We start from the raw sequence: 72089 nt of genomic DNA, 5'->3' as shown, positions 1-72089 counted from the left end.
CTGTTCCAATCACCACAACATCCCATAAACACACTCCTTGGCAAAAGGTAAATTCAAACATAGGTTCTTACAGGCAGGAGAGATTTCAGGGAGAAAGTTCAGACATGACCTCTGTTGAAACATGGAAACTTTTTTCACTGTAGCCGCTTTGCTAAGCCCCCAGCAGGTTTTTGTTTGTCTGCCTGCTGAAACTAAACCAAACTAGAAAAAAAAACCTGAATTGGTAGAACTGGCCACTCCCCTCCATTGTTCAAAGTCACCATTTCCAGACAAATTGGTGCCCCTGCCTTTACAAACCCTTTTGAAAAAAAAACAAGGACAACATATCTTTGTTAAAGGGATCATCACAAAGGATACCCCCTTAACTGAGACCTGCTAACAATGATGACCAGGTTTCTGGCTAAATAACAAGGCAATACAGCAGGGCTGTGAGCCTGACAGAGGGGGGCAAAGGCTAGGCCATGCAAGGCAGGCAGGGATGCTATGAGCATTGGGGTAGGCTCTGAGTGTGTGAATGCTGTGACAGTGAGTAAGGATCCCAGAAATGCAGCTTGTCCAACCCATGAGCCGGAGGTGAGTCCCTGAGCACACAGTGTCCTAACTGCAGTGTTACAATGAAAGTTACCAGGGCAACACTGAAGGGCAGAAACATCCTGTAAATGGATCAGAAAGGTGCCATGAGGGTTATTAGTGACTGGCACATGTCAGATACCAACGTCTGTGGTTGTGGGCTGTGTGAAGCTGGTGTCTATGGAGTGTAGCCTGAGATGCTGGTGCCCAGGGTCCAACATATGAGGAATGGCTGAGGATCCTCGGATTGTATTCATTGGAGTTTGGAAGATTAAGGGGAGACTTAATAGAGACGTACAAGATAATACATGGCTTGGAAAGGGTGGACGCTAGGAAATTGTTTCCATTAGGCGAGGAGACTAGGACCCGTGGACACAGCCTTAGGATTAGACGGGGTCAATTCAGAACAGAAATGCGGAGACATTTCTTCAGCCAGAGGGTGGTGGGTCTGTGGAATTCATTGCCACGGAGTGCAGTGGAGGCCGGGACGCTAAATGTCTTCAAGGCAGAGATTGATAGATTCTTGTTGTCTCGAGGAATTAAGGGCTACGGGGAGAACGCTGGTAAGTGGAGTTGAAATGCCCATCAGCCATGATTGAATGGCGGAGTGGACTCGATGGGCCGAATGGCATTACTTCCACTCCTATGTCTTATGGTCTTATGGTCTTAACATGGAGACCCTATAGAACAAGTGGCGAACTGTAGTAACCAGGTGAAGAATTCTCAATGTCTTGTTTGACTGCAGCAGAATAGAAAGGTGCATGTAATGAGGTGGGACATGTAGTTAGTAAGGTCAATAGTCAACAATAATCCCCTGAAAAGGCAACTCATCACTGCACAGTAGGAATCTCACCTCAATACCCAGAGTATAGTTAAAAAATGCAGTTAGATGTTTCCAATGTTGAGATTGGGCCTCACTGGATATCGTGTAGCATTCTTGCCATGGCCCATGTTCAAGCTATGATAAGGTTTGACCCAGTGATTGAATCTTGCATTTACCTTTGACCAAGTGTAAATTGTATCAGATATTTGGAGGGGTTTTGGCTTCAAGGCATAGTTAGACTTCACTACCATAGCTTACCAAACCTACTTCAGTAAATACCTCACCCATAGCGTTGTTCAAGTCCAATTCCCTCCCCGTCTTACCGTAAGGTATCCCAAGAACAAGGAGCCACCCAGTGGACACTCGCTGGAATAGCAGCATCCCTGGTATCTGAACCATATGGAAAAGACCACTGTATACCCGGATGAGGACTGGCATTCCCAAGACAGACACAGGGTGGAGAAGGGCAAGATGGTACCACAATTCTCTGACAAGAGGTTGGTGGAGTGGGTGATACAGAGGAGAGATGTCTTCTTCCCCAGGACTGGCGCATGAGGTAGCACCAGCTGATCCCAGATGGAGATGACTACTTGGGTGTTGATTATTCTCCATGGTCTGCAGGAAGGGCCAGCAGTGCCACAAGAAGGTCAACGTTCTTCCTGTGCCAAGCTAAGTACCCCCATCTTCCCTCTGCCACCTCACACTCTCCCTATCTCCACCCTACTCCTGCCAAAGCTCAGGCTCTGCCACTGTGTGCAACATCTCCCCTAACCTGCTCTCAATTCCCCCAACCCAACGTGCCCTCTGTGTTGCCTATTCTTTGGGCAGCTCAGACCCAGCATGTGGGGATTGGTGGGAGTATTGGGGTCCTGGGGATTGGAAGAGGGTGTGGAAGGGCAGTCAGACCATGAGGCGATCAGATACGGAAGTCTGCCTGAGCGGTCAGACAAAAAACTGGCTGCCCCTCCAACCCTTTTGTAGAGATTACCCTTAATTCCCATCGGCTTCAGTTCTGTCAGAGTTCCCTGATGCCATACTTGGCTCAATTCTATTTTGATGTCAAGAGTAGCTAACATCCCCTCAGTTGCAAAATGGAGAAGTTCCGTCCAAGGGTTTACTAAGATCGGAAGCTGAGTGGCACAGGTCAAACTCAAACTGCACAGCTTATTGTTGATCAAATGACACACTAGCAACAGAAACAACACTCTGCACAGCTTTCCTGCCGATTGACAGTTGACATAAGGGGCACTGCTGGGCACAGGGTATACTCAAACAATTTTCCACATTGTCAGTTAGATGCTAGTGTCATAACTATTACCGGACAAGCTTGGCTGGGGGTGCTGCTAGTTCTGGAGTGCAAGTCTTCAGTACTATTGCTGGATTGTCATCAGGGCCTATCACCTTTGCAGTGTCCAATGCCTTCAGTCATTTCCCAGGAGATATCAGAAAAATTCCCAGCAATGTCATTAATTTGCATTCTTAAAGTTCCTCATTTTCTTCATACATATTCTCAACTTTATAAAATGAATCTGAGACAAGGATTGTAAAAGATATGTTCATTTCCTCAAGAATGTAGCTTATCGTGATGGTGTTGCCATGGAAAAGGAGTTCAGACACCTCACAGTGCATTCACCCAATTCCCAGAAATAATATATAAACTTACAATAAATTTTACACACACACATCTTTCAGGGGTGAAGCCTAAATGTTATTTCAATATATACACACATATATATATATATATATATATATATATATACACACACACAATGATTTCGAAAATAAGATACAAAGTTTCTGGCACTCGGCATTCGGAAAGATATCAGGGTACTGGATAGGGAGTGTTGAAGTTGCAGCTGAGAGTGCTCAGTTTGCTAACATGGTGTTGATTGGTGAGAAGTTTGCCCTGCAGTCCCGTGGAAGGCTGAGAGGTTCAGTAGGTGTTTCTTTTAGCTGTCAGCACAGGACAAGTGGACACTGATTGAAAGCGAAGCCTCAGGGAAGTTTGCAGATGAGAAGTATGCTTCTCCCAACGGAGTGCTGGATGCATGGAGACCAATTCCAGCTATAGCTGAGATAAACATCTCGCTTGAAGGCGATAAGTAGACTGAGGTTTCTAGGGACATACATTCACTGAGAATGGCAGAGAATTACTGGGGCATTTGCTTTCAATTATTAATTGTACGAAGGCATGGAGTGTTGTCAAGCCTGTCTTAGAAGCTGTACATCCAAGAGTTAATAGGGATGCTTTGGCATAAAAGGATGAGAATTTGATTGCACCATTGTACGAGGGGAACGGGGGCTCAATGTGTCACTTGCCTACCAGTCTTAGTTTCTAAAATTTGTACTGCCACATGTACATAGACCCAATGTGATCCACACTGCTGACTGGCATTACCAGGAGCTGGGGGGGTGGGGGGGGGGGGGGGGGGGGGGGGGGAGGGGGGAGTTGAAATGCTGTGATATGCAGCATTCATCTCAGCCTCCAGATCTTAAAGGCATTCTGCCCCTCATAAAGACATGGAGAAATTAAAGCTGCCATAAAGATGTGGCTGAAGATGAACACCAGAAAGGGCTCCCGAGTTCAGTGACGCAGGAGTCTGGGCAAGGTCTCCACAGCAGGGGATCTGGAGAGATCAATGAAGGGAGTTAAGAAGAAAATGACAAGAGACTGGCCCTGAGGACTTGACAGCAAAGCAGGAAGGCATTTAATGACATGACGTGGACGGTGAAGGTCAGCTCCATGTGACAGCTCCTGCTCACCATTCCACCAGCCACCGATGCTCTATCTATGTCCCCCACCACCCAGTCTCAATCATTCTGTCTCACCCCACCCCCCACCCGGCAGCGCTCACTAGCATTCAGGATTCACACCAGACATTCAGTTACACTTCTTCACCCTTCACCCGCCATCTAATGATGCCAGCCTCTCGCCCGCCTCTCGCTGCCCTCCCTCCACATGATCCTAGCCATTCTGCTGTGGCACCCATATAACTCAAGCAAAGTTGCACACCCTCTGCCCTCTCCAGGGCAATGTGCACCATACCTACAGAGACATGCAGAGAGATGCCCAGCACCTATTCCATCTGATGGAGGCAATACAACTCCATAGTGTGGTGCAATCTGCAAAGAAACCCAGCAACACTGAGACCATCCAAAATGATGGCATATTGTTGCCTTGTGCTGCTTACTATTACATCTTCACCCTCACTTTGATGTCCAAAACAAAAGAGAATTTGCAGACGGTGTGGCCATGGGGCCTCATGTTTTTCATCCCGTTCCCCACTCTCAAACCAACCTCATTCTGTTATTTGCTGTTTCCAGGTATCCAAGATGGCGCACCTGCCCAGTTACAGCAAACTCAAGAGGCAGGGAGGCACAGAGAGCCCCAGGGCAATGGTAAAAAATCACCTAGACCTACTCAGACATTCTCAGTCACAGTGTGAACAAGAAGCAAGAGTAGGCCCTTCAAGTCTGTTCCACCATGTGCTGAGATCGATGACGAGAGATCAACTCCACAGTCTCACCTAACCCCACGTATGCAATATTCTACAGGTCAATGGATTTCGGTAATGAATTAGTCACGGTTGATGAACATTGTCAGTGCCCTCAGCTTTTACATGACAACTTTTTCAATTGAATTATCTACTGAGGTTTGAACCCTGATGAGATTTGAATCCTTGCTTCCAAAGCTGTTTCCAAGGCCTCTGGGATTATAGTTCCCCAACTTTCCCAGAATGCTCCACCCCCAGGACTTGGGTTGAGGATGGTGCTGCATAGAATCTCAAAGAGCGATCGTGAGAGTGGAGAATACTCATTGTTTAATACCAGCTCTGGGACTGTCCCCTGAATTTGTCACCTCAGATACCCTAATATGGGATATTAACTCCAGATATATAGATGGTTGGATATTGGGCATTTGAATAGCAATAAAGAAAGGATTGTGTGTATATTATGATTCCAGTTGATGTTATGCATGAACAGCTATAGGGGAGGCGCTGGCCTAGTGGTATTGTCATTGGACTGCCAATCCAGATACCCAGGTAATGTTATGGGGACCTGGTTTGAATCCCACCACAGCAGACGGTGGAATTTGAATCCAATAAATATCTGGAATTAAGTCTCTACTGATGACCATGAATCCATTGTTGATTGTCAGGAAAAAACTATCTGGTTCACTAATGTCCTTTAGGGAAGGAAACTTCCATCCTTGTCTGGCCTATACATGACTTGGGACCCAAAGCAATGTGGTTAACTTAACTGTGTTCTGGGCAATAAACGTTGGTCTTACCAGCAATGACCACATCCCATGAATAAACTTTAAGAAGTCAAATCCCAGACTGAAGTCGAGCTTGATAGATCATATTTTGTTTATAATTTGGTTTTAATGAGATGTTCTATCATTAAAAATACAAACTTGTAATGTTGCAGATTCAGTATAAACAATAAAATATAAGTTTATTACTCAAAGGAATTATAACAAAATAAAATGCACTAACTTATTTACAAATAACATTTGTTCAAAAATTTCAAATCACATGGTAAAAATTCAACCACATTAATCCTAACAACATCCCAGTATATTACTCAAATACCAGAGAGAATTCCCTTCTCTGTACAACATAGGATTTGACTTAGGTGTGTCTTCAATTCTTGATTGTTAAAATCTTAAAGGTTCTTCCTTAATCCATGAAATAACTGAGCTTACACCTGCTCAACTTCATATAATCCTTTCTGGGTTGTAGCCAAACACTTCTGGTCTAGAATTTCTAAATTCCTTACTGTATTGTAATCTCTTTCTTAACTGTTCTAAACTAACTCACTTTCTGAAGAGCTACTGTTGCACACATCCAATTTCAGCCAAATGTTCTGTAAAAACTATCCAAACTGAAACTAAAATGTTGCATTCCGGGCCAAATAAAAACTAGAGCATAGAACATCATAGTGCACTATAGGCCCTTCGGCCCTCAATGTTGCACCGACCTGTGGAACCAAACTGAAGCCTATCTATCCTACACTATTCCATTTTCATTCATTTGTTTATCCAATGACCATTTAAATGCCCTTAAAGTTGTTGAGTTTACTATTCAAGAATCTTCTATCTAATACTCTACGTTGATTAATTTTTCCATTCATAAACTCTTCCATCATAAACAAAAACACATTATTCTCAGGATGTCATTCTGTAATATTGTGTTTCAAAAAGAAACCATACGGCTGCAGAGATACTGAAAAGTTAATCATTAAACCACCTCAGATACACAGAAGCATGCATACCAGCAGTTCAAAAGTCAAAACTGTAAAATAATGTACAGGTAGTTCTCTATAATGCAATGGTTGCATTCTTGTGCAACCCTATATTATAGGAAGATCACGCTTTAGAAACACTGCTTAAAATGTTGGCGATGTGATCATGTTACAGCCAAGACACATTCTAAAAGTGTGTGCTTTAGAAACAGTGTCCCCAATTCAGCAATTGCATTACAGGAATTCACATTAACAAAACATGCATTATAACAGAACGACCTGTACATTAAAATACAGAAAAATCATGTGTTTTTCATCACCTGTTCACTGCTGCTCAAGTTAGTACATGTGTCCTGCTACAGGAACTCGGGTGAAGTTGTCAGTGAGTAAGTGTACAAGACGACGCTGATGAGCATGCACATTGAGATGCAGGATGCATTTGTAGCTGTGCTGCACAACATTTTGTCACCCTCAGGGACAATGGAAGAGTTCAGCTCCAACATGGATAGCTTGGAGCCTATTCTGCCCATTATGGGAGTGGTGACCAATGTCATGGGAGTACCATTGAGTAAACCCAACACTATCTACAATAGGTGCATTGCGTCATGAGGAAAGATTCGACAGGCTTGTATCCACTGGAGTTTAGAAGTATAAGAAGTGACTTGATTGAAACATATAAGCTCCTGAGAGGGCTTGACAAGTTAGATGTGAAAGGATGCTTCCTCTCATTGGAAAGTCTAGACGTAAGGGCCACCATTTAAAATTTACTGTTATTTAACTTAGACAGGGATGAGGTGAAGTTTTTGTTTCTCAGAGAAACATATGGTTCTTCAAAAATGTTCTTCAAAAGACAATGGAAGCAATGCCTTTGAACAGTTTTACTGCAGGGGTGGATCAGATCTTGGTAAGCGAGGGTGTGAATGGTTATTTGAGGTAGTCAGGAATGCGGAAGTTACAATCAGGTAAGCCTTGATCTTGTTAAATGGCAGAGCTCCTTGACGTGTTGGTTGCTATGCTGAAGGGTGTTCTGGGAAATGTTGTCAATGCTTCAGTGCCTCCCAGGAGTTGTGAAAAATTGATGGCAATTGACACAGGATTCTTCTTGCTCCGTTGCATGGCTCCAGGTCAGGTTGAAGGAGATGAGTTTAGTGACCACTTTCCCGTTGAAATTGTACCATCACAAGCCTTTGTTGTGAGTGTGTACTGTGAGAAATGGTCTCCATAAACACTTCAGCATGTTCTGTGGTGATCTTACCTCGTGTTTCCTCCTTGTAAAGTTTCCCTTATCGTCATATCCTAGTCAACTGAGATGGAAGAACCAATAAAACTGAAGAGGCACACTGGTACAACTCTCAAAAGTAGTCACAGTACAGTCAGTATGTTCATTCCCAAGTACTACAGTTCATTTCTTTATAGTTTCTTTTCTCTGGATGTTGTGAACAAAGAGGCATTACAACCATAGGCCACGTAGATGCCTTAGTTCATCCTTTATCCTCCATGGCTATAAGCAGCCTCAGGTTCAGTAAGCTCCCTTCCAGCAGTCTTACTGATCCAAATTTAACACCCAGAAGACAATTAAAGCACAAGTTTAAAGTTTAAAACATAAATGCAACAGTTCAAAATGTCTTTGTGTGAGGGGCAATGGGAATCGGTCAGTGCAGAGCATTTTACAGAATGAGACAACATGGAGGTTAACTGTTGGGGTTAAGACCAACTGGTCCTTCTTTAAGTAAAAGCTGACCAAGATGTGGAACAAACTCTCGGAATGGAATCGTTTGGTTAAAAACTCTGGAAACTATTCAACACAGGATCAAAATTTGGAGTTGTACTGAATGGACAAACTAGAATGGATTAAAATTGTAGATTTAAGCATCTTGTGTTCAACTAATCCATTTTATTATGATCTGCTGCTCTGATGAGTCAACACATCCAATCTTTACAGTCTTAAAAATCACATAACACCATGTTATAGTCCAACAGGTTTATTTGGAACTACGAGCTTTCAGAGCGCTGCTCCTTCATCAGGTACCTAGTGGGGCAGGATCTTAGGACACAGAATTTATAGTAAAAGATCAAAGTGTCGTATAACTGATGCAAAGTATTGAACAAATCACTTAGAATGGGGGTTGCAGGTTTTGAGTGATTAATGTGTAAATCCAGAACTTCTCTAAAGTCACAGTCCCAAAATAATTTAAGGATTTATTTTAAAAAAGGTGACATCTCAGGTCAGGCAATGCATTAAATGTGTGAGGTTAGAGTCTGTCTATATTCTAATCTTGAGTCAGACTGGTTCTGTTTCCAAAGTAGGGGCAGCACTCCAAATGCTTGCACTTCCAAATAACCCTGTTGGATGATAACCTGGTTCATGTGTAATTTTTAATTGTGTCCATCCCAGTCCAACACTGGCACCTCCACATCAAATCTGCACACTGGATGTGATTGAATTTCAGCAACTTTAAGTGGTTCTTTATGTTATTGTACCAGACAATGTTCTTGAAGTGTTCTAACCTTGAAGCTTGTAATTATAATATTATCCAATTTATATGAACATGAGAGAAGAATGTTGTCGAAATATATTTATGACTTTGCTACACACAGTAACTAGCTTCAGGGTTTATGTTTCCAAGTCAGGCTGATGAATGGTTGGGAGGACAACTTGCATGTGGTGGTGTTCCCATGTATCTGCCGCCCTTGTCCTTCTAGATAGTGGAAGTCACCAGTTTGGGAGGAGCCATGGTGAAATTCTAGAATTAGAATTAGTTTTATTATCACATGCACTCACAGGGGTACAGTGAAAAGTTTACAAGTCACTACATACAGTGCCATCTTAGGTACAACGTTACCTAGGTACAGAAATCCAATTCTAATTGTATTCACAGAGGGTAGCCCTCCATAAAAACAAAACAGCAGTCTTGTCTATGTACCTCAGTTCTATATTAATTATTCAAAAATCTTTAGAAAATTAACAGAAACAACGTGTAACTATTTCCAGAGGCACCATTGTGACTCCTGTTTGCTCCCCAAGAACACTGGAGTTAGCATCATTTTTACATAAACAGTTGCAGTAACTCATTTAAAGTGAACATGATAAGACATTCAATGTTGGTCTCTCTGCTATAGGAAAGATGTTGTGAAACTTGAAAGGGTTCAGAAAAGATTTACAAGGATGTTGCCAGGGTTGGAGGGTTTGAGCTATAGGGAAAGGCTGAGTAGATTGGGGCTATATTCCCTGGAGTGTCAGAGAGTGACCTTAAAGAGGTTTATAAAATCATGAGGGGCACGGATAGGGTCAATAGACAAAGTCTTTTCCCTAGAATGGGGGAAACCAGATCTAGAGGACATAGGTTTAAGGTGAGAGGGGAAAGATTTAAAAGGGACGTAAGGGGCAATTTTTTTCATGCAGAGGGTAGTGCATATATAGAATGAGGAGTCAGAGGAAGTGATGGAGGCTGGCACAATTACAACATTTAAAAGGCATTTGCACGGGTATATGAATAGGATGGGTTTAAAGGAATATAGGCCAAGTGCTGGCAAATGGGACTGGATTAATTTAGGATATCTGGTCAGCATGGACGAGTTGGACCGAAGGGTCTGATTCCATGCTGTACATCTCTATGACTGCATGACATCCCCAACTCCATTCCATCCACCCCTCCCCTCCATTCCAGGATTCAGTGAGCTAAGAAGTCAGAGAAAAGACTTGATTCCACAGCACAGTTAGGAGGGAAAAAATGACGGCAGCATTGAATCCAGATTAAACATTATTTAAACATTACTATCCTTTTTCTGACTGGAACATTGTTTTACACCACGGTACCATGGAGAGGAAAAGTCCTGCTGTGTTTTTATTTACATCAATAAGACAGTCTTGAATACCTGAATTGCTGAACACAGTACTTAGACTGGCTGGTAGATGAATAATTCAGAATAGCCTCTAACATAATCAAAATGGAACAGGACGGGGGCTGTTTACTGAACGGCCAATGAAAAGGATTATGTGGGATTCCTCCACATTCTTCTCTACACTTCAATGAACTTAGTGTTTATTTTTTGTTCAATAAAATCCATACTGCTGCAACTGGACTCCACAATTACCAACCTCATGTTGAGATCTATAGTTATATTGCATGGAGATTTCAGAAAGACTTCTCAAAGATCAAATCTTTCTCCCAAATTTGGGAGGGCAGGTGGTAGAGAGGGAAGGGATTGCTCCCTGCAATGCGAATGGACGCATTTGGCTCGAACATAAATCTTGAATTATTTAAATTGGGGACTTCACAAAATAAACGTATTGACGATTTACAGCTAAATGAGGAAGACCACATCAAACTCATTTAAGCAAATATAATTTAAAGAAATATTTCCAGTGAAAATAAAAGATAATGAACCAAATTGTGCTTGAAAATAAATCCCGTGTCAATAGCATGCACAATTATTCTTGTAAGAATGATTTCAAGGCTTTAAGGCTGTTGTGAATATCAAAAACTTGCTGCTCAATTTGCTCTGCTCCATTGTTTGCTCATACAAGTGGCATCTCCTCCTATGCATCCTATCAGTTCACAAACCACTCCAGATTTACACATAAACTAACCATTAAACTCACTTCAATAAGTTAAGTTTGGTCAGTACCAGCATAAATGTCTTATGAACAATGTGACTGTTGTTAATGCAGCACCAATCAATTAGTCTGTCCCAGAAACTAAACAACTTAAACTGCGATCATCTGGTAGCACAGAATTGCTGCGAAAAGACAGTATGTCAAAGATTTTGGTCTTGCCCTATGAGCACAATTCATAATGTATGAGAAGGGGTGCTGATTCGTGTGGATGTTGCGATGAGCAATCCACCACTTAAATAATAGCAGACATGCCATGGTTTTTTTTCACGGCATTTACTGCCATATTCAGTTGGTAAACTGTTTAAAGGTCACAGAAACTACTTTTGACAACTATAGAGATAAGGTAAGTGGGTAAGGCAAGTGGGACAGAGAGTAGAGTGGAAGGTCAGTGGATCAGGCATTAGGGTGGCAACTGTGTAAGGCAATAGAATGGCAGGTGGGTGACAGGATAGGGTGCCTGGTAGGTGAGGGAGAACAGTGGGTTACCAGATAGGGTACGATGGTGGGGTTGGGAGTTCAGTCAACTGTCCATGATAGGGATGCATCTGTGTACCTGGTAGGAGGGAGTGATCTTTGCTGAGGGAGGTGGAGGATGTCAAATTTGGTGTCTGGTTTGGGGAGGATGTCATTGAGAATGAGGAGGTAGTCAGTGTGAGTGATTATTCTTGAAAGTGAACATTGTGTTAATATCACAGTTACTACTGGTGGGGGGGTGGGGGTGTGTAGTCAGTTTTAAGTTATCCTGGAGTTTGAGTAGGATTTAATTTTTCTAACATTACCTGGCTAAATAATCAAATAAGTGAGGGGGAACCACTGTAAGGTCTTTAACTTCCACTCAGAATCAGGACCATTTGCAAACACATAGTCATACGTGGAAATCTAAACTAATAAACTAATCTAAATTAATAAAATCATCTAAACTGGGTGGCACAGTGACTCAGTGGTTAGCACTGCTGCCTCACTGTGCCAGGGACCCAGGTTCAATCCCAGCCTTGGGCGTCTGTGTGGAGTTTGCACATTCTCCCCGTGTCTGCACTGGTTCCCTCTGGGTGCTCTGGTTTCCTCCCACTGTCCAAAGATGTGTAGGTCAGGTGAATTGGCCATGCTAAATTGTCCATATTGTTAGTTGCATTAGTCAGAGGAAAATTTAGAGTAGGGGAATGGATCTGAGTGGGTTACTCTTCAGAGGGTCAGTGTGGACTTGCTGGGCCAAATGGCCTGTTTCCATACTGTAGTTAATTTAATCTAATTGACCCTCCAAGCCTGAGCTGATCTAATTCCTAAACATCTGTATCTCTCTGCTCCCCACCTACTCATGCATCTGTCCTGATGCACCTTTAATGAATCTACCAGGCCTGTCTCTACTACCTCCGCTGGCGAGGTGTTTCAGACACCCACTACCCTCTGTTGTAAAGTACTTGCCACGTGTATCCCCCTTAAACTTTTCACCTCTCACCTTGAACGCGTGACCACTCGTTATTGAATCCCTCACTCTGGGAAAAAGCTTATCTCTATCTACCTTGTCTATACCCTTCATGATTTTGTAGACCTAAATCAGGTCCCCCCTCAATCTCCTTTTTTCTAATGAAAACAATCCTAACCTACTCAATCCTAATAAACACACCTTTCAGAGTATCCCCATTCCCTGACTGTCCAGGGAGCAGATGATCTGAGTGGTCAGCATGTTTTAAATGTTTACTGATCTCGTCAGTAGTGATTCCAAAGAGGCCATGCTTTTTACACCATGTGACATGAGTGGAGCTAAAATCAAATTGAGCTTGGAGTGCACCACAAAGCAGGGGAACCAGTCACTGGGTGTCAAAAAAATGACAGAGAGATTCTGATTGTAAATCCACCCTGCAAATCCAAAAAGGATGGCCAATATGAGTCCACCAGCATTGTGGTGGCGTCATGTAACTTGGGGAAAGAACCAAAAGGAGCAGGAAAGGAGGGGTATCTCAGAGCAGATTAGCAGGTGCATATTCTGCCCCATGTGCTTTTTAAACAGGTTGCCCAATTTAAATTACCTCCCAACATTATATTTCACCCCATATCTTCCAACCTGATACATTTTGCAATATCTCCATGTGCTTGTGTGCTCACTTGTCCACCTTTCCCTGTTACCTGACATGGTGGGGGGTGGGGGGAGTAACAGTCAGCTGGGGATACCAAGGGGAGGAAATGGAAGTGGGGTTTGGAATGGGACGATTTAGCCAGTGCCAATCATCGCAACCTTCCAAAGTAGAGCCTTTCTCTCATCCATGATCAATACTTGGTAAATCAAAGATAGCAGTAGACCCATCACTAAAAATGATATCAGTGCCTCTTCTGCTGTACACATGCAATCATCTGCTTTTGCTCAGCTGTTAATGAGCTAACAAAGAGCAGCAGTTTTTCAATATCAAGCTAATGAAGGACATGTTCATTGTGAGTGTATGCTCTGAACTATACCTGGAGCTTGTGAACCTTTTAAACCAGCCTATACTATTTGTAAAGTGTAATGCATTATTTGGAAAGAAGGAGAATTAGATGCAGAATTGTTAGCACTTACATCATAATCTTTTGCCTTTCTGACTTTCTTTGATTCGGTTTTCGAAAGAGTAAAGCCCAGATACCTTGTTAAATGACAGCTGGTGCGACTGACAAGGAACATTTGATTTCCCTGCGTTTAATGCTTAAGGGTCCTTTTAATTCTGTTCAAGGCAGGCAGATGTGAATTTAATTTGAATATTAAAAAAACAAACTTTATTGGTGAAAGCGTAAATTGCACATTCGGGTCATTCGTTGCAACGAAAGCACGGTGAACTTAAATAAATAACGTATTTTCCATCTTACTTTTCCCTTGTAATTCTCTCACAGTTTCGCCTGCTGACAAATTTGGTACAGATGGTTGGAATGGTGGAGGAGGCTGTCAGGCTGATTTATAGTCATGTACATGACAAGGGGTCTGATTGTATCTGAAAGCCTTCATGAAGACCACATGGACCCTGACATTTTGTGATGAGCCCTCAAGAAGCCTTGCAGTGGACTGAGGAAAGGCTGAGCACCCTGAGCTGCCTGCAGGCCCTAGAGTGGAAACACTCAATGCTTACAAGGCCAGGCTAGATACAACGCCTGTGGACCTGAAGCACAACTGCACTCACATCTCACTGCACTGAACTTAAAGTTGGAGGCTCAACCTTCTTCCCTGGTATTCAGGTTTACCTAAATGTGACAAGCTTGCTGGAAACCTAAAAGTATCGGTGAGTCTTTAAGTGATTGTTAAATAGACAAAAATATTGATAATGCATAAGGAATTTATAATTGTAATCAGCTCAAACCTTTCAGCATGCAAGCAATGATTACATTAATTTTCAAATTGTACTTCATTGAGTCAATGCGCTAAGTCACCAATAATAGTGAGAAAAACCTTTTTGCTCAGCTGCCTTTTCATAATGAATAAAAAGCAGAGATTCCTAATGATGACCTTGTAACCACATGAATAAAACACTTCAAATTACAATCTTGATACATTTCTTAAACCAGTTTGATCACAGCTTATTCAACATAGGAATTCTATAAAACAGCACAATAACCACACCAATAAGATTGCATCCTTTTGAGTTACTCAGGACTTGTTGTTCTAGTGAATCTTGTCTAATATATATATAAATGTCTGCTGCCTCCACATTAGTCTGTATAAAATAAACTACTGTGCTATCCTGTACTTGTCAAAAGAATATTCCATCATACATTTTGCAAATGTTCAATAAAACCTAGCACCATTTTTCCAATATTCTGCAAGAATATCTTGCATTCCCAAAGCCTGTGATGTGTGTTGGTAAGGCTGTATAAATAAATAAATCTTGCTTTTGTTTGATGGCTCACGCATTGAAAACTTTAATGTACAAAACAACCGAATATGTGATGGACTGTGCACACGCTGCATTTAACTGAGCAATCCTGTTTTCAAGACCTGATTTTCTGCCGGGTGTAATAACTCTCCCTTATTTCAGGACTTCCTCCCAAAATAAACAAAAAGACTCAAATAGAAGGTGAGGTGGAAAGGTGCCCCCAAAATCAGCCTGCATTCGTTTTGTTTCCTGAGGACTATGCATTTTCTGCCAATTGAGAGAGAGTCCACTGTCTTTAGCTCCGTTGCATTGTGAAAATGAAAGTTCGCATTCCCATACAAGTTTGACGTTGGCTTTCCAAACAAAATGAGAAAAGTGTGACCATGCCGTGTGCTAATAACTACATCAAACGAGTGAATGCTGTATTTGTAAAGGTTTTGTGGCTGAAAGAGAAATAGCTTCCAGGCACAAAGCACATGACTATACCATTTAGGGAAAAGGGGAAGCTCAGCTCGATCACAGCAGCCCCGGGGCTCAACTCCCAGACAATAAATACCTTACACAAAATTTAATTGTTTTCATTTTCGGATGGGGAGATTGAAGTGAAAATCCACTGAGCACATCGCCCGATAGAACATCAAAAACTGCGGAGCAAGGGAGAGAGAGAGAGAGAGAAAACAGCATTTCTGAGGTGAGTCGCTTGCTTGTTTTCCTGTGATTTAATCTTTTTTCTAAAAAAAAGAGCTCATTTGTGTGTGATAACCTGTAGTGTGTTAACGACGAGTAGCATTTCAATATCCAAAGCGTTTCCAGGAGGTTGACACACCTGCACTGTTTAAAAAATGAACAGATGGGTTACATCAAGGGCTAAGTTAGACTGTGTTACTGTTCTACACAGTATTAGTACTGGAATAACATGAAAATTAGTCACATTGTGTTTCAGGAAAATGTATAGCCTTACATTGATTTGAAGATGTAAAACTATGAATCTCTTCAGTTTGGTAGCCTTCCAGATAGACTATGTGGAAGAGTTCGAAATGACCATAGTCAGGTGGAATAACAAGACACCATTCTCTCACAGCATCCCAGTCCAAACAATTTCTTTCTTATTGTGGAATCAAGATATATATTAAATAGTGATCAATAAAAGAGTCCGCACAGAAAAAATAAAGTGTTCAACTCAGAACACGTTCAACTGACAGTAGTTCTGTCACAGAGCTGTCGCTGTATGAATATTATAGGGAACTGTAAACTTCAGCTTCTGAACAGCAATACCTGCACATCAAATACATCCTGTTTATCAATGTGCTTCTCTGTATTAGAGTGTTACAGACAGTTACATTGGTAGGAGTGCAATCTCATTGTGTAATCTCTGGACAACATATGAACATCTATGAATAGAATTACTAAAAAGTTTGATCTGGTCCAATGGAGTGAAATGTGGTGGGGGAGGGGGCAGGAACCAACACCAGTTGAAAAAACAAAACGGATTAACATTCGGCCTTTAAGTATCTTTACTTCTGTGTAGAAGATGAATGAATCTTTCAATGGTCGAGACAATGGGAGCAGGGAGTGGATTTCACAAGTGCAAAAGGTCACCTCAAACTCTCTTGCTGTTGTATTTCTCAATGAGTTTTGAATCTGTAGTCAGAACACTATATGATCGTTTATTATTCTGTAGATGTAAGGGCAGACTCGATAGGGTGAATTATAATTCTGGATGTTATTCTAAAATGAGCAACATCGATGCAGTAAACTATTATAGATCTCCCCATTCAGCTGCTGTCGAAACTAAAATCCAGAGTGACCTATAACAGACAGCTGAATCGATATCACATTGCTGTTCAATTCAAAATTACCCCATCCTGTCTCCAGCATGAGATTACAATGGTTTAGTGGGATTGCTGTATACCCAAATGGTCACCATTGGATGATTTAACTTGAAATGATATTCTATAATTGTGTGGTGTTCCTTTGGAAATCTTCACTCACTTGATACAGTGGTGTTCACAAACTATGAGAAGCAATGGCTTCAACATTTAAAGTTAAAAATCACACAACACCAGGTTAAAGTCCAACAGGTTTATTTGGAATCACTAGCATTCAAAGCGCTGCTTCTTCATCAGGTGGTCTTCACCAGGTCTTCACCACCTGATGAAGGAGCCTCCCAACCACCCCCCCCACCCCCCAAGCTAGTGATTCCAAATAAACCTGTTGGACTATAACCTGGTGTTGTGTGATTTTTTTTTTAACTTTGTGCACCTCAGTCCAACATCAGCACTTCCACATCATCAAAATTGAAAAGCAACTCACCTAAGGACAGAAAGTGCATGACCCCCCCTGCATTATTTTGAACATTTAAAACAAGAAGCTAGAGTTATCACACTCCAGAATTATAACAGCAACTTGTAGCATTAACAGGCAGCAGTGCTCCTTATAGGCTGATCTAGCTTATGTGCACTTTATCACTAATTTGTGAACAGAAGCTGTTGGTTAATATCTGAGAGTATCTGTTCTATCAGTTAAGGGTTCTGAGAAGGTTAACATCAGAGGTGGCATAAAGCTCCAGCCAGTCTGATGATATGAGGAGGATTTGGGTGGGGCAAAGGCATCTTCAGATCTGGCAAACTGAAGACCAATATCCTCACATCTCCCGACAGTCTTAGTAACAATATCTAACTTACTAATGTCAGGAATGTCCCCACTGAAGTTGGGTAAAAAATTAGGTCTGCAGATGCTGGAGATCACAGTTGAAAATGTGTTGCTGGTTAAAGCACAGCAGGTCAGGCAGCATCCAAGGAACAGGAAATTCGACGTTTCAGGCATAAGCCCTTCATCAGGAATGAAGGGCTTATGCCCGAAACGTCGAATTTCCTATTCCTTGGATGCTGCCCATTGAAGTTGGGTCAGGGAGCTGGAGCTGGTCTACACAGAGACTCATCCGAAAACCAGGAATGTCGGCAAGCAGACCCGTGTGTTTGTGTAGCCCTGTGCGCTGCTTGCAGTCTCAAGAAGAGCTTTGTAATATAGCCTTGAGTACGTCTTCAGATTTCTGGTGCCTTGCTGCACAGTCCTCAAAGTGGCCATTGTGATGGTAGCAGAAAGTGAACCAGAGCAGGGCTCTGATGAATAGCATCAACCACCAACACAGCTCCTGTTCATTAGTAATACTTCACCTGATCCGTTCCTCAGATCCACAGCAGAACAACAGTCCAGCTATCCTTGCCAAGGCCCTTAATGTCTACAAGAGTGGATTTTCACCCTCATTCCAAATACAAACCCATTTAGCAAATAACTCAACAACATTCATATCTAATAGCTATTTGAAATCATTCTGAGTAATCCATTTGATAGCTCACTATTACCCAGTTTTCTGGGCTTATTTTCTTATCCTAGTGCTTCCATGGAGGGATATTCCAGTAGCTACAAGTTGGGAGTTAGGGGGCTGCCAAACTTTTTTTGAAGACATTCAGATGGCCATAGTGAGTGCCATTAAGCAGTGATAGCCCTGGCAGCAGTGTCTCGGCATGGACTGGCACTGTGTGTCCTGCCAGGCCTTACTGCCTTAACGAAAGCTCTGATGAAGACAGTGGTGAAAGAGTACAATGGATAGCTAGCCACAGAGCTGGTAGCACTCTCCTGGCATTTCACAGCATCTGCCCTCCCAACAACGGAATGCAGGCATAACACTCTGTCAATGCTGGCCTCCAAAACCATGACTGTATGGTGTTGGAGCTCCCAGTGAATTGAGTTGCCCAGCAGGGAGCTGATGTTGACTTGGGCAGTGCTGTTTTCCTACTGAAAGGGAAGTTAATTCCTGGAAGCCTTCCTTTCCCAATAAACATGGCAGCACGGTGGCTCAGTGGTTAGCACTGCTGCCTCACAATGTCAGGGACCAGGTTTGATTCCAGCCTCAGATGACTGTCTGCATGGAGTTCGCACATTCACCCGGGTCTGCATGAGTTTCCTCCGGATGTTCCAGTTTTCTCCCACAGTCCAAAGATGTGCAGATTAGGTGGATTAGTCACAGGAAACACAGGTAGAGGCTAGAGGGTTGGTTCTGGGTGGGACGCTTTGAGAGGGTCAGTGTGGACTGTATGGGTTGAATGGCCTGCATCTGCAATGTAAGAGTTCTGTAATTCTAACACCTCCCGGCTCCTGATCCATCACTTGCTGTCCTTGATACATCTGGGCCAGAATGATCCTACACTCTGTAACTGCAAAATACCGGGCTTTGGAAATGCCTGCTTATGCAAGAGAAATCCAAACAGAATCAAAATGAAGTTAGTGACAGGTTAAGGGGCCTTTACCTTCCTATGTTTGATGTTAGGCATAACTGGGTACCTTTGAAACAATGAAACTAAGCAGGCTAATACAGAATATGGCTCTGAGTGCAATATTTTGATTGGTCCCTGGGGGAGTTTTCTGATTTTATGCTGAGTACAATTTTTATTTTTATTTTACACCTAGAAGACATTTAAATTAAAACATACGCTTCATTGCTGAGCTCTTGTCACCTGCCTTTTATTTAGCACCTCACATTTAAAAAAGCAGTAACAAGTGGATTCATGTTAACTTTCATTAATACAACTGCACTTGTACTCACTTACACAAAGAGAGCTGTCTTCATGAAATGTACTGGCGACTGGAAATAAAGACTCAAAGTGCAAAACAAATTTTCAGAAATGCATCAGTTCACTATTGTCACAGGAAATCATTATGAAAATGGCGCAATGTTATTCTCTGTCTCTTGAGAGGATACTGACTTGATTTTTGGAAACAATGGTTTAAACAGGAATTGCTCATGGGATTTTGCATTTGTATAATGGCTCAGTCTTCAGCAGCATATCTTCTATGTGATTATACACTGACCCGTAAGCTACATGTGGAGCAGGTCAAGTACAGACATGAGTTGATGTGCTTTACTGGTGAAGGACTCATTGCCACAGAAGGGGAGGATTCCATATTACCAGCAGTTAAACAAAGAAGCAGGTCAGCCAGGAATTGAGCCAACTGGGAATGGAGATGACTGGGAAAGTGGGGGATTGGGAATGGGGGCAACTGGAAATCAGTGAGGTTGAGAATGGGATCAACTAGGAAAAGGGTGCTCTGCAATGTGGGTGACCTTAAATGGGGTTGACGAGGAATGAGGATGATTGAGAATATGGACAAATGGGAAGAAGGATGACTGGGAATGGGGAAAACTGAGAATGGGATGCCTTGAAATGTGGGTGACTATAAATGGGGTTGTCTAGAAATAGAATCCACTGGGAATGAGGTTGACTGGGAATTGGGTTGGACCTTAAAAATGAGATTAGATTGCTTACAGTGTGGAAACAGGCCCTTTGGCCCAACAAGTCCACACCGACCCGCCGAAGCGCAACCCACCCATGCCCCTACATTTACCCCTTACCTAACACTATGGGCAATTTAGCATGGCCAATTCACCTGACCCGCACATCTTTGGACTGTGGGAGGAAACCGGAGCACCCGGAGAAAACCCACGCAGACACGGGGAGAACGTGCAAACTCCACACAGTCAGTCGCCTGAGTCAGGAATTGAACCCGGGTCTCTGGCATTGTGAGGAAGCAGTGCTAACCACTGTGCCACCGTGCCACCCAGGATATGATTGGGAATGGAGCAACCGGGAATAGAGACGATTGGGAAAGGAGGAGGACTGGGAATTGAGGTGGCACGGCAGCTCAGTGGTTAGCATTGCTGCCTCACAGTACCAGGGACTGAGGTTCAATTCCACCCTGAGGCAACTGTCTGTGTGGACTTTGCACATTCTTCCTGTATCTGCATGGTTTCTTCCAGGTATTCCAATTTCCTCCACAATCCAAAGATGTGCAGGTTAGGGTTGGCCATGCTAAATTGTCCATAGTGTTCAGGGATGTGCAGATTAGGCACATTAGTCAGGGGTAAATGTAGAGTAATGGGGAAAGAGTTTGGGTGGCTTACTCTTCAGAGGATCAGTGTTGACTTGTTGGGCTAAAGGGATTCTACACACTGTAGGGATTCTATGATTCTATGGTGCAAATATAAGGTATGATTAAGATTGGGGCAACTGGGAATGGAGATAACTAGGATTGGGAATGGAGATGACTGGAATGGGGGTGACTGTAATTGGATCAAATAGGAATAGGAGTTACCCAACAGATAAGAGATGAGCAATGCTTCAGATGGTGCCCAGAGAGGAGCAACAGCATTAGCTGACACAGCATTGACCAAGAATAGTCTCTATTCTTTGGATGTGTGATTGGAAGTAATAATTCTGCTCACTTGTCTCCATTTTTAGTAAAGTATATTTTAAAACCCTACCTTGCTTGTTGTAATTACTTTAAAATCCATCACTTGGACACTTGGAGGTCTGGTTTCCGTGAATGCAATGGGTGTTGGCTCCTCAAACAAACACCATTCCCTTTATTTACATTTCCAAAGGGTAAAGCACTCATTTGCTCTCTGAAGTTTGTCCTTTACCAGTTGGTGTTCAAAACACTACCAGCTCACAATGACCACATGTTTTATATCTGCCACCTCAGAGAACAAAGTCAAAAACAGAGGTCAAGTCCAAAATTCTACCTCCCTGTGTTTCACCCTCATTCACAGTGAATATTCATGACTGTTTTATGGGATAAATATGTCCAGGAATTTAATGATTATTTGGTCCATAATAAAATCCATCAGTGCATTTTAAAGCTGAGGATTGTACCCTTTTGGTGATTTTGACGTATCACTGACCTTACTGTGCCCTTCTCAGGACTGCAAGATTCTCATTAAGATCTTCCTTTCAGATGAAGCTATGTAACATTGATCAGTGAGCAGCCTTATCTACATTAATTGTTATCCAAACCTCAAATCTGGAGAGTGACTTGCAGGTGAAGGAGTAATAAACTATAATTTGATGAGGAATAAAATGAGATTTTCAGAGAAGATAATGTATTCTCAAACATGAGACATGTTGACATGTGAAGCTGACTAGATTGCCTTTGATCCAAAGTATATCAATTCTTGGCACAACCATCATCAGTGGTGGACGGCACGGTGGCACAGTGGTTACCACTGCTGCCTCACAGCGCCTGAGACCCAGGTTCAATTCCCGACTCAGGCGACTGACTGTGTGGAGTTTGCACGTTCTCCTTGTGTCTGCGTGGGTTTCCTTCGGGTGCTCCGGTTTCCTCCCACAGTCCAAAGATATGCGGGTCAGGTGAATTGGCCATGCTAAATTGTCCGTAGTGTTAGGTAAGGGGTAAATGTAGGGGTACGGGTGGGTTGCGCTTCGGCGGGTCGGTGTGGACTTGTTGGGCCGAAGGGCCTGCTTCCACACTGTAAGTCTAATCTAATCTAAAAAAGGTCAAAGACGTATCAGTAGCAATCCTCTGTGAAAGGTGCTGTGTCAATTCCTGAAATGAAAAAAAACTGTTGTCATTTTATAACATACACGACTCTAAATGGTTCATTTTTGATCTAAAGCATAGCAATGGCTGTTCGTGATATTAGGTTTAAAGCAAATCTGTGACATCATATCATCACAATTTAAAGGGAATTGTTAAAAGAAAAAAACTTTCTCTGGCAGGGAAAGGATGCACATGCATAACACTTTGAATATTTGCTAGCTGATATCACCAGTTACCATTATTAGGCTTAGAAAAGCTCAGGGATGCATCAAAAAAGCAACTTAAAAAAATGAAAGATCCAAATATATTATTCTGTTAACCAAAGATGATCAGAATGTAAGATACTGACTATTATGATTGTTCCCTGCCCAGTTTAGTGGGATATATTCCAACAAGGAAATAGTTAAAGATCACACAAAACCACGTTATAGTCCAACACGTTTAATTGGAAGTACTAGCTTTCCTTCATGAGGTGGTTGTGGATGAAGGAGCAGCGCTTAGAAAGCTAGTGCTTCTAATTAAACCTGTTGGACTATAACCTGATGTTGTGTGATTTTTAACTTTGTACATCCCAGTCCAACAACCGGCATCTCCAAATCAGGAAATAGCTAGGTACCCAAAATGTATACTTCAAAATGGAGCCTTGATCGATGCATTTAATTTCCCACTCAGCACCCTTTAAAGAAGGATATATTGGCTCTGGTGAGGGTATAACACAGAAATTATAGGGGGCTAAATGATAAGGTTGCGGGAACCTGGTTTGTAATCCTGTGAGTTTCAAAAGCATAAAGAAGTCTTGGAAGTGATAAGGGATTTTGAAATTGCTGATATAGAGACACAATTTCCTTGGGTGAGGGAATCCAGGACAAGTGCATGCTAGACCCATCAAGAATGAAATTAGGACCACAAGGAGGGCTAAATTTGATAAGTCTCCTCATGGAAACGTTACAGTGATTTCAAGGGACAATTAGCCCATGCCTACCAATTGCTAGGCAGACAGCAAGTTAACATTCTGCTGTCGACTCAGTATAAACACTCCAGCGTTAAGTTAATGCTGATAACATCATTCATTGCCTGTGCTTATCACAGGGGAGACAATGGCAAAGTGATATTGCCGCTGGATTATTAATCTAGAGACCGAGGTAATATTCTGGGTACCCAGATTCAAATCCTGCCAATGTCAGATGGAGAAATTTGAGTTCAATAAAAATCTTGAATCAAGAGCCTAATGATGACGCTGCATACATTACCGATTGTTGGAGAAAAGCTATCTGGTTCACTAATGTCTTAGGGAAGACACTGCCAACCTTACCTGGCATGGCCTACACGTGACTCCAAACCCACAGCGGTGGTTAAGTCTTAACAGCCCTCTGATTGATTAATTAGGGATGGGCAATAAATGTTGGTCTAGATAGCGATGCCCTTATCACCGTGAATGAATTTAAAAGAAAAACAGGGGGACCAGCAATCGTGAGTGGATAGCACCAATTTAAAAAGGTCTAGCTTGGACCTTTAAAGGGAATATAAGAACTGTAGGTATTGGAAATCAGAAACAGAAATTGCTGGAAAAGTCTGGCAGCATCTGTGGAGTAAAATCCGAGATAACATTTCAGCTTCAGTGACCCCTCTTGAGAACTCAGGGCCTTTAAAAGGAAGATGGATTATGGCTGAGGGAAGTCATTGAGGAAATCAAGCTGATGTGAGCAGCATTGAATACAGTTCCCAGGGTTTTCAGATACTGTGCTGGTGATCTTGGTGGACCCCTGTATCTTCATTGGTTGTGCAGATCTCGGCCCAAGGACCTAGCCATGGTGCTGACAGCGCATGAGTAATCAAGGTCACTGAAGGCATCTGCCAATGTTAAGATTTCACCAAATGCACCACAGGCCTCGGAGACTCACCAGTTCATCGCATCCCTATCACTGCAACAATCAACCCCATGCCTGCTATTCATAATTTCCATCGCAGCCTCACACACTTTCCATTGGTGCATCCTTCTCATCCACATCTGTCACCAAGCCAGCTATTCGTTTACTGACTGCCTCGCCCCCATACTACTTACCGCTCCTTGCAAGGCAACATAGCACACAATTTAGGAGCAGCAGGATTTAAATCATCCTGAAGCCAGTGATAGCAGGGCTGAAACCATTGAAGGGGCAAGGATAGTGCAGGTTCCAGTTTGCCAGAGGCTGAGGCCATATGTGTGTGTTCTGTGGATCTCTTCAATGGGGCAGTTGGAGAATGCTGAAGGATTTGTATCACCAAACATTGGGTGCATTTGGGAAAGCTGCCTGCAGTCAAAGTCAAGGAGCATCAACCTGGTACAAGACTGTGTTGATTAGATTCCCCACAATATGGAAACAGGCCATTTGGCCCAACAAGTCCACACCAACCCTCTGAAGAATAACCCACCCTGACCCATTCCCCTATCCTATATTTACCCCTGACTAATTCACCTGACAATGTGGGCAATTTAGTATGGCCAATTCACCCAACCGGCACATCTTTGGACTGTGGGAGGAAACTTGCACAGACAGGGGGAGAATGTGCAAACTCCACACAGATATTCACCTGAGGCAAGAATCGAACCCAGGGCCTGGTGCTGTGAGGCAGCAGTGTTTGCCACTGAGCCACCATGCCATCCATGAAATGTCATCTCTGATTTTTCTCCACAGATGTTGCCAGGCCTTTCCAGATTTCCAGTATCCAGAGTTCTTATATTCCCTTTAAGCTCCAGGCTAGACCTTTTTTAACTGGTGCTAGCCGCTCTTGATTTCTGGTCCACATGCTTTTTTGTTATTTCATTCACGGTGTTCAGAGTCTGGAGCCCATCCTTTCCAGAGAGGAATAAAGGAAAACAAATACCATGTCTGCTGGAAATATGAGACGAGCACAGAGAGCAGTGAAGAAACTCAGCAGGTCTGACAATAAATGGGGTGGGGCAGGGGGTGAGAGAGAGAGAGAGAGAGAGAGTTAATATTTTGAGACTGATATGATTCTTCTTCAGAACCCTGGAAGGAGAGACACACTGGACATGAAATGTAAAGAGTTTCTCTCTTCAGTGTATTTGAGAAGATTTGTAGTTCAGGTTGTGAATACAGTTATTGACTTGCTTGCTGAGATGGTAGGTTTGTTCGCCAACGTTTCATCACCATACTCGGTAACATCATCAGTGTACCTCTGATGAAGCATTGGTGTTCTGTCCCAGTTGCTGTTCAAGTGTCTGGGCCTGCTGGGGTGAGTAGTGTCATTTCCGGTTCTGTTGTTGGTTCTGCTTCTTAATGGTCAGTATGTGGGGTCCAACTCTACATGTTTGTTATCGGAGTTCTGGGTTGAGTGCCAGTCTTCCAGGAATTTCAGTGCATGTCTCTGTTTGGCTTGACCTAAGATGATTACGTTGTCCCAGTTAAAATGGTGTCCTTCATTGCCTATGTGTATGGGCACAAGTGATAGCCGGTCATGTCTCTTGGTGGCTAGTTGGTGCTTGTGCACCTGGTGGCTAATTTACTTTCTGTTTGCCCTATATAGTGCTTTCGGCAGTCTTTATGTTGTATTTTGTAAAGAATGTTGATCCTGTCGACTGTGGGTATGGGATCCTTAATATTTGTTAGTAGCTGTTGTAGTGTCGTACATGGTTGTGGGCTACCATGGTACCCAAGGGTCGGAGTAGTCTGTTTCTGTCTTCCTAGATACTGCTAAATCTGCTGAGTTTATCCAACATTCCTGGTGCTTGTTTTCCACTATTGAGTCATGACCAAATCCATTCACACGCTTGTGCATGTAATTATCCTGGAGTGTTGCATGGCTGATGCCACTGATGCTTGTGCAATGTTGGAAACCGGAGCCCAACGTTCGAGTTCTGCCAAGGGTAGCTCAAGACCAAGGTCACGTTTTAATCCGGTCCTCCAACAGGTCACTGAAATCACCAAGGTACTGCCACAGGGGACTGGCAACTCCCCAGGGCAAGGACCCACTCTCTCTTCTTAGGAAGACAGGTACTTACCCACCTATCACTGCTCCACCCCCTCAACCCCACCCCCCCCCCCACCCCACCCCAGAACCACAGCAGCCAGATGCCAGCTCTTTCAGACTGCTGCTGCCAAACTGAGGTGGTGCAGTCTGACACAACAAGCTGGTTGAAGTCAGCCTTAAAGAGCCATCTGCAGTCTCTCCCACCCGCCACATTAAAACATAGAAGATAGGAGCAGGAGGAGGCCATTCAGCCCTTCGAGCCTGCTCTGCCATTCAGCACCATCATGGCTGATTGTCCAACTTGATAGCCTAATCCCGCTTTCTCCTCCATAACCCTTGGCCCCAGGCCACAGTCACAGGGTTACACAGTACAGGGATACTCGTTGGACAGACTGGGGTCATTGTCCTCAGAGTAGAGGAGATTGAGCAGGGGAGTGATTGAGATGTATAACATCATGAGGGACATGGACAGGGTAGACTGGAAGGAACATTTCCCCTCGGTGGAGGGACCAATGACCAGGGAACGTAGCTTTAAGGTAAGGGATAGAAGATTTAAAGGAGATGTGAGGAAAAGATATTTCATCCAGAGGGTGGTGGGAATCTGGAATTCACTGCCTGTAAGGATGGGAGAGGCAGAAACCCTCATAACACTGAAGAACTATTTAGATGTGGACGTGCAATGCCAAGGCATACAAAGCTATAGGCCAAGTGCTGGAAAATGAGATTAAAATAATTGGGGGTTGTTTTTGACTGGCACATTCAAGAGCCGAAGGGACTTTTTCTGTGCTGTAGACCTCTCAGACTCCATGACTAGGACAAGCTAAGAAGCCCAGAACACAGGCGCTCAGGGCAATGAGCTGACCTGTGTGCTCAGTATGTAGTAAGTGGCTTTTAATTACGCATTGTGGCAGGTCAGACAATGACAGAGAGAAGTTGAGGGGAGGGACAGTTGGTGAGTGAGGAATTGGGATTGTAGTTACTGCTGTTACAATTGGATAGACAAATTAACAAAAAAGAGATCACCTAGGTTGGAAATTTGCTTTCCGAATGGCGAAATAACACTGAGTCTATTAGGTTAGACTGTCTCCTATTGAAGATGGTCATTACTTGGATTTTGTGAGGCACAAGTATCACTTGTCAACCCAAGTCTGGATATTGTCCAGATCTTGTTGCATTTGAACAATAAACAACAATGTATCATTATGGCTTTGTAGCCATGAAAGTAATTAATATTGTTACAGACATTGAGTCATAGAGTCATACAGCATAGAAACAGGCCCTTTGGTCCACCATGTCTATGCCACCAACACACTCTAAACTACATTAATACTATATTCATGTTATGTTAATAAAATTCTAAACATCCATGTCAACTTCTCTTTCAATGAGTTAGATATTTTTCTTCGGGTTGAAGGGCTTAACGAACATGATGAGAGAGTGGGAACAAGTCAGGGCACTGATCAGCTGTGATCATATTGAATGGTGGAGCAGTCTCAAAGGGCTGATGGCCTACTCCTGTCCTATTTTCTATGCTTCTATATTTCAACAAGACCCTGACTCTCTTGAGCTATGTGTTATGCAAGCTAACATACATAAAACCACGAAGTGAATCAGATGGTGGGCCATGAAGCTAACACCTGGTTCACTCATACCCTTAAGGGAAGGAAATTGGCCATCCTTACCTGGTCTGGCCTACACGTGACTCCAGACCCACAGCAATGTGGTTAACCTTAACTGCCTTCTGACACTTCTAAGGTAGACACTCAGGTGAAGATAACTTAGGGCCAGGCAATGAATGCTAGCCTTGCCAGCAACACTCACATCCTGTGAAAGAACAAATTTTTAAAAATTACATTTCTGGAGAAGGGTTGATGTGAAGCTTTCCAGCTATCCCCACCTTCTGGGCTGAAAGGAAAAAGAACCTGGAGCTGAATGCAAACCACAAATTGATATCTGCCACGTACCAAACTATGTCAGCCCTTACAAAGAGAAATCAAAACAACTTGTTTTTCTTTATTCAGTCTTGGGACGTGGGCGTCGCTGACTGGCTGTTGTGGAGCTGTGTTTATTCAGACAGGTGGGGAGTATTCCATCCAATGTATTTATATGAGTCCAGTTCAGTTCCTGGTCAATGGTAACCCCCATGATGTTGACAGTGTATGATTCAAAGACAGTAATGCCTTTCAATGTCAAGGAGGTTAGATTGTCACTTTTTGGATTTTGTGTTATATAAGTGTTATTTGCCACTTCCCAGCAAAATGTCAGTGGCAGGGAGATAGAACTTCTAAGGAGTCACGACTGGTATCTTGATCAGATGAGCCAATGGGCTGAGAACTGGCAGATGGTGTCTAATTCAGATAAATGTGAGGTGCTGCATTTTGGGAAAGCAAATCTTAGCAGGACTTATGCACTTAACGGTAAGGTCCTAGGGAGTGTTGCTGAACAAAGAGACCTTTTGTGTGCGGGTTCATAGCTCCTTGAAAGCGGAGTTGCAGGTAGATAGGATAGTGAAGAAGGCGTTTGGTATGCTTTCCTTTATTGGTCAGAGTATTGAGTACAGGAGTTGGGAGGTCATTTTGCAGCTGTACAGGACATTGGTTATTGCATGCAATTCTGGTCTCCTTCCTATTGGAAAGATGTTGTGAAACTTGAAAAGGGTTCAGAAAAGATTTACAAGGATGGAGGATTTGAGCTATTGGGAGAGGCTGAACAGGCTGGGGCTATTTTCCCTGGAGCGTTGGAGCTGAGGGGTGACCTTAGAGAGGTTTACAAAATCATGCAGGGCATTGATAGGATAAATAAACAAAATCTTTTCCCTGGGATGGGGGTGTCCAGACCAAGAGGGCATAGTCTTAGGGTGAGAATGGAAAGATATAAAAGATAAATAAGGGGCAACAATTTCATGGAGAGGGTGGTACGTATATGGAATGAGCTGCCAGAGGAAGTGATGGAGAGTATTTAAGAGGCATTTGGATGGGTATATGAATAGGAAGGGTTTGGAAGGATATGGGCCGGGTGCTGGCAGGTGGGACTAGATTGGGTTGGGATATCTAGTCGGAAACTGAACACTTTTCACTTTATCTCCCTTGATATGTGTGACAATAAATAAATCGTTCATCATTCTCACCCTAAACTATGCCCTCTTGATCTGGACACCCCCACCCCAGGGAAAAGACTTTGTTTATTTATCCTATCAATGCCCTGCATGGTTTTGTAAACCTCTCTAAGGTCACCCCTCAGCCTCCAATGCTCCAGGGAAAACAGCCCCAGCCTGTTCAGCCTCTCCCTATAGCTCAGATCCTCCAACCCTGGCAACATCCTTGTAAATCTTTTCTGAACCCTTCAAGTTTCACAATATCTTTCAGATTCAGATTGATCTGAAACAAATGGTGTGTAAACTTGGGAGAACAGTTAGGACTTGTTGGGCCGAAGGGCCTGTTTCCATACTGTAAGTAATCTAATCTAATCTAAAAAAAATAGTCAAGCATTGGGGCAATGAAGGTTTAATAATGGTTTCAATAGACGATGCGAGAGGGAGAATGTCAGGAGATATTATGGAAGTGCAAATAGGCATCCTCACTGATGATGTGCACATATGAATGAGAGTTTATTATTGTAGAGGACAAAGGTGACACCATCATTTTAAACAGTCTGCCATGATGGTTGACAGACGGTTGCCATGGAGCAGAATGGGGCCAGTAACTGGGAATGGGGTTGGAGGCATGGACCCACAGATTAGCCTCAGTCTTCCCAGTGGTTTCATTGGAGGTAATTTCTGTTCAGCCAGCACTGAATGTTGGTGGCTTTATCTTCAAACAATTTAGCAACAGTGGAGCAGTCAGGAGTGGAAACTAACACTATGCTTTCAGATAATGGGACGCTTGCTTTTATTAATTGGGGCACAGATTATAACAGCGGGGAAGTTATGCAGAGCTGTGCAGAACATTTGTTAGGCCACAGCTGGAGTACTGCACGCAGTTCTGGTCACCAATATGTGGGAAGAATGTGATTGTATTGGAGCAGGTGTAGAGGAGATTCACCAGGATGTTGGCTGGGATGGAGCATCTCAGCTATGAAGAGAAGCTGGGTAAGCTCTGGTTGTTTTCTTTGGAGCAGAGAAGCTTGATGGGGGAGCCTGATAGAGGTGTATAAGATTATAAATGACATGGACAGGGTGAATAGATGTGTCAATAAAAAAAGTGGGCACACTTTTAAGGTGATAGGCAAGAGGTTCAGTGAGGATTTGAGGAAATTATATTTCACCCAGACGTGATGAAAATCTGGAATGCACTACCTGGGACATAGTAGAGGCAGGGAACCTCACAACCTTTTAAAAACATACTTGCATGAGCATTTGAAATGTCATGACATTCAAGGCTGGGGGGTGAATGAGGGAAAGTAGGACTAATTTAGGTAGTAGTGTATTTTTGTTCGTACAGATTCAATGAGCCAAAGGGCCCTTTCTGTAGTGTTTGATTCTGTTAGTTTATGATGTTGCTGAGGGTTAGCATTAGGAGAGGGTGATGTTGAGGGTCTCTCAGGTGAGGTGTAAAACCCGTGGTGAAGAGCCACAGACTGTCATGAGGCACATTGGAATATGGGCAATAGTGAACAGAGTGGCTGTGAATGCACTTGCAATGGGTGGGGGTAAGGGAGCTGACTTTTGGGTAAGGGTTCCACATTGGCAACCAGCCACTGGGCCTTCACCAGGGAATACACTTTCCTCCAACCCATGACCCGTTGTCAACATGGGCACACAGGGAGCTTACTCGCTAGCCGTGCTGCAGTATTGGTTTCATATCCCTGTCACTGAGACTGCTGGGAGACTTCCTGAGATGTACAGCCTGCATGCACAGCCCAACAGGAGGTGAAGATGAATGAGGTGAGGCCAGAAGGTCCCAATGTGAGCTGATGTCATGTACACATTTCACTGCTCCAAGTTCACATACGCATAATGCATGGGTTTGCTGATATCATAAGAGGCCCCAAACCTATTAGCGTCTCATTGCTGCCCTGGGAGTGATGGTGCAAAGCACAGAGAGAGGGCCTACCACAATTAACAGTGAAAAACAAAACTAACTACTTACATAACTGTCAGCCATGACCCCCATGTTCCATCAGTTTTAATTTCCTGCCACTGGGCTGCATTGACTCACTCCCGTTCGACAGATGGGCTGGAGGGAGCCTGCTTTACAATGGAGGTCATTGACATTGAAGATTGGTTGGGCAAGGCCAACATCTAGGGCTGGACGAGCCCTACATGCTGAGGGTCTTCTTGCCAGACAGAAGTCATAAAGTCATAGAGTCCTACAGCACATAGACAAGCCCTTCAGCCCAAACTGATGCATGCCCACCAAAATGTTCATCAACACTAACCCCATTTCCCTGCACTTGGCCTATATCTTTCTAAACCTTTTCTATCCATATATTTGTCCAAATTCCTTTTAAATGTTGTTAATGTACCCGCCTTAACCAATTCCACTGGCAGCTCATTCCATATGTGTACCACCCTCTGTGAAAAAAAGTTGTCCCTCAGATTCCCTTTTATTCTTTCCCCTCTAACCTTAATCTGAAATCCTCTAGTCCTTGATTCCCCAACCCTGGGAAGAAGACTGAGTGCATTCACCCTATCCATAGCTCTCATGATCTTATACATCTCTATAAGGTCCCCCCTCAGTCTCCTACACTCTAAAGAAAAAAAACCTAGCTTGTCCAACCTCTCCCTATTACTCAAACCATTGAGTCCAGGCAACAAATTTCTCCTGCATGCTTTCCAGTTTAACACATCCTTCCTATAACAAGGTGACTAAAACTGAGCATATTACTCCAAGCATGGCTTCACCAACATCCTGTATAACTGCAGCATAATTTCCCAACTTCTATACTCCATGCCCTGACTGATGAAGGCCAATGTGCCAAAAGCCTTCGTCACTAGCCTGTCTACCTGTGACTGCATTTTCAGAGAACCATGCACCTGAACTCCAAAGGCCACTACACTCCTTAAGGTCCTAACATTCACCATGAAACCCCTACTCTGATGTGACTTTACAAAATACAAGACCTCACATATATCTATATTAAATGCCATTTGCCATTTCTAAGCCCACTTCCTCAACTGATCAAGGTCCTGCTGCAATTTCTGATACTTCCTCACTGTCCACGATACCACCTATTTTAGTGTTATCTGCAAACTTACTAATCATGCCTTGTACATTCTCATTCAAATCATTGATGTAGATATCAAACAGTAATGAACCCAGAACCAACTCCTGAGGCATTCCAGTAGTCACAGACCTCCAGTCTGACAAGCTTCCTTCCACTATTACCCTCTGCTTCCTACCATCAAGCTAATTATGTATCCAGTTTGTCAGCTTATTATGGATTCCGTGCAATATAACCCTCCAGAGCAGGCTACCATGTGGAACCTTATCAAAGACCTTACTGAAATCCATATAGTATACATCTACCGCCCTGCCCTCGTCAACCTTCCTGGTCACTTCATCAAAGAACCCTAACAAACATGATCTCCCACTCACAAAGCCATGCTGACTACTCCTAATCAAACTCTGTCTTTCCAAATGCACGTATATCTTATCCCTTAGAATCTTCTCAAGTAACTTACCTACCACAAATGTTAGACTTACTGATTTATCGTTACCAGATTTTTGTTTGCAGTCCTTCTTGAATAAGGGCACAACATTCGCTACTCTCTAGGCCTCTAGGATCTCACCTGGGCTAAAGATGATGCAAAAATGTCAATCATGGTCCATGCAATTTCATCTGCAACCACTCTGCAGTGTTCTCGGATATATCTGGTCAGGACCAGGAGATAATTCCACCTTCATACATTCTAACACATCTAACACCTCCTCTACTGTGATATGAACAGTCCCCAAGATGTTACCACTAACTCACCCAAGTTCCCAAGTCTTCATGTCTTTCTCCATGGTGACTCCTTCTTGACCTGAACTTCTTGGGGCTGGAGGGATAGGGCAGGCAATGGGGGTTTGGCCATCTCTGAAGTGTCCTGAGAAACTGCCTGGGGACCTGTGAATGGCTCCTCCTCTGGTTGGGTGCCTCTTGGCATTACCCTGTCTGTCTACAGACCAGACCAAATCCCCACAAAATATAGTCAGAAGATAGCCCAGACTTTAACTTTTTCTTATTTTTAAACCGAGTGTGAGGCATTTCATTCCAAATACAATTGAGTTGGTCAAACTTGAAGCAAAACACACTTCATTCACACATAATAGTTAAAATACAGCAAAAATGAAAGAAGAAATTTGAATAACTTAACTCTATTGGAAAACTTAACAGAATAATAGATTATTCAACTACTAAACAGTAACTGTTCCAATACAGTAATATCCCATAGACACACCCTTGGCAAAGGCAAATTCAGTAAAGTGGATTGTCACCCAGGCAATTCTCCAGTCCAGGAGGAAAAACATCAAGAGAAAACTTTGAATGAGAAAGAGAGTAGCAGGGAGAGAAGTTCTGCACTTTCCAAACCTAGCTTCAAGGCCCCTGAAAAACTAAAACTCCTGGCTCTGTGGGAGCTTGACCCCACCCGTTCAGGCTGCTTCAATTGCTCCAACTTTTAAAAATAAACCCAGACCATTGATGGGTTCTAAACAGACTTCTCATCATCTCTTTCTCTCTCTCTCTTTAAACCCTTTGTCATAAAAAAGGACAAAATATGCCTCTTAAAACCATAGTATCATCACAGGCCAGGGTGTCTGGAACTGAGGTCAAGTCCCGCAGACCTACTGTCCAGAGAGCCAATGGCTGAGGTGAAATAGTGCAGATATTGGCAACTTCCCAGCTATCTGTCCTCAGAGATGAAATGGGACTGATCTTTTGGCTTTCGGGGAGATATCCGCTAAGTGACAACTTCATCTGGGAACAGCGCGTGGTAAGACAGGACAGGAATTGGCCTTTAGATGCTATAGTGGCAGCCACAGCAATTAGTGTGGCAAGTTTGGTAACATTTGGTGAGAGACTTCATTGGGTCCCGCACATTATTTTATTTTGGCTAAGATTCAGCTCCTTGTTTCTTTTCACAGACTTGTGCAAACTCAATAGTAACTGAATAGGTGGGTTGAGTCAGTGGACAATAATCTAGCAGATGGAGTATAATGTGTGAAAATGCAAAGTCATTCATTTTGGCAGGAAGAATAAAAAAAGACAGAGTATTACTTAAATGGAGAAAGACTATAGATTTAGGTATGCAAAGGGATTTAGATATTCTTGTGTCTTGGTCATACAAAGTTAGTGTGCAGGTACAACAAGTAACTCAGGTTGCTAATGGAATTCGAGCCTTTGTTAAACAGAAATGTGAGAAGCTTATGCTTCATTTATACAAGCAATTGGTGAGACCACATCTGTGTTCAGTTTTGCTCTCCTCATTTCAGGAAGAATGCTGATGCATTGGAGGTGATTCAGAGAAGGTCTACGAGATTGACACCTGGAATATTGAAGTGTATTCGATTTGAGTTCGTAAAAAATAAGTTAAATTGCACAAAATGATTGCCAATAATCAAAGTCCCTGATCCATATCAAGCAAGAGTATTCATATTAATGGGGTGGCATGTTGGCTCAGTGGTTAGCCACTGCTGCCTCACAGCGCCAGAGACCCGGGTTCGATTCTGCCCTCGGATGACTGACTGTGTGAAGTTTGTATGTTCTCCACATGCCTGCATGTTTCCTCCCACAGTCCAAAGATGTGCAGGCTAAGTGGATTAGCCATGGGAAATGCAGGGTTACGGGGATGGGGTGGGTCTGGTTGGGAGGCTGTTCAGAGGATCAGTATGGACTCCATAGACTGAATGGCCTGTCTCCACACTGTAGGGATTCTATGAGTGGGTTATCTGATGAGGAAAGGTTGGACAGACTGGGTTAGCTCCCACTAGAGATTAGAAGAGTAGGGGCTGCCTTGACTGAAGTGTATCAGATCCTGAATGGTTTTGACAAGGCGGATGTGAAAAGGATGTTTTCTCTTGTGACTCAGCCCAGAACCAGGGAGCATGGTTTTGAAATGAGGGTTCACCCTGTCAGGACAGAGATGAAGAGAGCTTTATCCCTCTCGGAGGTTTGTGTGATTTTGAAAGACAGCGGAGGTGGAGATCATTGAATATTTTGAAGGTGGATGTGGATAATTTCTTACTAGGCAGGGGAATTAGAGGTTATTGGGGAGAGATGGGAACTTGCAATTCGAAATACAAGCAGATCAACCATGATCTTATTGAAAAGCAGAGCAGGCTCCAGGGGCTTCTGCTCCTAACTTGTATGTTTGTTTGCTCTGTACAACTTCCTCTGCCTGCCTGGGATTCAGCTAATATAGAAATGAATCAGCATTTTCAACTAGTGAAGCTGCCCACAATTGCAAAGTGAGCATTTACGATGAAATAAAAGCTGCCTGACTGTGTATTTAGCACTGTTTTCTCCTCAGACAGCTCTTTCATTCAGGTGCTGTGCTCAAGACATGATGTAAGCATACATTAATTACAAGAACATGGAAGAATTCTTTCCCAAATGATGTGTAGCAATAGTTTCTGCTCAGCTCTATTTTTAGCTGGTGATCTGCTTGTATTTCACTATCTGCTTCCATTGGAGTGCTTCAGGGCAATAATTTCTGATTTTTCACACACCACTTAACTTAAAGGGAAAGCGTCAATTACAAAACTCCTCCTAAGATTCAACTATCAAGACATTTCTGTGCAAGGTTTTAATACATTTTTGGAGGGAGAAGTTTCTGTTCATTTTCGATGATATCTTTGAAGACTTTCATTTGCTCACTGTGTATTGATAGCATCACTGGGAAAATGCTGCTGAAATATTGACTCTATAAACAACGTGAGCTGCTGCTAATGCAGGATGATCATTCTTCATCGATTCTGTTTGTTAGGTGAGCTGCCTCATTAAGTCAGTTCCCAGGCGATGTCACTGGGACTTGCTCCTGAAAGAAAAATATTTTTTTCTCTCTCTAAATAGACAAGCCCCAATGGACTTAAGTTAATTGCAACTTTTTCTTTTCACAAACTGTTTTGAAAAGGTGCTGAGATGCTTTAGCTGAGCATGTTTGCAGTATCTCCAATTAGCCCAAGACAATGACGGTGGACTGTTATAAAAATAGAAAGTGCTGGTAGAACTCAACAAGTCTAGCAGCATCTGTGGAGAAAGGATCAGAGTTAATGGTTTGAATCCAGTATGACTCTTCTTTGTAACTCTGTTAGTCAGAATCTGTGGCATTTATCGAGTTCACCTGGAAAGGAAAATGAAATAATCAGTATTAAACATCATTAATTTTTTTTTAAGATTGGAAGACAAATGGTTAAAGTGTGGTTTAATGTCACAGCACAGTCCTTATTCCTGTGTCACTGCTTCCCAAACATTTCCCCACTGTGACCTCCAGGTCAAGGCTTGTATCCTCTCAATGAGATCTTTGAGGGGGTGGGGAGGAGCAGACAGTGAGAGGACAGTGCAGAGCCCTTTGTGAGTGGTGAGGGGGCAGGGGAGGATCGGGAAAAGTGAGAGTGGGGGCAGGGGGAAGGGCAAAGGCCTGTAAAAGCAACAGGGACCTGTTACAGAGGGAGCACACGGTTCAAAATGATCATTGCTGCCATGGCGTCTAGCCACTCTCACATTTTGTGTTGTGGCTTCACTTGGGCTCCGAACTTGCCAGTTTGGGAAGCTGTCCCCTAAGCTGCTGCTGGAAATTCAACCCACTTTAACCCACCACCCTGTTCTCTGGGCAACACCTCTGTCTCACGTTTGCTGCAGTGCTCCAGTGAAGCTCAGTGCAAGCTGAAAATACTGCACCTCATTTTCCACACTGAATCCAGAAAGCAATAGAGATCCCATGTCGAGTTCAAAAGTTTTAGGGCTTGAGGCACCTTATTCTTACCCCAGCCCCCACACACCAGGCTTCATTATCACATGGTCTACTCTTACACGCCACCTATTGTTGGCCATGAATACTTCCCATGAGGAGCTATTCATTCTCCCAGGTTAATCGTTATCCGCTCTGTTGTCCAACTGTTCTTCCCTCACTTTGGGCTCTATCTCCACATATCGTTTACTCCTCACCCCCTACCCACCCTAACCTCTGCATTAAAAAAAACTTCTTCCTGGTTACCATCGGTTCTGACAAAGGGTCTCTTGACCCAACTCTGCTTTCTCTCCACAGATGCTGCCAGACCCACTGAGCTTCTGCAGCAATTTCTGTTTTTGTGATCGTGGTAATAGTGGCTTTCCCATCCTAAATGGCATGCCAGTAAACCTGAATAAATCCATTTGCACATGCACATATATATTTGATCGGTATGGCCCATTTATTATAGGGTGAATGGCAACAGAGTTTGTCTAACAAGTATTTGCTTTACAAATTCAAAGAACTGCCAATAATATCTCATGAGGAAACCCATCCAGGGACCAGGGTTGGCTAGCCATTTAACACTATTGACATTGTAACAATTTTCCAAGGCAATACACTGCCTGTACCTCCCAAATGCTGGGCTTCCTGGGCAGGCAAAGGTTGCTGTTGCATTGGGAATAACATCTGCTCCAGAATTTGCAGATGACACCAAAATTGGAGGTGTAGTGGACAGTGAAGAGCGTTACCTCAGGTTACAACAGGATCTTGACCAGATGGGCCGATCGGCTGAGAAGTGGCTGATGGAGTTTAATAAAGATAAATGCAAGGTGCTGCATTTTGGGAAAGCAAATCTTAGCAGAACTTATACACTTAATGGTAAGGTCCTAGGGAGTGTTGCTGAGTGCAGGTTCATAGCTCCTTGAAAGTGGAGTCGCAGGTAGATAGGATAGTGAAGATGATGTTTGGTACGCTTTCCGTTATTGGTCAGAGTATTGAGTACAGGAGTTGTGGCTGTACAGGACATTGGTTAGGCCACTGTTGGAATACTGCATGCAATTCTGGTCTCCTTCCTATCGGAAAGATGTTGTGAAACTTGAAAGGGTTCAGAAAAGATTTACAAGGATAGAGGATTTGAGCTATAGCGAGAGGCTGAATAGACTAGGGCTGTTTTCCCTGGAGCGTCGGAGGCTGAGGGGTGACCTTATAGAGGTTTACAAAATTATGAGGGGCATGGATAGGGTAAATAGGCAATGTCTTTTCCCTGGGCTGAGGGAGTCCAGATCTAGAGGGCTTGGGTTTAGTGTGAGAGAGGAAAGATATAAAAGAGACCTACGGGGCAACTTTTTCACACAGAGGGTGGTACATGTATGGAATGAACTGGCAGAGGATGTGGTGAAGGCTGGTACAATTGCAACATTTAAGAGGCATTTGGATGGGTATATGAATAGGAAGGGTTTGGAGGGATACGGGCCAGGTGCTGGCAGGTGGGACTAGGTTGGGTTGGGATGCCTGGTCAGCATGGACGGTTTGGACCGAAGGGTCTGTTTCCATGCTGTACATCTCTATGACTCTATGATTCTAAGTGACACCCTGCCCCTTCCTTGTCACTGGATTAAAAATTAGGAACTCCCAGCCCTGCAGTGCGTGACCAACTTCACCCACATGGACCATGCGCATCATTCCCCAGGACAATAACTGCTGGCCTGGTCAAATCCTCAATATCTAAAAACCTTCCAATCCATTTTGAAAGTTGCATTGACATTTTTGTTTGAGAAGTCTCTTAATTAGTTTATGCTTGAAATTTTGGATATCTCCAAAGTAACAGCCTCAACAAATAAAGGGATATACAAACCATTTCAGGTTTTGTTTTGTTTCAGTTGCTTATGCATCAGCCTCTTCTGAGCATGATCCTTATAGGAGGTGTTTTGCTGTCATCCAGGTTAGAAAATATTTTGAATACGAGCAGCCCGCAGCAGGTAGTGCTGGTGCTGAGCAACGACGAACTTGCGGTCTCAAGCACTGCAAACCGTCTGGATCTTCTGGTCAGCTTGTCTGCAACTGCCAGGTTATACAGCAGAGAGACATTAATCAAAAGAGTTGGAGAGGGACCCAGTGGCTAAGGTGAGTGCCAGTAGCCAACAGCGACAGCTGTAAGTTCAGTCTCTCAGCTGCTTGAACAATGAAATAAAAATAATTGATTTCACCAAAGGATCAGGATACAAGGCTATATGTACTTTTTTGCAAATTATTTAAGCAATATTGGTTGTGCAAGTATTTTCATTTTATTTTAATGACAGTCATTACTTAGTGCATTATTGAATTTATTTTAGAAACAACGAGCATCTATTATACTTGCCAATGCAAATAATGACAATGTGTGGAATTTAAAGCAAGTCAATAATTCCTGACCTGTTTTCAGTTCTCCTCAATCTACTGCTAATTTTTTTTTATTATTTAACTAGTATAATATGGCATTATGCACTGAACTTTGTTTTTTTTCAACATAATTTGTGTAGCATTGCTCCTACTGTTCATTGCTGCCAATGTTCATATAAAATGTGATATTTTTGAGACCAAAATTTAGACAAAGTTTTAAGGGTTGACTTGGCACAAGGATAGTTGAAGGAGTTTATATGCAAGTTTTTGTAGGTCCATGTTGCATCGTTATACTTGAATTGGTAGTCTACATGAGCCCACTGATGGGCTAATCTCCTATAGCCTGTTGTGATGACATTGATGGGTTAACCCTGGCAAGGTCTGTCACAGTCAAAACGGCAGTCAGGGTACAATCAGAAGGTTGTTCAGCCTTGGTTGTGGCTCCACCTCAGGGAACACTGTAATTTGGGCGGTTTGTAATGTTGAAGTTGGCAGAGTACCAGTTCAAGCAGCTCCCTGCAGACAACAGTTCAATGCTGGTGCTTTCCTGGGTTGCATTTCCTACCTGTTGCCATTTTTAGTGAGGATGCAAAGTGGAGAAGTGGGGAAGGAGAGAGGAGCAGCTGATGGGTTTTGATTCATGAAAATAACTATGGTCAACCTCGACATGAAGCACGTGAAAGCCATAACATTTTAAGCCAAAGATCAAGAGCTCACTTTTACACAGGATCAACATGGGTAAACACAGTATCTGTCATTTGTAGACACTGATCCAAACTTTCAAAATGAAATTTAGCCTCTCAAGATGTTGGTTTTCATCAGTATGAAGGACATTTGATTCTGGCTTTTGGCTGAGATTCCCATTTGGCCTTACCCTTTTAGGACTGCAAATTGAATAGATCTTGTTGTCATGCTCTGAAAATGTCATATCCGTTCTTAGCGATTACTTCAGGGGCTGGATGATTCTGGAGGTATTTAGAAACGATAATGAGGGACACCCATCACTATTCCCAGTGACCACAATTTTTTCTAAGGGCAAGGATACTGGCAGTGAACCCACATTCTCCACTGCCAACCTGATCAATGTCATCTGAGGGCTTGGTATCTCCTGACCCCCTGCAAGTTTGTCAAGTTGTTCCAGTTTCTCCATGACTTATGGTTCATGGCCCCTGAAAGGGGTTTCAAAAGGCCTTACCTATGCTCCATAGCCTTTCCAGTATCAACTCATATTCCCCACCCTTTATTGACTCCCATGCCAATTCAAGTCTTTTGTGGTTTTTTTACCTCCTACACATTGTATACAGAACAAAACAAACCGAAAGCAAAATCCCACAACTTCTTTTGAAAAAGAACTGCTGTTCCTAAACCCTATAAAAAGTGTTAGCCAGACAAACTATTAACCTACCATTAACAGAAGCTTCAAGCAGTTCAGGATCCTGACCAAACAAATGTTAAGACATTGATCAAAGGGGTGACAGAAAGAATAAGTTATTATAAACACTTAAAGGTACCAATCAAACAATATTCAGCTGTAGGAACTCAAACCTTCATTGTGATATTCATGTTTGTACAGTAGGCCAAACTTGCATAATGCGGGCACAAATAAGCACTATGTTAGTGCAGGGTATGAGGCAACATGTGGGGTGAGTGCGGGGCATATCTTAGCATGGAAGTGGTATGGGTGTGTGTTGGGGGAGAAGTAATGGTGTGTGAGGGATGAGGACTTTGGGCTCTGACAACTTTCAATAAAAATTTGGCAATTTCCCAGAAACAAGATGGATTTCAAACCAGCTCACCAGGGACTTGGTTTCTCCTGCAGATAATCACCCACCTCAACCCTATTCTGCTCCCTCCACACCCTCCCAGTCCATTGTCTCTGTCGGCAAAGGAATTGTAGAGATCTGGAACGCCAGGCTTATAAGGCATCATCTGAAAGACATAGAAACTTCTTCATAATCTCCTATCACCAGGGTGTATGGCCCCGAAACAGCATCTCTTACACCAGCCATTGACATCTGCATCAAGTGATATGCCTTTAACAGCATACACACACACACACACACACACACACACACACACACACACACACACACACACACACACACCCCTTAAATATATAAATGTAAGGCTGTCTATGCTGGCAAAAGGCCCAAATCCATTTCCATCAATGCGCTAGCCTTTTGGATCAGGTACACCTTAATACACATTCTGAGTGGTGGAAACAGACTAAAACCTACTCCATCATGGATGCCCGCTTGTTCTCTCCTGCTAAACTCATGTGAGGATCTTAGCAGGTTACGAGGCTGCAGAAAGAGGATCTGGATCTGAACCTTGGCCATTGGCATTTAGGCAACCCAAGTCATTTGTGAATGCAGGCTAAACCCGCATCCCAGCAACTTGCACATTTTCCCAGAATTTGTTTTGCCTTATCCTGTGACTTTGCTGAACCATATGGGATTCTAAGAGGAGTGAGACAGGGGAGATGCTGAGATGATGCTTCCCCTCATGGGAGAGTATGGAAATAGAGAGCAGTTTAAAAAGAGTGGATGCCCCCATTTACCACGGAGAGGAGGAAGCAATGCTTCTCCCAATGGGTTATTTGAGTACAGTCTCTTCACCAGAGAGATGTGGAGGCTGGGTCATTTCATATGTTGAAGGTTGAACTTGACAGGTGTTTGATTGCCATTGGAGGCACCAGCTACAGGGGACAGGGAGGAGAGTGGAGGCAAGGCCACATCCGATCAGTCAGGATCTTTATTGAATGGCAGAGCCATTCCTAGTCCTAGATCATTTGATTTGATTTGAATTGATTTATTATTGTCACATGTACCTAGGTACAGTGAAGAGTTTTGTTTTGTGTGTAGTACATGTAGATCATACCCTATAACATACATGAGGGTGATAGAACACAGTGAGGAATACAATGTTATGGCTGCAGAGAAGGCGCACAAAGAGCGAGATCAACTTGAGCGGTCCATCCAGCGAGGAAGAAACTGTTCTTGAATGTATTGTGTAGATAAATTTTTATATCCTTCCCCCGATTGGTGGAAGAAAGTATAACTGGGGTGGGAGGAGTCTTTGATTATGCTAATTGCTTTCCTGAGGCAGTGGGAAGTACAGATGGCGTCAGTGGATGGGAGGCTGGTTTGTGTGATGGACTGAGCTGTGTTCACGACTCTTTTACTCTCCTGCGGTCTTGGGAAGAACAGTTGCCATTGCGTGCTGTGACGCATCCAGATAGGATGCTTTCTGTGGTGCATCTATAAAAATGACTAAGAGTCCTTGTGGACATGACAAATTCTCTTAGCCTTCTGTGGAAGTAGAGAAATCTTGTGCTTTCTTGACCATCATGTCAACGTGGGTGGACCAGGACAGATTGTTGTACATCATCACTCCTAGGAACTTGACACTCTCGACCATGCCATGATGCCAGGCTGCTCAGTGCCTGATCAATGCATTGGGCATCAAAAGCTGTGTAGGCTGCTAAAAGTCATCCTCATCCCTTGCCTCAGAATGTCTCATTCCCCACTGACCCCAGAACCACCTGATACCTTCCTCCTTTTACCTTTGGCCTGGGATGGCTCATGTCAATCCTGGACCTCTGATGGGTGCATTACCAGCAGCTGCCACTGCTGGCGGTGGCGCTGACAGCAACGAGAATCAGCTGATTGGCCTGCGGCTGTCAGTGAGTGTGATTTCCACCGCTGGGTTCCTGATTCCAGGAGAATAGCTGTGACTTAGAGCCTCCCCTGTGGAGTTTCCTGGGGACTTTACCACTGAACTTCCTATCAGTGCTGAAAGACTCCTGTCAGGCCAACAGAATCCCACCTGAATATCATCAATTCAGCACATATAAATACAACGGTTTTAATATTGCCAAGTGGAATTGTAACAGAACAGTGCACTGCCCTGTTCCTTTTCTTCACACATTTGTACAGCCAGCCAAATAAGTTGATAGACACCACTTTGGCAAATCATTCCAGAAAGTGTCCAGAGGTGATCCCTCATCTGTAACAACAAGATTTGGAAAAATATTCTATTGTTATTGCTGCAAACCTCAAAGGACCTAATTAGAAATTTTTTCGTTTTTCCTCCCTTTTCGCTGTGGTTCGACAACTTGGAAAATATTTTGTACATTTTTATTTTATGACAGCGATTTTATTTTTCTTTTGAGGGAGGGTTTCATACCTGTCTCCAGCTGCTACGTCAAACCAGAGGTGCACAGCTGTACAAACAGGCTGACAGGCTGGACACTTTGTCATTAACATTTCCTGACTCCCTGATGCTCTCCCATGTTAAAGGTTTGATCCTTTCCAGGTGCGGATATTCCGTTGCACTCTATCCCTTTTGCAAAATTCATTGTTACTAATTATAGAGTCATAGAGATGTACAGCACCGAAACAGACTCTTCAGTCCAGCTTGTCCACGCTGACCAGATATCCTAAATTAATCTAGTTCCATTTGCCAGCACTTGACCCATATCCATCTAAACCCTTCCCCTTCATATACCCATCCAGAAGCCTTTTAAATGTTGGAATTGTACAATCCTCAACTACTTTCTCAGCTCATTCCATACACGCTCCACCGTCTGCGTAAAGGAATTTCTTCTCAGGTCCCTTTTAAAGATTTCCCCTCTTCCTTTAAACCTATGCACTCTAGTTTTGGACTCCCCTACCCTCGGAAAAAGACCTTGGCTATTCACCCTATCAGTGCCCCTCATGATTTTATAAACCTCTATAATCCTCAGCCTCCAACAGTCCAGGGAAAACAACCCCAGCTTATCCAGTCTCTCCCAATAGCTCAAAACCTCTAGTCCTGGCAACATCCTTGTAAATCGATTCTGCACCCTTTCAGGTTGATATTAGCTTCTTGTTGCTGGAGGGCTGTCATATGAAGGAAGGTTGAGGGAGCAAGGGCTTTTCTCATTGAAGCAAAGAAGGATGAGAAGTGATTTGATCGAGGCATAGATACAGTGGATAGCCAGAGACTGGTTCTCAGGGCAGAAATGGCTATCGCGAGAGGACATAATTTTAAGGTGATTAGACGAAGGTTTATGAGAGATGTCAGAGGTAGGTTCTTTACACAGAGAGTGGTAGGTCTGTGGAATGTACTGTCAACAGTGGGGGTAGAGTCATTACGTGACTCTTGGATAGGCACATGATTGATAGTAAAATGAAGGGTAGGTAGGTTAGTTTGATCTTGGAGTAGGATTAAAAGGTCGGCACAATATCGAGTGCTAAAAGGTCTGTACTGTGGTGTACTGTTCTATGTTCTATGCTCCTGTTGGTGAATGACACAGGCATGACTCATTTATGGAATTGCTTGAGGTAGGATCTTCAAGCCCTGATGTTCCATGATTCTGGTAACCGAATTGTTTTTAGCCCTGATTCAATTCACACCAAGTGGATCAATTTGACTTAACTCACCAGTTATGATGCTGATGGGATCTGGTACAATTACCCCCACATTGGAATTCCTTTTATTTATTCACTCGTTGAATGTAGGTGTCATTGACAAGTTTAGTATTTGTTCCCTATCTTTAATTACCCCGACAAGGTTGTGGGGAACTGCCTCTGTGAACCACTGTGGCACATGGGGTGTGGATGAGGAGGGCGTTCCTGGATTTTGACCCATTCAAGTCTATGAGTACACTGTATAGGCTGAAAATCAGTTTTCCACTTCATCTGCTTTGTTGCCTATTGGGAATTACAGTCCCTGCACCTCCGCTTTCTGCCTGATTTCAGTTCCTCTGAAGACTAATGAAGGATGGAAGACTTTGTATGTGCCCCCATGTCATGGATGGAGGTGAGCCTGATGTGAGAGCAATACCTCAGACCTATGATCATAGAATCCCTATACTGTGGAAACAGGCCATTCAGCCCATTGAGTCTACACTGACCCTCCCAAACCCACCCCGTACCCTATCCTATCCCTATAATGCTACTATGGCTAATGTAGTTAACCTGTACATCTGTGGGCTGCAGAAGGATACCTAGCACCCCAAAAAAGCAGACACAGGGAGAATGTGTCAACTCCACACAGACAGTCGCTTGAAACTGGAATTGAACCAGGGCCCCTGGTGCTGTGAGGCATGCAGTGCTAACCCTACCAGTCCTTGTGTCTCTACTGTAACTGGAACACAGCCAAGTGGGAAAGGCCCGTTTCTGTAAGGGGTGACAAACATGGGACAATACAGACCGAGCAGGATCAACTCCAAGGAATTCCCTCACAGAGAATTGTTCATAAGGATCACAATTACAACTCTCCTATTGTGCCATTTTATTTCCTGTTTTGAGGCAGCTGTTAGATTGGAAGCCTGTGTTACATGTGATTCCTAAAAACCCCATGAACAGGGGCAATTTTGCAGGATTTCTTTCAATTGTGCCCACTTACCAGCAAGGGATTTGGGAAGGGTGATCACTTAAAACGTACAACAGGGCTAGGGTAAATGCAGGAGAGATCCTTCCAGTGACCGGAGGAATCCAGAACCAGGATTTACATGGAAGGATATGGTGTGGGCTGTTTATGATTGAGTTACAGTCATAGAGTCACAGAGATGTACAGCCCAACTCATCCATGCCAACCAGATAGCCCAACCCAATCTAGTCCCACCTGCCAGCACCCAGCCCATATCCCTCCAAACCACTTCCTATTCATAACCCATCCAAATGCCTTTTCAATGTTACAATTGTACCAGCCTCCACTACTTCCTCTGGCATTTCATTCCATACACCCACTGTGTGAAAAAGTTGCCCCTTGGGTCTCTTTTATATTTTTCCCCTCTCACCCTAAACCTATGTCCTCTTGTTCTGGACTCCCTCACACCAAGGAAAAGGCTTTATCTATTTATCCTATCCACACCCCTCAGCCTCTGACACTCCAGGGAAAGCAGTCCCAGCTTATTCAAACTTTCCCTGTAGCTCCACTGCCTTTAATGGGCTTTATATCTAAATGAATCAGTTGGAACATGGGTGACTTATTGGAGGTCAATAATAGATGAAAAATACCATGAGTGATTTGGTGGTCACTGAGTATCCATTGGCGGTGTGTGGTAACACTTCTCGATATGAAAAAAGAGTGGGAGCCTGTGGAATTATCTGCCACAGAAAGCAGCTGAGACCAGAATGTTGAATGCCTCCAAGAAGGAGTTAGATATAGTTCTTAGGCATGAAGGGATCAAAGTGTATGGAGCAAAAGTGGAAACAGAGTACTGAGTTGGATGATCAGCAATGATCATGTTGTGTGGTGGAGGAGGCTCGAAGGGCTGAATGGCCTACTCCTGCATCTATTTACTATGTTTCAATATTAAAATGAGAACGTTTTATAAATTTTCCATCGACTTGAGAATATTTTAAGATTTCAAACCAAGCAAAAATGACTGGGACACTGGAAAGGAGCCTCGTGAAATGGTATGGACTAGGTGAAAAATGAGTTGGCGATTTGTGAGTAAGCTGATTTGCCGTGCTGGTCTCAATTTATCTCACCCATAGCGATCTTACATTGGACCAAGTAATTATTCATTCGATTACTTAATGCACATGACATTAGCCATAAACATGTATTACTTTAGTCATCCTAATATTCTCAAAAATTAGGATTTTAGTTTGTGCTATCCTTGAATTCAATGGATCTGTATAAATTGGACTGTTCAGATTTTTACTTTGTTCCAGGTTTTATGTTGTTTATAAGCATGTAACATTTCTTATTTCTATAACTCATCCATTCTTAGTATTTTATCACAGTGACCTACCAATCGTGCATGAGATGAAGGTGGCACTATCATTTCTGTATGTTGTACGCTTGTGGAAATATTTTGATACCTGACTTTCAGACTCAATACAGAGATCCATTCATGTTTCAAGGAAATATCATTAGTACAACTTACTCTGCCCCTTTTGAAGCTTCAGTTCAGATTTCCATGCTCAGATAAATTATATAAATTCCAAAAAATCCATAATTCTGTTGCAGATGTTAGGAGTGCAGTGTTATCACAACAACATTTAGAGGGTGCCATTTAGTTGTAGAGACCTTGAATATTGCTGAATAAAATCAGCCCGACCCTCTTCCATGATATAAATTCTGTTTTACCCTTTGCTGTACTCCTGCAAAGTTTTTGAGAAAATACATGTTTTTTTCAGCAATGCATAATAATAAAGAGAATCATAGAAGATAACCATTGCGAAGTGTTCTGTCATTTTTCTTTCCCTCTATACTCTACTCGTTTTCAGTGAGAGATCCCAATTGCTATGCCTGCCCTTTCACTAGCAAACCCATGCAAATCACATGTGTGGTTTTAAAAGTCAGAGTTTGTCTTGGTTCTGCCCCTAACAGACGTAACTTCTGTCAGCGCACGTAAATGAGATGCATTTTTCTCAGAGGTTGACTTGACTTGCAGAATTGAACCATTTAAAGATTCCTGAAGCCTGGAAACTTTTTGTTCATATGCTAAATCTTCTGGTGTTGTTTGAGAAATTATTTTCAGGTGTGGCGATTGGTATGTACTGCAAACTGCCTGCGTCTGAGTTTTTATCATCAGCTGCATATCAGTTGTTCAATGGACAGACATATAAACACACAGGTATACACAAAGACACATGCACACAGGGACACATACATTCAGAGAGGCACAAACACAGAGACTCACAGAGAGACACACACACACAGATGCACAGACACACAGATGTACGCTCAGAGACACCTGCGCAGAGACAAACATACACACAGAGATATACACATAGACACAAACACAGATGCACAGACTCACACACATCCATGCACACACACACATACGCACACACGCAAACAGCCACACAGACATATATTCAGATGCACACACATAAAGACAAATAAACATAAATACACACAGACACACAAATGCAGATACTGAAACGCAGACAGAAACAAAGACACAGAATCACACAGATAGAGACACACACACACACACACACAAACAGAAATACATGCACACATACAGACGCACACCCACACAGCTACAGACATACAAAGACACAGAGGTATACAAAGTCACGCATACACATTGAAGGGATACTATGCAACAGCTCAGGTTGCACTGTGGGAACATTGCATTACGTTGCATTGTTTTGTTAGTGTACAAAGGAAAATTTGAAAGCACCTATTAAAAAAAAATCCTTATTAGACCCTGCAATGATACTGTTAGCCACAAGCATCACAAGCGAGGCTGAACAAGAAGTGCTTCTGAAGCTTTGCTTCATTAAAGAAGAAATATTTTGATTTGATTTACTACTGTCACGAAGGTACAGTGAAAAGCATTGTCTTGCGTGGTTTACAGGCAGATTGTACTATACAAGTGCGTCAGGGTAACAGAACAGCGTTTAGGGTACAGTGTTACAGCTGATGAGAAGGTGCAAAGGGAGATCAACATTACCGTTAAAGAGCTCCAATCAATAGTCTGACAACAGCAGGTATGAACCTGTTCTTGAATCTGTTCGTAAGTGTATACCTTCTGCCTGATGGAAGAGGGTGGGAGGGGTCTGTGATTATGTTGTTGCTTTCCTGAAGGCAATGGGAAGTATAGATGAAGTTAAAATATGCTTCCATCTACTCAAAGACCTGTGACCTTAATCAATTAACAGGTTTCTTTCCAGAGTAACTCTTTAACTTTTATGCATAGGGACTGACTAAGCTGTGATCAGAGAGTAAGGTGGCATCAATTATAGCTGCAATTGCCAGGTAAGCAGCATCACATTCACATGATCCAGGAAATGAATCCATTTGGCAATGTGGTTTAGTCAGCTGCATAAAAGATTATTTAGTTTTCACATGTCTTTAGATATTCCAGAATACAGGAGACAAGAGAAATACCCAGAATGCACTGGAGTCTCTGACTATGATGCCACCAGGAGAAAGAACTGTTTAATTCAATGAGAATTGGACAGGTTTCTGAAAAGAGCATCAAAACATTGCCCACACAGTGAGAATTAAAATTTAGTTAATTCAATTTTCTTATTCTGTCATAAGATCATAGAATCCTTACAGTGTGGAAACAGGCCATTCGACCCATCGAGTCCACACCGACCCTCCAAAGAGCACCCCACCCAGACCCACTCCTTATCCTATTCTCTGTAACCCTGCATTTCTCACCGCCAAACCACTTAATCTGCACATTTTTGGATTGTGGGAGAAAATCAGAGCACCCAGAGGAAACCCACAGGAGGGAGTGTGCAAACTCCACACACACATCGCCCATGGGTGATATCAAATCCAGGTCCCTGGCGCTGTGAGGCAGTAGTGCTAACCACTGAGCCATCGTTTCACTGAGATGTGGGTATTGTGGCTAATATTCATTGCCTATCCCTAATTACCCTGAGGGTAGCAAAGGATCAACAACATTGGTGTGGGTCTGGAGTCACATATAGACCAAATCAGTTAAAGATTGCAGATTTCCTTCCCTATTGGGCATAAGCGAACCAGATGGATTTTTAACAACAATGGTCTTGTTGGGCAAGCATTTAGTCCAGATTCTTTTATTCAATTCAACTTCTAGTATCTGCCACAGTGGAATTTGAATCTATATCTCCATATTATCTGAACTACATGCCCAGTGACATTACCGTTGCTCCAGCAAACAGGAAGGGACTCCATCCCCCAACGTTCAAATTGTACATGACTCACTTTCACAAAACTAGCAAGTTTACTTTAATTACTTATTTACAATGTGGAATCAGGCCCTTCAGCCCAACAAGGCCACACCAACCCTCCGAAGCACAACCCACCCAGACCCATTCCCCTACACTTACCCCTTCACCTAACATTATGGGCAATTTAGCGTGGCCAATTCACCTAACCTGCTCATTTTTGGACTGTGGGAGGAAACCAGAGGAAACCCACGCAGACACGGGGAGAATGTGCAAACTCCACACAGTCATCACCTGAGGCGGGAAATGAACCCGGATCTCTGGCGTTGCAAAATTGCGGAGAATTGTTATAACCTATTTATGAAGAGGATCTCAAGCTTCCCAGCTTTATTCAGGGAAGCATCATTGATATTAAATGATTTGGACGAGAATATAGGAGACATGGATAGTACGTTTACGGATGACACCAAAAATAGGTATTGTCGTGGACAGTGAAGAGGGTTTTCTCAGGTCACATCAAAACCTTGATTGGATGCGCCAGTGACCCGAGACGTGGCAGATGAAGTTTAATTTAGACAAATGTGAGGTTTCGCATTTTGGAAAGGCAAACCAAGGCAGGATACACACAGTTAATGGTAAGACCATGGGGAGTATTGCCAAACAAAGAGACCCGGGGTGCAGGTGCATAGTTCCTTGAAAGTGGAGTACCAGATTGACAGGGTGATAAAGAAGCTTTTCAGCACACTTGCTTTCTTCATTAGCCAGAACATTGAGTATAGGAATTGGGTTGTCATGTTGTGACAGTACAAGACATTGGTGAGGCCACTTTTAGGATGCTGCATACAATTCTAGCCTCCCTTCTATCAGAAAGATGTTGTTTAATTGGAAAGCATGTCGAAAAGATTTACAAGGATGTTGCTGGGACTGGAGGACTTGAGCTTTAGGGAGAGACTGAATAGGCTGGGGCTTTTTCACCCGGGAGTGTCGGAGGTTGAGGGGTGACTTTAGAAAGGTTTATAAAATCATGAGGGACAGACACAAGGTGAATAGCCAAGATCTTTTCCCCAGGGTAGGGGAATTCAGAGCTAGAGAGCACAGGTTGAAGATGAGAGGGGAAAGATTTAAAAGGGACCTAAGGGGCAATTTTTCCACACACAGGGTGGTGCATGTATGGAGTGTGCTGCCAGAGGAAGTGGAGGAGGCTGGAACAATTACAACATTTAAAAGGCATCTGGATGGGTACATGAATAGTGGGAAGAGTTCAGAGAATATGGGCCAAACACAGGCAAACAGGACTCCTTCAGTTTAGGATATCTGGTTGGCAAGGATCACTTCAACTCAAGGGTCTATTTCCATGCTGTATGACCCTATGACTCTATAAGCCAATTAAGTTTTTGCCTGAGAATTTGCAAAATTCAAAACTCCCTTCCTTGTTTGTGCCTTCATTGCCTCGAGGTCTTCATAATAACTCACCAGGGTATAAAGTAGAAACCAAAATGAAGTCTCTTTTAATGTAAAAAGGAACAATTGATTTGAGATTATTGATGCTCTATATTCTGGCAAATGTGCTTGAAGACAGCATGCTGCCTCCAAATCCACTGTCATTTTAAGTTGCTAGAAAAGCCTATAAGGACAAACACTTCTTCCCAGATTATTTGCCCCTATGTTTCCTGGGTGTTAAGTAATATCCATCACTGAATACGAAAATTTAAAAGGGCTGCATGAATTCCTGCAAGGCAGATAGAGCAATAAGTCACCAGACAGGAATATCCACTAGCACACCTGCAAGTGTCAATGTTAGAGTACCTTTTTAGAGGTTTATAATATCTGTTCTTCTTTTAAAGGGGGCGAAAGGCTAACATTGCTGTTAACTCTAGTTAGGCAAAAGTGAGAACTGCAGATGCTGGAAACCAGAGTTTAGATCAGAGTGGTGCTGGACAAGCACAGCAAGTCAGGCAGCATCCGAGGAGCAGGAAAATTGACATTTCGGGCAAAAGCCCTTCAGCAGGAATAGAGGCAGGAAGTCCGGGCTTTTGCCCAAAATGTCAATTTTCCTGCTCCTTGCATGCTGCCTGACCTGCTGTGTTTTTTCAGTACCACTCTGATCTAAACACTGTTAGCTTTAGTTATTCATTCTTCTAGGCATTTACTCAAGCTGACAACTAACTCCAAGTCTCTTTCTAAGAGAATGCGACATTACAATATCTAATTGTATCATTTGAAGCTGCATTTGAAGTCATGCTGTGGAATAGCTGAAGTGTCACTGAGAAAATAAAATTCAGTCAAGATCATGGACTCAAAACATTGGGGCTTGTTTTAATACAAAGTAAAATGAAGTGAAAGTGACCGATGGTCAGATTTTGAGGGTGTGTATCAATGGTTTGTTTGACCAATGCATCACGAAATATTAAATTTACAGAAAAAGTGAATAACCTAAGACAGCAGAGGCCCAGGGAACACCAGGGTCTGGGGTTGGGGAGGCGGAGGATAGAAAATACTTCTTTCTCTCATTCTCCTTTTGAGGTAAAGCTAATTGAAGAATGGTGTAAAGGTGGCGTAATGCACTGGGGGATATCTTCTTAGATCAGAACCTAGATACCCTGGATTACCTGGGTGCAATGAACATGGTAAATAGAGACATATAGTGAAAGAACCAATTCAGTTTTACTCCCATTAAATGAATGAACATAAAATACCTTAACTGATGTAATTACCGGATAGGTCAGATCTCAGACTGAAACTTGGTATATTACAATTTGCTATGGTTATAACAGTGGTATCTCACTGAAATAGAATCATAGAGTGATAGAGATGTACAGCACAGAAACCGACCGTTAGGGCCAACCAGAGTAAGTCCAGTTTTGCAGCTTCTCTAGTATGTACATCCACATACTGAATCAGAAAATTTCCTTGTACGCACTTAACAATTTCGTCTCCATTCAAAGCTTAACATTATAGCAGTCCCAGTCTATGTTTTGAAAGTTTAAATCCCCTACCATAACCACCTTATTATTCTTAGTTTTCTCAATTTTCTGTTCACTTTTTTTTGGGGGGGAGCAGGGCGGGGGGTGGGGGGGGGCGGGGATGTGGGGTGGGGGGATGGTGGTAGTTTATGATGCAATTCCAGTAAGGTATCATCCCTTTCCTATTTCTCAGTTCCATGCAAATAACTTCCCTGGATGTATTCCCTGGAATATCCTCCCTAAGTACAGCTGCAATGCTATCCCTTATCAAAAACGCCCCTCCCTCTCCTCTCTTGCCCCCTTTCTATCCTTCCTGTAGCATCTATATTTTGGAGCATTAAGCTGCCAGTCCTGTCCATCCCTGAACCATGTTTCTGTAGTTGCTATGTTATCCCAGTCCCATGTCCCTAACCTTGAGTTCATCTGTCTTCCCTGTTAGACCTCTTGCATTGAAATAAATGCAGTTTAATTGATCAATCCTACCTTGTTCTCTGCTTTGTTCCTTCCTGCCTTGACTGTTTGACTCACTCCCTTTCCTAACTGTACCAGTCTCAGATTGATCTCTTTCCTCGCTATCTCCCTGGGTCCCATTCCCCCACCTTATTAGTTTAAATCCTCCCGAGCAGCTCTAGAAAATCTCCCTGCCTGCATATTAGTCCCCTTCCAATTCAGGTGCAATCCATCCTTCTTGCACAGGTCACTTCTATCCCAAAAGAGATTCCAATGGTCCAGAAATATTTGTATCATCGATAGTCACAGGTGAGGTGCCAGAAGACTGGAGGTTGGCTAACATGTTGCCACTGTTTAAGAAGGGTGGTGAGGACAAGCCAGGGAACTATACACCTGTGAGCCTGACCTCGGTGCTGGGCAAGTTGTTGGAGGGAATCCTGAGGGACAGGATGTACATGTATTTGGAAAGGCAAGGACTGATTAGGAATAGTCAACATGGTTTTGTGCGTGGGAAATGATGTCTCACAAACTTGATTTGAGTCTTTTGAAGAAGTAACAAAGAGGATTGATGAGAGCAGAGCAGTAGATGTGATCTATATGGACTTCAGTAAGGCGTTCGACAAGGTTCCCCATGGGAGACTGGTTAACAGGGTTAGATCTCGTGGAATACAGGGAGAACTAGCCATTTGGATACAGAACTGGCTCAAAGGTAGAAGACAGAGGGTGGTGGTGGAGGGTTGTTTTTCAGACTGGAGGCCTGTGACCAGTGGAGTGCCACAAGGATCAGTGCTGGGTCCTCTACATTTTGTCATTTACATAAATGATTTGGATGCGAGCATAAGAGGTACAGTTAGTAAGTTTGCAGATGACATCAACATTGGAGTTGTAGCGGACAGCAAAGAGGGTTACCTCGGATTACAACAGGATCTGTACCAGATGGGCTAATGGGCTGAGAAGTGGCAGATGGAGTTTAATTCAGATAAATGTGAGGTGCTGCATTTTGGGAAAGCAAATCTTAGCAGGACTTATACACTTAATGGTAAGGTCCTAGGGAGTGTTGCTGAACAAAGAGACCTTGGAGTGTAGCTTCAAAGTCTTGAAAGTCGAGTCACAGGATAGTGATGAAGCCGTTTGGTACACTTTCCTTTATTGGTCAAAGTATTGAGTACAGGAGTTGGGAGGTCATGTTGTGGTTGTACAGGACATTGGTTAGACCACTGTTGGAATATTGCATGCAATTCTGGTCTCCTTCCAATTGGAAAGATGTTGTGAAACTTGAAAGGGTTCAGAAAAGATTTACAAGGGTGTTGCCAGGGTTGGAGGGTTTGAGCTTTTGGGAGAGGCTGAACAGGCTGGAGCTGTTTTCCCTGGAGCATCAGAGGCTCAGTGGTGACCTTTATAGAAGTCCATCACCTTCTACATTTTCCAAAACAGCATACTTTTTTACTACCTGCCTCTCTCTTCTATCTTTCCTGAAGTTAACTCATCTACCTGATAGTATCTGTGGCTTTTCTTCCTTCCTATAACTGCCATCCATCACACACCCTAGCTCCTGTAAATTCCTCATTGCCTCTAAATGCCTCTCCAACCAATCCATGCAATTCGATAGGATTCGCAACCAAAGACACTTCCTGCGGACATAATCAACAGTAATGTGTAAATTCTCCCTTAACTCCCATATCTGACAGGAAGAGCATATCACTCTACTGAAGGCCATCTTTGTATATTAACAACCTACTGACCCAGGAAATAACACCATCTTATTTCTCTAAAAAAAAACTGCTCTTGGCTAACTTAATACTTATGGCTTATATTTTTAAAGTTTAATCGAGAGACAGATGTGAATACAAAATATAATCAAGAAAGAACCCACTCTACTCACTATTGTAGATTTACAGCAAGGCTACACTTAAAAACTATGCACTTACCTCTTCCAGTGCTGTGAGCTCTCTCACACCGGGTCCTCCAATGTCAGCTGTGAATTTTGCTGTTTATTAATTTTTCCTTGACAGACTCCAATGTCCAGAGATATACAATGCCGCAGATTTTGCATTATCAATAAAGTAGAGGTGTATTAACAAAAGAAATGTAAGTAATATAGAATAAACCAAGCCATCTATTCATAATACAAATTCAAAGATTTTTAAACACACCTTTACAAATTGAAAGTAAAAACAGCTTTTGTATTGTACTCAAAACACACCTCAGATACAATACACAAAACATCACTTGTACAGTACTCATACCAGAGTCCCTGTATCTAACACCTCAGCAGGTTTAAGACACTTGTAAATTTAATTGTAGACTAAAACTGTAGCGTCTCCCTGAGGCTTCTTCCAGCTATCACCATCCAGGAACTTCGCAGGACTGCACAAAACCCAAAGTGAAACTGAAAGCAAATGTCTCACTCTCTTTTACTGAGGTAAAAACAATGGCTGCAGATGCTGGAAACCAGATTCTGGATTAGTGGTGCTGGAAGAGCACAGCAGCTCAGCCTGCTCCTTGGATGCTGCCTGAACTGCTGTGCTCTTCCAGCACCACTAATCCAGAATCACTCTCTTACTATTGAGTGTATCTCTTAAGGTTAAAAAGAACAATTTCCTGAAATCTCTAACAAACCTCAAGGTCATATTATTTACCTTGTTGGTTTGTAAAACACTTTAAGATAAACAAAAAGGACCATGAGAGGTGCACAAAATCCCTCTCACAGTAAAGCCAGGTCATAAACTGTATTCAAAGAATTCACCATGGCTACAGAAATACTTGCAATTTACAGTAATTACTAACATCAGACACACAGCAAAAATACTGTATATCACAGCATGCACTTCAACTCAGCCAATTATCTGATATTCCTTGGAGCCAGATAACTCAGGAAACTTCTCCCCATTGTCTCTACTTTTCCACATTCACCTACGTCATAGTTCTGTTAACAACAGGAACTGGAGTTTCAAACTTAAACATGCTGTTTATCGTTATGATAAAGTTCAACATTTTTATCAATCATTCCAATCATCAAGCCTCCCCTGCTGTTGGAAACAATGAGATGAAACATAAAATGATGGTTTCATTCAACCACCTTCATCAATCACACCTTCACTGAGTAACCTTTGTTGTCTCAGTATAGTCACTCTCATAGCACCAGTGCCTAATTCAAGTCATCGGCTGGAGTTCCCTTTTATTGTACTCTCCAACGTAATGATGTTCCACCAAATGTCAAGACTTGTCCATAATGTTTCAGAGGGGTTCAGATCATTTCTCTGTATAGACTCACTGTTACTTCCTAGTACTTAGTCCCTTGCTCTCTGATGATAACACTCAAGTTCATGTTGAAGTTCATCTTTTCCAAAGTGATATTTTGATGAACAATGATTTTTACATCTTTGATTTGGAAAAAAAGTTTTTCAGACAAATGTGCTTAAAAGATCTTGGCTCAGACAGAGAACAAGGCTATCCTCAGGAGGCATAGAATACCCAAAATCGCCAGAGAGCAAAAATTTGTTCTAGGTCAAGGAAATTTTCAAATTTCAAATACTGGTTTCAAAATGTTGCCCCTAGTCATTGTCATCAATCTTCCCTCACAATATCCAGCTGAATTGAGGTTTGCTGGCCATTAAAACAGTGAGTAAAGATGTGTGTACCCTTGAGCATATAGTCCTTGCACAGAGGTGGAGGGAATAAGAGCAAGATAGAATGGAAGTAGGGAGTTGATGAACATAAAGTCAATTATATACCAAGGGAAATGAGCGAGGAATTCATGGAGGAGTTGGTGGTTCTGAAATTGGTGGAATGTGGAGAAAGAACGGTGATTAGTGTGTGACGTGAAAGAAAAGGAGGGTGAAGTAAGTGTGTTTGGAATGAGAAAGTGGGGTACTTTTGTGATGGCATGCTGTAGAAGTAAGAATCACAGAATCCCCACAGTGTGGAAACAGGCCATTTGGTCCAACAAGTCCACACCCAACCCTCCAAAGAGTAACCCACCCAGACCCATTCCCTTCTCCTTTTACTCTACCTTTGCCCTGACAAATCCAGCCAACCTGCTGAACACTATTGGCAATTTAGTACAGCTGATTCACCTAAGCTGCATACATTTGGACTGTAGGAGGAAACCCACACAGACACGGGAAGAATTTGCAAACTCTACACAGATAGCCTGAGGCTGGAATAGAACCTAGGTCCCTGCCACTGTGAGGCAGCAGTGCTGGCCACTGAACCACCATGTTGTCCAGGGGAGGAGAGGGAATTCAATGGAGTGTTGGGATGTGGGTAAAAGAAATACCGTCAGGCATATCAACTTAATAATGACAACCTTTGGTTATGTGGAGTGTTTCTTTTTACTTTTGAATGCAATCTTGTAAACCTACGCCACCTAAGCCAATCATCCCATCACCTTCAACTCCTTTTTTATTCATTTGCCAATTAATTCAATCACAGGGGGGTGGGGCAGAGGCATGAAGTTGGGAGGCATGATTGGACTATAGGGAAAGTCATGTGAACCATTGTGCTTTATGGACCATTTCTTGTTGGTAAAGCACTTATCCATTCCATCCAACAATTTTCACCTCATTCAAGTTGCTGAGTGTCCCAAGGTCTGGGGAAATCTCACCTTGTGGATATTGGTCTGAAAGGTGCTTGAAATTTAAGCCTCACTAAGATATTTAAATCTAGGAGCTGTCTCATTGTTTCCACTGGTATGATGATTGGAATGATTGATAAAAATGTTGAACTTTGCACATGCTGCAAGTTTTTTGCAATCTGAAAGGTGCTGTTTGAACAGTGTGGAAACTGCTTCATTGTGAACTTCTGAAAGGGCTTTTAACAAATACTTGAAAGGGACATGGGGTTAAGACAAGGGAGTGGGACTAATTGGGTAGTGTTTTGAGATGGCTAGCACAGGGACAATGAACTGAATGACTTTCTTCTTAATGGCATGTTTCTATGCTCTTAACCTACTTCTCATGGTTCGAGAGATTCTCATGTTTGTCCACTTTAATGTTGGCAAAAAGTCTAATATAAACCCCATTTTCCCACAATTTCTGTGACTGATTCAATGACAATGGGCAACTTTGCCACATTCCACGTATGACCGGTACATAAACTCTTTGTGCAGGCTCTGATCTTACATTTTAAACACTAATTATCATTTAAAAGTGAATAACCTCTGCACAACTGTCTCTTTTCTTCTCATGTACAAAGTTTAAAATCAGGCGCACAATTCATAAAAAGAGAGAGAATAGTTTAGGTTCAGCTACAGTTCACCAAACAGTTTCAGGATCACAAATTTTCCACAAATGTACAAAGTACTGGCAGTTTCAGAAACACCGCATTGCCCCTTCATTGAACCATTAGTCAATAACATTCAATCAATCAGCCACTGCTGTGGTGAAGTGGAATGGGATAAAGATCACATCATTCTACTGTATTTGCAATCAGCCATCTGCTGTGGTATTGTATTGACTGTTAACATTAGTTTGTTATTACCCAACTCCATTGAAGCATTTTAGAGAGTGAAAATAGCAATGAAAATAGCCAGGGAGCATTCTATTTTAATGAATTTGCATAAACACTCAGGAACACCAAGTCTTACAATGTTAACAGTTCATGGTAAGTCACAGAAATCATATAACAGAAAGCAATGGTACCAATTCAGTAAATCCTTGATATCAATTTACATGTACTTGGAACAATATGAAATAAAAACAAGCTTTAATTTCATTCATTACTATAAGTGTAGTAAATCCCAATATTTTGCCCCTTTTAATGCTTTACTTTCACCACAGTGTGTAATTATATGTCCAGCCCCTTTTTATGCTTTTATTCAAAATAAACAAAAGTTGAATACAATCATCAACTGCGGCTTAAAATATATTCCAAACATATATTTTAAAAATAATAGCAATCAGCTGGAAATTGGAGCCAAATGCTTTTAAGACACAAGGACTGAAAAGATAATGTTGTAGTAATGCAAAGACATGTTGCCCTGAGGCTCTCTGCTGTTGTGAGTATCTTCCTGATAATTTGTACTGAAGGGGAAGATTTTAAACAAATTAACGAGTGGAGTTATGTGATGCAGAGGTGGCTCCACCATCACAAATCAGTTTATTGCAGATATTCCAAATGCACAGATCCTTAGCGCAAAATGCTTGAAATTCAATTCTCAAACAGAGACTTGACTTTTTTGTGAGGATAAATTTTCCATGAATTTTTCTTTTTAAGTTTTCAAAAAGCATACAATGTGAATCTTGTTTTCTGTTGCTTTGCAGTTATTCTGAAATCAAATATGTAGGTACATCTTGAAATTCTCTGAAGTCCAGTAGAAGGAAAAGGGTTCTCATTGCAGGATACAGAATTCTCATGAGGGCTTGACGGGGTGGTTGGAGGAAGGATTTTTCCCCTTGCTGCTGGGAGGGGTGGGGTGCAGTGCATGGTATTGCACTAGGGGCATCTTCTCAGAATAAGAGTATTTAAGATGAGAAGTAGAGGAATTTCTTCATTCTGAGAGTCTTTGGCATTCTCTGCTAGAGGGCTGTGGAGGTTCAGTCTCTGACTGTATTTAAGAGAAAAACTGGTATATTTCTAGACTGCAGTCACAACAAGGCATTTCGGGATAGGGTGGATAAATGTTGTCAAGGTAAAAGATACGCCATGATCCAGTCTAATGGTGCAGCAGGCTCATTCGGCTGAACATCTTACTCATTGTCCTGCCTTCCTATGTTCCTATTTTCAATCCAAACTGAGTGTCACTCACCAAAGAGCAGACTCTGATCAAGTAATCCCAATGAGACTGCGTGTAAAGTTAAAGGAACATTGCTATAGAGACGGTGCCCTCTCAATTCCCTCTGCAGCTCCAGGTGAAGACTGGTGATGGTCTCTGGTCTGGAGAAGGAGTAGCCCAATGGTTTCTCAATGGAGGGGAAGGACTTAGTCTTACCCTCCTCTCCTTTGCACTTCAGTTGCACACCTGCTGAAAATCTCAGCAAACAATTTATTCACATCATCAATCTTCTAACTTCCCCTTTAAGCTGGCTTTGTTCCCCAACAGGGACTCCAGCAGCAGTTTCATGTCAGCAGCATCTGGATCTTCCTTGAGGCTGCAACTAGACTCCTATGGCAGGCAGCCATTTTGTCACATTCCAACCCCCATTGAAGAAAACAGACCCTCAATCCACAAAACCAGACATGGCAATGGGTGAGGCACAGGTGCCTCCTGTGATAGCACCTTCCAAATCTGTAACCTCTACCATCAAAAAGACAAGGGCAGCAACTATATGGAAACACCAGCCCCTGCAAGTTCCCCTCCAAGTCACACACCATCCTGAGTTGGAATTATATTAGTATTCCTACGCTGTCATTCAGTCAAAATCCTGCAATTCCCTCCTTAATGGTGGCTCTACCTACAGCACATGGACTGCAGTGGTTCAAGATGGCAGCTCACCACCACCTTCCCAAGAGCAACTAGGGACAGACAATAAATGCTGGCCCAGCCAGCAATGTCCATAAGAAAAAGATACAGACTTGAAAATTCTAGTGTAGCTTTCATGCTGGATGAGAAACTGTCGACTGGGTGGTGTCGAGCTCCTTGATTGTTTTAGCAGCTGTGCTTACCTGGGCAAGTGGGGAGTATTCCACCACACTCCTGACCTGTGTCTTGTAGATGATGGTCAGGCTTTGGGGAGTCAGGAGGTGAGTTACTTCCTCCAAGATTCCTAGCCTCTGACTTGCTCTTGTAACCACTATATAAATGTGGCTGGTCCAGTTCAATGTCTGGTTAATGGTAACCTCCAGGATGTTGATAGTGGGGAGCTCAGTGATGGTAATGCCATAATAATGCCCCTTTTATAGTAATATAGGGATTGACCCTAGTACTGCCTGAAACGGCCAAACAAGCCACTCAGTTTCAAGGAAAATTCGAGGTGTGCAAACAAAGCTGGCCATACCTTTGATGCTGAGATTGGTGGGTTTGAGATGTAAACGTAGACTGGAAAGGCTAGTACTTTTTTCATTGGAGCATAGGATATTGGGCGGGGTGGGTGGGGCGGTGGTGGTGTCCTTCATTGATGTTTATAAAATCATGAGGAGCATTGATAAGGTGAATGACAAAGGTTTTTTTTCCCCCAAGTTTGGAGGAGTTCAAAACCAGGGGGAGCATATTTTTAAGGTGAGAGGCGAAGGATTTAAAAAAGACATGAAGGGCCACCATTTTAAACAGAGAGTTTTCCATGTATAGAATGAACTGCCAGAGAAAGTGGTGGACATGGGGCAGTCACGTTTAAAAGACATTTGGGTAAGTTCATGAATTGGAAAGGTTTAGAGGGATATAGGTCAAGCGCAAGCAGGTGGGACTAGTTTAGTTTGGGAACATGGTGAGAATCGATGAGTTGGACTGAAGGGTCTGCTTCCATGCTGTTTGATTTTATGATGCTATAATAAAGATTACAAAGACAAGTTGTTGTGCAATGCACAGAACATATCGATGAGGCTGACACAAGAAACCTTTGAGTGCAGATATTTTTTCTCCGACTGAACGTGTAAATCGTTAAAGGAGCTATCGGGGAAGTGGTTCTGTGTTGTCTAATTCAGTATCACCCACTTGACTCCACTGTCCAATTAAACTGTCCCCTATTTATCCTGATCCTAAAGTCAGCAGGCCTTTTAAAATACACTTAAACTGAACTCCAGTAAAGCACTGGAGTGATCTAAGTTAACCTGAAGTGTACAAAGTTACATGACTACATACATTGCCATCATATCAGACTGTTGCACTAATAAATAAGGACTATTGGACTAAGCAGGCTTTCAAGATGTCAAGCGTCTTCATGCTCCCCTACAAACACCACGGCAGATGCCCATGCTACCCTCAGTCATCTCTGTCTGGGAATCCATCAGCAATTCCCATGCAGGTCCCAGTAACTTTACACATCTTCAACATGTATGGCGATTCTTTGTTTTACACAGTACTCTCTGTAATTCAATAGTTTTCTTATTATTATTTTTAAATTGTGTGTGTCACTGGCAAACCCAGCAATTAATGTGTATTCCTAATAGCCCTTAAGCTGCTGCCATTTACATGTTTTGGAACTGCTGAAGTCAGTGTGCTGTTAGTTCAGGAATACTGGGATTATAACCTAGCAATAATGTAAACAAATGAAACAAAAGTGGTGAATATTATTGGCCATTACATACAGTACCTGAATAAGATCACAGTCAACAAACTTTTTCTTTCGAGACCAGAGTTCTTCAAGCATTTTAAAATGGATTCACAAATCTTCTCAAACTCGCTGGATTCACAGGGCTCATTTGCACATGGACTGATCCATGCTGTTTTTCTCAGTACACCCACCCAAGCTTGCACAAGTCCCATTTGAAGGATGATGACCAGGATGATGGGTAGGTGTAAATGCACCACCTCATGTGGGCAAGGTTGGAGATGGTGGGGAGGTGAGTGTTGTGTGATGAGAGAAGTGAAGGGTGGAGATCTTGCCTGTTTGAATGACTTGGCATCAGGAAGGGGGACTCCCAGGAAGCCACCCCAAGCCATTGTACCTTCAGCTGGGCTTCCCTGCCCACTTGCCCACACCATCTCCCCTACAAACACCATGGCAGATGCCCATGCTATCCTCAGTCATCTCTGTCTGGGAATCCATCAGCAATTCCCATGCAGGTCCCAGTACAACAAGAGAAGTGACCTCAGCTCTCAACAGTGGGCACTGTTGATACTACAGAGTTGCCAGCTTCTGATTGGCTGCCAGATGTCGGGGGTGGAACCTCCGCCTTACTGAGGTTTTAATTTTGAGAGGCCTACTGCTGTTTTGGTAAGTGCCTGATTACCCCTGAATGGGGCTTCCACCCTCCTGTGAAAAGACTTCCCTTCTGTTTGCCAACTGATGAGCAATATCCACACCACCACCATCACATTCTGCCCAGTGATGCAATTGAACTCTTGACTGCTGTAATGTACCACTTCAGCATAAACCACTGTTTATTTATAATTCAGTGTTCTAGCATTGCATCTAATAAACAAGTTTGCCTTTTTAATTGTTGATTCACATAGCCAGACATGGGGTCATAAAGTTGTAGAGTTGCATGGAAACAGACCATTCAGTCCAATTCATCCATGCCGAACAGATATCCTAAATTAATCCAGTCCCATTTGCCACATTTGGCCCATCTCCCACTAAACCCTTCCTGTTCATGCACCAATCCAGATGCCTTAATTGTTGTAATTGTACCAGCCTCCTCCACTTCCTCTGGCAGCTCATTCCATACAAACACCACCCTCTCCATGAAAAACTCACCTCTTAGGTCCCTTTTAAAACTTTCCCCTCTCACCTTAAACCTATGCTGTCTAGTTTTGAACTCCCTTATCCTGGGAAAAAGACCTTGGCTATTTGCCCTACCTCTGCCCACTCATGATTTTATAAACCTCTATATGGTCACCCCTCAGCCTCCTGGTCAGCATCTCCCGATAGCTCAAACACTCCAACCCTGGCAGCATCATGAAAAGTTCCTATTCCTTTCAAGATCTCACTGCATTAATACAATTTGTCCCTTTGCAAACACACACTCTTCATCCCTTTTTCTGATAAATTAATTGCATTATAAATTTATAAACTTGTGTAAAGCCTTAATGACTTTTATCCCTACTGCACTACCTATCTGTTAATAATTTGGATATAATAATAATTAGGAAAATTCTGTAAATCCTCATCTGTAGTGGGTAAGTTACTTGAGAAAATCCTGAGAGGTAAGATATACATGCATTAGAGAGACAGGGTTTGATTAGAAGTAGTCAGCATGGCTTTGTGTGTGGGAGATCATGCCTCACAAATTTGTTAGAGTTCTTTGTTGAAGTGACCAGTAAGGTTGATGAGGGCAGGGTGGTGGATGAAGACTATTGCTTTTCAGTGATGCCTTTGATAAGGTTCCGTATGGTAGGCGGCTTTGGAAGGTTAGATCGCATGGAATCCAGGGGAAGTTGGCAAATTGGATACACAAGTGGCTTGATGGTAGGAAGCAGTGGGTAATAGTGGAAGGATGCTTGTTGAACTGGACGCCTGTGACTAATGGTGTGTCTCAGGGGTTTGTGATGGACACACTCCTGTTTGTTCTCTATATCAATGATTTGGATGAGAATGTCCAAGGCATGATTAGTAAGTTTGCAGATAACACTAAAATAGATGTTATTGTGGACAGTGAGGAACGTTCTCAGAAATTGCAGTAAGGCCTTGATCAGCTGGGTGTGTGGGCTGAGAAATTGCAAATGGAGTTTAATATAGCTAAGTGTGAGGTCTGGCATTTTGTAAAGTCAAATCAAGATAGGCATTTCATGGTGAATGGTAGGGCCTTAAGGAGTGTAGTGGAACACAAGGATTGAAGTTCAGATTCACAGTTCTCTAAAAGTGGAGTCACAGGTAGACAGGGCAGTGAAGAAGACTTTTGGAACACAGGCCTTCATCAGTCAGGGCACAGAGTATAGAAGTTGGGAAGTTATGTTGCAGTTATACAGGATGTTGATGCGGCTGCATTTCGAGTATTGTGTTCAATTTTGGTCACTTTGTTATAGGAAAGATGTTATTAAACTGGAAAAAGTGCAGGAGAAATTTACAAGGGTGTTGCCAGGACTCAAGGGTCTGAGTTACAGGGAAAGGCAGGACAAGCTCGGACCTTTTTCTTTAGAGCATAGGAGACTGAGAGGGGGTATTATGGAAGCGTGCAAGATCATGAGAGGTATGGATAGGGTGAATGCACTCAGCCATTTTCCCAGGGTTGGGGAATTGAGGATTAGTTTAAGGTGAGTGCAAAAAGAATAAAAGGGAACCTTTGGGGGGACTTTTTGATACAGAGCGCAGTACGCATATGGAATGAGCTGCCCGCAGAAGTGGTTGAGGCGGGTACATTAACAATATTTAAAAGACATTTGGGAAAATACGTGTATAGGAAAGGATTGGAAGGATATGGGCCAAGTGCAGGATAATGGAGTTAGCATGGATGATCATGTGGTTGGCATGGACCAGTTTGGGATGAAGGGCCTGTGTCTGTGCTGTAGGATTCTATGGCTCTCCGACTCTCTATGACTCACAGAATAATGAATAAAATTTATAGGTGAACACTAATGTTTGGCCAAAGTATTCCACAGTTTTTCATGTACTTAATTCTGGCATTGGATTGGAGTTGTCAGCAACAGTTACCTGTTTCACAATTGTTCTTTTTCCATTTAAACCATCAGAATTAGTCAACCTGGGCAGCAATTCCTGAGTGGATTCAGGACCACGGCCAGCAACCACAAGACCAACGTCACCATGGGCGGTTTCCAAGCACTGGAGTGGAATTCAGCCTCTTCAAACTCGAACTAGTGAAATTGGTGATCCCATTCTATTTGTCGAAAGTATCTGACATCAACAATTCAACTTTAGGTAAGAATATATGGTACACAGCATCCTACTGTTAGGTAACCTGTGATTTGCTAAGACTAGAATAAAGCAGTGATTAACTGGGACCTGTCATGGTGTTAAAGTAATTCATCTCAGGATTTGTTCAGTTCTCTTGATGAATTGGACCCTATAACAGGAACAGGATGGTATATCATGTGCAGTCTCATGAGAGGAAATAGGTTTTTTGGGGGTGTGATATTTAAATACAATGAACATTATTAGGATAGAAACTTCTAAAGAAAAGTCATATTCAATTCAAAATGTTAACTTTGTCTCCATGGATGCTGCGAAACCAGCTGAATTTCCCCAACATTTTCTCTTTTTTGTTTCAGATCTACAGTCCTTTTGCATTCATTTTACTGCCACTTCTCTCTCAGGTCGTCCCACTTTTGAAGATATTCATTTTTGTTGCTATTTATTTCCCTTCTAGTGTTTGATAAGGTACTCACCAAAACTTGCTTTCACAGCCACATCTGCCTTCATAGTGACTGTGTCCAGCTCCAACTTAGCCCTCATTCTAACTGAAGATCCTTTCTTCATGTTTTGCAACAGCCAGAGGCCCTTTGACATCAGTTCTTGTTGCATCCTGAGATCCACCCTCAGTGCCATGCGCCTCTACCTCCATCAGCAACCTCCATCTCCATCAGTATCACACTATCTCTAAGCTGTCCTAGCCCCTACTACAATCTAATTCTTCATCTCATTCAACACGTTAAGAGGGTTCAGAAGAGATTTACCAAGAAATTGCTGGGAATGGAAGGTTTGAGTTATAGGAAGAGCCGAGATAGGCTGAGACATTTTTCACTGGAGTGTAGAAGGTTGACAGATGATCTTGTAGAGGTTTGTAAAATAATGATGAGTAGAGATAAGGTGATGTCTTTTCTGGAGGGTGGGGTATTTCAAAACTAGGGGGCATATTCTTAAGGTAAGAGGAGAAAGCTTTTGAAAAGACATCAGGGACAGGTTTTTTTACAAAGAGTTGTTTGTGTGTGGAATGAACTTCCAGAGGAAGTGGTGGATGCAGACACAGTTACAATGCTTAAAAGACATTTAGATAAGTTCATGAATAAGAAAGGTTTGGAGGGATATTGGCTAATATTTTAGCATGGACTGGTTGGACTGAAGTGTCTGTTTCTCTGCTATATGACTCTAAGGTACCTTTCCTCTTCCTTTCAGGAGTTATGGAGCAACATTTCTAAAGTAGAGTTATATTGGACTGGAAACATTAACGCTGCTTCTCTCTTCACAGATGCTATGAGACCCGCTGAGTTTCTCCAGCACTTTCTGTTTGTAATCTTACAGCAGGGCTGTATCACTTCTTACAGAACACAGAGTCAATTTATCATCAGTGTCTGCTCTCCAGTAGCGTACATCTGTGAGGGATATTGACAAATAACAAGACACTGCACATGTGGTGCATATTGTATGAAAAATTAGAGAGATGCTAAAAGAAATAAATTAGTTGTTACTATAATGGCTTATAAATTCCACTTTATTTGCATTACAAAGCATTTTAGTCTAAGCACAGAGCACCAGATTTTTAACTCCTATGAGATTGAATGAGTGTTGAACAAGTCAAAATCTCTGTTTTTAAATCTTTGTGCATTAAATTATTTTTGAAGCATCTTTTGGCACCTACCACACTAACTAATGCACACAGATTTAGCAAATCATTTAACTGAAGTTATACATGATATTGCCATTAGTTAAGCTTTCCTAGAGGAAATAGTTGTGAGTCATTCAGAAAGAGTGTATTCCCAGAAACAGGTGTTATTCTTCTGCATTTTTATGCCTGGAGGCCAATGGTTCAATTCTTACTTTGTTTTGTAGTCAAGTGTAAATAACACAGTGTGGCAGGTAAGGGAGGAAAGTATGATATCTGAACAACACAATTTACAATACTGAGTCTAAAGTGGAATACAGCAGTTAAAGACCCTTGTGATTGAATGTCAAAAATCAAATCAACATTTATACTACCCCATGTTAGCTTATTTTCTTTTTGGCACACATGTTTTACCACAATTTTATACTAAGAAGACATTATAATATTTTAATGGATGGCAGTGCAGCTACAATAAATTTTATACATTAGTCTGCAATGTTGTTTTAAAAAGCTCAGTTTTTACAAAGTAACCTAAGATGAAATGTGGTTAAAATTCTATTAAGCTGGCCATTGAAGTTATTTCCCAAAAGACCAAAGTGCAGTCAGATTAAATTTGCCCTTGTCTGTTCCCACAGTCAAATTGGCATTTTAGTTTTATTATTAACATACTGTACATAGATCCCCTGGAGGCCCAGTGGAGAATGGGTACAGCACTGAGTATTAAGTTGTACAGACCAGCAGGCCCCAAATTTGATTGCTGGTCTGAATCGTCTTTTTGATCTCAATTGGATTCAGTAACTTAGGATAAGAGTGTAAATTCATCTAAGGTTCCTGAATGTCTAACTACAGGTCTGAGAAAAGACACTTGGGTGAAGCATTTAAATGGTGTTCTTGGCATTTATACTATTAACAATATACATCTGTAAAAAATGTGCATGTTTATTTTAACATACCTGAACAAAGTACATTTCTGATTAATGAGCATAATGATTTGACAATGTAGTTGAAGTGTTATGAACACAATTCTATTCATTATTCCTTTAAAGTGATGTTAAATTACTTGTGTTTTTTAAAGAGTGGATTCGCTGATTGTTTATTTACAGATTTTACATTCTGGAACATATTCATGAATGGGACAATAACAGAAGTATTCCATTGCCAATGAATTGTGCCTACCTAAACAGAACACTGACTGATCTGACGTATATTAATGTGATAGCATTAAGCAAGTACACCTTCTACTGAATTTCATGAGTACAATGTCCAAAGACGAAGTGACCTGCAAGATTAGTGCAGTATACAAACACAAGGAAAGGAGGCCAAAGAAGCCTCATTATATTCCAAGACCATGGGGAAAACCTTACAATTACAAATGCTTCCAGTGTCCATTCACCTGCATGGAAAAATCACACCTTTACAACCACATGAAGTACAGCTTGTGCAAGAACTCCCTTTCATTGCTAATTGACTCTGACTGGCCTTACAAGAAGAGCAATGTTCTTAATTCGGATCTGCGCTTACTACAAAATGCTGCTGAACGCATTCGAACAGGAAAGGCTAGTGAGGCGTTCGAAAGCAGTGACCCCAATTCTGTTCCGGGAGATACTTCCAGCAAAGTTCCCGACGGGTGGAATGCCTCCAATACCAGTAGAGAATTAAGCCCAGACGTGACCATTTTGGAGGGTTCCGATAAACAGGCTCACTCTTTAAGAGACAGGGGAAAGCCAAGCTTTGCCATTGAAGCAGAGGCAACAGAGCAACTGCAGGAGTCCAGATGTTCACCTGACGCTGACATGCAGCCTCCCCCAAGAAACAAAATGGCTAAACTGAGCAAAAAAGCTGAAACTGATTTCATCATAACTGATGTCTTTGCCCTGAAGGATTCAGTCACGAAGAATAAGATAATACCAGCTGCAGGACTGGAGGCCAAACTGAAGCAGTACAGGCTTCCTAAGAACTGTGTGAGCACTGATGGTACTCTCATGGAACAGTGGAGGCTGATCACATCTGGACAGCGAAGAAATGCAGCTGATGTTTCTCCACCATGTGCCAATACTAACGTGATTCCGTGCTATCCACCACCATCGTACAGGGACTATCAGGAGCCACAAGGGATAAATCTTTCTGTGCTTGGAGTTAATTACCCAATGAACCAAAACCTGTTCTCGTACTTGAGTCCCGGGATCACTCCAAACGCAACAACCCCTACCCAAGTGGCTCACCTGCCTTTCCTAGCCTCATCTCCTCAGTTAATTCATCCTCACTCTGGGCATTTACAATCAACACATCTTCCAGAAAGATCTCCAGCCCCATCAAGATTCTTCTACCCACTGTTGTTCGAACACAAATTCAGCTCACTAGGAAACAAGGTGACAACAGACAAAGAAAACCAGGAGCGAACAACTTCCACATCTCCGAGCATTGTTCCAACTCAACCACTCGATATTCCCAATAAAACCCTTTTGCATAAGGTCCCTGCTCTGAGGCCTCAAACGAGCCACTGTTCTGGTCAACTGGATGTGTTCTTAGCTGGTACCAATCACAAGTCCCTTTTGTCACACGGTGATCAAGAAAAATGCTCAACATCGTCTATCGAAAAGACTGCAATGTCTCACAAAAATAACATCAACTTCAAGTCACCAACCAAAACATGTAAGGACTTGAGAGATGTCCAAGATGTGCTCATTCAACCTCAGCTCCAAAAAGGGCCAAAGACATGCATGCAAATTTCTTCAGGAGTCAGTGAACCTTTAATAAACTTAGTAGAACATAAGGCACAGTCATCAGTATTTTCACTGGACCCAAAAGCCAACTCAACCAGATCAACACTACCGTTAGATCCTCTTACAGCAGAGAAGTTAAAGCAAACAAACAGTGGGTGAGTTAACAATTTACGCAAGTTTGTAAGATGTCCATCTGGTTGTCAGCTCTGATTTCATAATGGTACTGCTTTACCAGATTGGAAATATGCTTCCTGATCCTTACACGTGTGTGTTCTATTTGTTAAACAAACTTACTCATAAATGAATTAATTACAGACATAGGTATTGCTAGCATTGATGAAGGATAGGTGTTAAATGTAGGTGCTAATAGATTGTACCCTCTCCCCTTCATCTCCCCTTCTACCCAGGGTCTTGTTTGCATGGATTTGATCTGCACAGACTTGCCATTAACACCAAGCAGTAACACCAACTCTTTTTCTGTATCACTTCTCTACTCTCCTTAGCATTCCCTTTATCTTGTGCTTTCAGCACCCTTATGCTGCGTTCCACCGTTCCTCTTTCCTCCCTTTTCCAACAGCATAAAAACTATCACTTTTTCAGTCCCCTTCTGTTCTGAAGAAGAGATGTATTGGACTCAAACCTCTGCTTTTCTCTCAAGAGATATTGCCAAGCATGTTGGGTTTCTCAACACTTTTTTCTGTTTTTCTTTGATAACTGGCAAAAATGAGCCAGTGCTTCATCACAACATGAGTGAAAATACAAGTGAAAATTCTAATTTCTCAGAGGACCAAAAGAATTTGGAACGATAAAGCATTCAAACCCTCAAACCCATTCTGCCATTCCACAAGGTCATTAATAATTTGATTATAATCTCAACTTTACTTTCCTATGTGACCTTCCTTTGGACCCCCTTGTCTGTCAGAAATCTATCCAACTCAATTTAGATTAAGTTCATTGACCCAACATCCATTAACTCTCCGTGGAGGCTTTACATCAAAGCCAGGAATAGAGAACAGAGGTGGAAATGGAATCCATCAAATTAATGGTTTAGATTAGATTACTTACAGTGTGGAAACAGGCCCTTTGGCCCAACAAGTCCACACCGACCTTCCGAAGCGCAACCCACCCATGCCCACATACCTGTTACCTAACACTACGGGCAATTTAGCCTGGCCAATTCACCTGACCCGCACACCTTTGGACTGTGGGAGGAAACTGGAGCACCCGGAGGAAACCCATGCAGACATGGGGAGAACGTGCAAACTCCACACAGTTAGTCGCCTGAGGCGGGAATTGAACCCGGGTCTCTGGTGCTGTGAGGCAGCAGTGCTAACCACTGTGCCACTGTGCCGCCCAGTGCAATGCAAGACAATGTTAATCACAGAAACGTTCACTCAGGTGAGGGGAAAAGGAAATTGAAGGAGAGTGAGAGAGATTTATAGAACAACTGAGAAGTGAAGGTAGGAAGGCAGAAGGTTTCAGGTAGAGAGTTCTGAAGCACAGAACATTTCACGAATAAATCAAGTTGGAATGGTGAATGAAGTGCAAAGTAAATCATAGAATTTACTATGGAAAGAAAAGTTATGAATG

Source organism: Hemiscyllium ocellatum, chromosome 20 (assembly GCF_020745735.1).
Source record: "Hemiscyllium ocellatum isolate sHemOce1 chromosome 20, sHemOce1.pat.X.cur, whole genome shotgun sequence".
In the NCBI taxonomy this organism is placed as follows: Eukaryota; Metazoa; Chordata; class Chondrichthyes; order Orectolobiformes; family Hemiscylliidae; genus Hemiscyllium; species Hemiscyllium ocellatum.
The sequence above is the reverse complement of the archived record's forward strand: the minus strand, read 5'-3'. Positions refer to the sequence as shown.